Below are 72,089 nucleotides of genomic sequence, written 5' to 3'. Positions count from 1 at the left end.
TGACTAAGAAGGATCCAGGCTTACTTATTCGTTTTCACGTGTTAAACTTGTCTAAATCTTGGTCAAACCTAGGATTTGACAGAGATTCAAATGGGCGGAAAATAAAAAAAAACAGAAAAATGAAAAACCAAAGCACATAGTCTTCTTATGTCATATAGTAAGCATTAAAGTTGATAAACAAGGTCTAGACATATTCAAACCAGACAAATCATGTATCTATACCCCCTAACCCCTAAACTATGTCTTATGAAGTCAAGCATGAAGAGAAGTGGTTTTGGGTTTCAAACATGGAAATTTCAAAAACCTCCCAGAAGCTTCATTTTAGAGTGACTAAGAAGGATACACGCTTCGCTTTTCATTTTCATGTTTTAAACTTGTTTAAATCTTGGTCAAACCTAGGATTTGACCAAAAGATTCAAACATGGAAATTTCAAAAACCTCCCAAAAGTTTCATTTTAGAGTGAGTAAGAAGGATCCATGCTTACCTTTTCATTTTCATGATTTAAACTTGTTTAAATCTTGGTCAAACCTAGGATTTGACCAAGATACAAATGGGTGGGCACAAAATTCAAAAAAATCAGAAAAAATGAAAAACCAAATCACATAGTCTTCTTATGTCATATCGTAAGCATTCAAGTTGATAAACAAGGTCTAGATATATCCAAACCAGACAAATCATGTATCTACCCCCTAACCCTAAACTCTGTCTTATGAAGTCAAGCATGAAGAGAAGTGGTTTTCGGTTTGAAACATGGAAATTTCAAAAACCTCCCAAAAGCTTCATTTTAGAGTGACTAAGAAGGATCCATGCTTACCTTTTCATTTTCATATTTTAAACTTGTTTAAATCTTAATTTGTCAAACCTAGGATCTGACAAAGAGATTCAAATCGGCATTAAATTCAAAAAAAAAACTCAGAAAAAGGAAAAACAAAAGCATATAGTCTTCTTATGTCATATAGTAAGCATTCAAGTTGATAAACAAGGTTTGGACATATTCAAACCAGACAAATAATGTATCTCTACCCCCTAACCCTAAACTTGGTCGATCTTCTGAAGTCTAGCATGAAGAGAAGTCGTTTTGGGTTTCAAACATGGAAATTTCAAGAACATCTCAAAAGCTTCTTATGTCATATAGTACTAAGCATTAAAGTTGAGAAACAAGGTCTAGACATATTCAACCTATGCAAATCATGTATCTACCCCCTAATTAACCCCTAAACTTTGTCTTATGTAGTCAAGCATGAAGAGAGGTGGTTTTGGGTTTCAAACATGGAAATTTCAAAAACCTCCCAAAAGCTTCATTTTAGAGTGATTAATTAATAAGAAGGATGATACAGGCTTCCCTTCTCATTTTCATGTTTTAAACTTGTTTAAATCTTGGTCAAACCTAGGATTTGACCAAGATTCTTCAGAAAAAATCAAAAGAATGAAAAACCAAAGCACATAGCATTTTTATGCCATATAGTAAGCTAGCATTCAAGATGATAAACAAGGTCTAGACATATTCAAACCAGAAAAATCATGTATATATATCTACCTCTAACCCTAAACTCTGTCTTATGAAGTCAAGCATGAAAGAGAAGTGGCGGTTTTGGGTTTGAAACATGGAAATTTCAAAAAAAAAGCTTCATTTTAGGGAGACTAAGAAGGATCCATGCTTACCATTTTATTTTCATGTTTTAAACTTGTTTAAATCTTGTTCAAACCTAGGATTTCACCAAGATTCAAATGGGTAGAAAATTAAAAAAGTGAAAAAAATGAAAAACCAAAGTACATAGTCTTCTTATGTCATATAGTAAGCATTCAAGTTGTTAAACAAGGTTGATCTAGACATATTCAAACCAGACAAATCATGTATCTATACCCCTAACCCCTAATTAAACTCTGTCTTATGAAGTCAAGCATGAAGAGAAGTGGTTTCGGGTTTCAAACATGGACTAAGAAGGATCATTTTTAAAAACCCCAAAAGCTTCACATTTTAGAGTGCATAAGAAGGATCCAGGCTTACCCTTTCATTTTGATGTTTTCATCTTGTTTAAATCTTGGTCAAACCTAGGATTTGACCAATATTCAAATGAGCATAAAATAAGAAATAAAAAAATAAAAAAACGAAAGCACATAATCTTCTTATGTCATATAGTAAGCATTCAAAAGTTCATGAAGAAGGTCTAGACACGTTCAAATCAAACAAGTCATCTACCCCTAACCCTACACTGTGTCTTATAAATGAAGTCAAGCATGAAAAGAAGTGTGGTTTTGGGTTTCAAACAGGGAAATTTGAAAAACCTCCCAAAAGCTTCATTTTAATTAGACTGACTGATTAATTAAGAAGGATCCATGATTAATTACCTTTTCATTGTCATGTTTTAAACTTGTTTAAATCTTGGTCAAACCTAGGATATATTTGACCAAGATTCAAATGGGCATAAAAATTCAGAAAAAAATCAAAAGAATGAAAAACCAAAGCATGAAAAGATGTGTCGTTTTGGGTTTCAAACATGGAAATTTCAAGAACACATCCCAAAAGCTTCATTTTAGAGTGACTAAGAAGGATCCATGCTTACCTTTTCATTTCATGTCATAGACTTGTTTAAATCATGGTCAACCCTAGGATTAATTCGACCAAGATTCAAGTGGGCAGAAAATTTAAAAAAATAGAAAACTGAAAAACCAAAGTACATAGTCTTCTTATGTACGTCATATAGTAAGCATATTCAAGTTGATAAACAAGGTTTGGGCATATTCAAACCATACAAATCATGTATCTACCCCCTAACCCTAAACTCTTTCTTATGAAGTCAAGCATGAAGAGAAGTGGTTTTGGGTTTCAAACATGGAAATTTCAAAAACATCCCAAAAACTTCATATTAGAGTGACTAATTAAGAAGGATAGAGGCTTCCCTTTTCATTTTTATGTTTTAAACTTGTTTAAATCTTTGTCAAACCTAGGATTTGGCCAAGATTCAAATATATGGGCATAAAATTAAAAAAAAAACAGAAAAATGAAAAACCCAAGCACATAGTCTTATTGTGTCATATAGTTAGCATTAAAGTTGATAAACAAGGTTTAGACATATTCAAACCAGACAGATCATGTATCTACCCCCTAACCCTAAACTCGGTCTTATGAAGTCTAGCATGAAGAGAAGTCGTTTTGGGTTTCAAACGTTTAAGCCAAAAGCCCCTTTTCAAATATTTCAAACTTATTCAAGTTTGGTTCAAATTTGAAAGACATACAAGTTATAGCACACATAGTGCATACATTTTCACACATACTGCACTAGATAGATGCTAACCCTATAGTTTGAGGCCATTTGGATGAGGTAGAAAAAATTCTTGGATTAGAATCGTGTTGTTCGAACCCCGTAGTTGGATTTTTTTGAACCTTGATCTGTAGTACTGGGCAAAACCCTAGTTTAACCTATTTAATTATAGATTCGTACATCGATTTTTCTACCTTTTTATTATTACTATGCAGCACATGTGTGTATGCCCGTCTAGCTAGTGAAACTCGGAGGAAGAGGGGTCACTCATTCACTCGGAAGGTCAGAAGAAGGGAGAGCATTATGGTGTCTCCCCTTTTTCGGGTGACGATGTTGACTATTGTGCAGGGTTTGTCAGTGAGCAGGGAGGTGCGAGCGAGCGAGTCGAGCGAGGCCAAGAATGAGAGAGATTTGTTTTTTTTTGTGTGTGAGAGGGACAACCGAAGGATCCTGAAGGACCCAGAGACTTCCAATACGCATCCTGATGCGTCTTCTCTTGACAAAGAAGATGGCTGGGAGTTTGCGTACCTATTGCACGTGACTTGTGCTCACTGAAGTGTGGGACCTCACGCGTGGGCACCACACGTAAGTGACAGACCTGTTGGTGTAAAAACTCGGTTGATTATTATAGTGCATTAGAACAAAGTTTCCTATGGATTCAAGCGTAGGAAATCCAAGTTAACTCATTTAATTACATGACATTATTTTTTCCATGAAGCAAAGTTAACACATCTATCAATTGGTACATTTTGGAGTGACTAAGAAGGATCCAGGCTTACTTATTCATTTTCACGTGTTAAACTTGTCTAAATCTTGGTCAAACCTAGGATTTGACCAACAAGATTCAAATGGGCAGAAAAATAAAATAAAAACAAAAAATGAAAAACTAAATCACATAGTCTTCTTATGTCATATAGTAAGCATTAAAGTTGATAAACAAGGTCTAGACATATTCAAACCAGACAAATCATGTATCTACCCCCTAACCCTTAAACTCTGTCTTATGAAGTCAAGCATGAAGAGAAGTGGTTTTGGGTTTCAAACATGGAAATTTCAAAAACCTCCCAAAAACTTCATTTTAGAGTGACTAAGAAGGATACATGCTTCCCTTTTCATTTTCATGTTTTAAACTTGTTTAAATTATTATCAAACCTAGGATTTTACCAAGATACAAATGGGTGGGCACAAAATTCAAAAAAATCAGAAAAAATGAAAAACCAAATCACATAGTCTTCTTATGTCATATCGTAAGCATTCAAGTTGATAAACAAGGTCTAGATATATCCAAACCAGACAAATCATGTATCTACCCCCTAACCCTAAACTTTGTCTTATGAAGTCAAGCATGAAGAGAAGTGGTTTTCGGTTTGAAACATGGAAATTTCAAAAACCTCCCAAAAGCTTCATTTTAGAGTGACTAAGAAGGATCCATGCTTACCTTTTCATTTTCATATTTTAAACTTGTTTAAATCTTAATTTGTCAAACCTAGGATCTGATAATTAAAGAGATTCAAATCGGCATTAAATTCAAAAAAAAAATTCAGAAAAAGGAAAAACAAAAGCATATAGTCTTCTTATGTCATATAGTAAGCATTCAAGTTGATAAACAAGGTTTGGACATATTCAAACCAGACAAATCATGTATCTACCCCCTAACCCTAAACTTTGTCTTATGAAGTCAAGCATGAAGAGAAGTGGTTTTCGGTTTGAAACATGGAAATTTCAAAAACCTCCCAAAAGCTTCATTTTAGAGTGACTAAGAAGGATCCATGCTTACCTTTTCATTTTCATATTTTAAACTTGTTTAAATCTTAATTTGTCAAACCTAGGATCTGACAATTAAAGAGATTCAAATCGGCATTAAATTCAAAAAAAACTCAGAAAAAGGAAAAACAAAAGCATATAGTCTTCTTATGTCATATAGTAAGCATTCAAGTTGATAAACAAGGTTTGGACATATTCAAACCAGACAAATAATGTATCTCTACCCCCTAACCCTAAACTTGGTCGATCTTATGAAGTCTAGCATGCATGAAGAGAAGTCGTTTTGGGTTTCAAACATGGAAATTTCAAGAACATCTCAAAAGCTTCTTATGTCATATAGTACTAAGCATTAAAGTTGAGAAACAAGGTCTAGACATATTCAACCTATGCAAATCATGTATCTACCCCCTAATTAACCCCTAAACTTTGTCTTATGTAGTCAAGCATGAAGAGAGGTGGTTTTGGGTTTCAAACATGGAAATTTCAAAAACCTCCCAAAAGCTTCATTTTAGAGTGACTAATTAATAAGAAGGATGATACAGGCTTCCCTTCTCATTTTCATGTTTTAAACTTGTTTAAATCTTGGTCAAACCTAGGATTTGACCAAGATTCTTCAGAAAAAATCAAAAGAATGAAAAACCAAAGCACATAGCATTCTTATGCCATATAGTAAGCTAGCATTCAAGATGATAAACAAGGTCTAGACATATTCAAACCAGAAAAATCATGTATATATATCTACCCCTAACCCTAAACTCTGTCTTATGAAGTCAAGCATGAAAGAGAAGTGGCGGTTTTGGGTTTGAAACATGGAAATTTCAAAAAAGCTTCATTTTAGTGTGACTAAGAAGGATCCATGCTTACCATTTTATTTTCATGTTTTAAACTTGTTTAAATCTTGTTCAAACCTAGGATTTCACCAAGATTCAAATGGGTAGAAAATTAAAAAAGTGAAAAAAATGAAAAACCAAAGTACATAGTCTTCTTATGTCATATAGTAAGCATTCAAGTTGTTAAACAAGGTCGATCTAGACATATTCAAACCAGACAATTCATGTATCTATACACCTAACCCCTAATTAAACTCTATCTTATGAAGTCAAGCATGAAGAGAAGTGGTTTCGGGTTTCAAACATGGACTAAGAAGGATCATTTTTAAAAACCCCAAAAGCTTCATTTTAGAGTGCATAAGAAGGATCCAGGCTTACCCTTTCATTTTGATGTTTTAATCTTGTTTAAATCTTGGTCAAACCTAGGATTTGACCAATATTCAAATGAGCATAAAATAAGAAATAAAAAAATAAAAAAACGAAAGCACATAATCTTCTTATGTCATATAGTAAGCATTCAAAAGTTCATGAAGAAGGTCTAGACACATTCAAATCAAACAAGTCATCTACCCCTAACCCTACACTGTGTCTTATAAATGAAGTCAAGCATGAAAAGAAGTGTGGTTTTGGGTTTCAAACATGGAAATTTGAAAAACCTCCCAAAAGCTTCATTTTAATTAGACTGACTGATTAATTAAGAAGGATCCATGATTAATTACCTTTTCATTGTCATGTTTTAAACTTGTTTAAATCTTGGTCAAACCTAGGATATATTTGACCAAGATTCAAATGGGCATAAAAATTCAGAAAAAAATCAAAAGAATGAAAAACCAAAGCATGAAAAGAAGTGTCGTTTTGGGTTTCAAACATGGAAATTTCAAGAACACATCCCAAAAGCTTCATTTTAGAGTGACTAAGAAGGATCCATGCTTACCTTTTCATTTCATGTTATAGACTTGTTTAAATCATGGTCAACCCTAGGATTAATTTGACCAAGATTCAAGTGGGTAGAAAATTTAAAAAAATAGAAAACTGCAAAAACAAAGTACATAGTCTTCTTATGTACGTCATATAGTAAGCATATTCAAGTTGATAAACAAGGTTTGGATACATTCAAACCATACAAATCATGTATCTACCCCCTAACCCTAAACTCTTTCTTATGAAGTCAAGCATTAAGAGAAGTGGTTTTGGGTTTCAAACATGGAAATTTCAAAAACCTCCCAAAAACTTCATATTAGAGTGACTAATTAAGAAGGATAGAGGCTTCCCTTTTCATTTTCATGTTTTAAACTTGTTTAAATCTTTGTCAAACCTAGGATTTGGCCAAGATTCAAATATATGGGCATAAAATTAAAAAAATAGAAAAATGAAAAACCCAAGCACATAGTCTTCTTGTGTCATATAGTTAGCATTAAAGTTGATAAACAAGGTTTAGACATATTCAAACCAGACAGATCATGTATCTACCCCCTAACCCTAAACTCGGTCTTATGAAGTCTAGCATGAAGAGAAGTCGTTTTGGGTTTCAAACGTTTAAGCCAAAAGCCCCTTTTCAAATATTTCAAACTTATTCAAATTTGGTTCAAATTTGAAAGACATACAAGTTATAGCACACATAGTGCATACATTTTCACACATACTGCACTAGATAGATGCTAACCCTATAGTTTGAGGCCATTTGGATGAGGTAGAAAAAATTCTTGGATTAGAATCGTGTTGTTCGAACCCCGTAGTTGGATTTTTTTGAACCTTGATCTATAGTACTGGGCAAAACCCTAGTTTAACCTATTTAATTATAGATTCGTATATCGATTTTTCTACCTTTTTATTATTACTATGCAGCACATGTGTGTTTGCCCGTCTAGCTAGTGAAACTCGGAGGAAGAGGGATCACTCATTCACTCGGAAGGTCGAAGAAGGGAGAGCATTATGGTGTCTCCCTTTTCGGGTGACGATGTTGACTATTGTGCAGTGGTTTGTCAGTGAGCAGGAGGTGCGAGCGAGCGAGTCGAGCGAGGCCGAGAATGAGAGAGATTTGTTTTTTTTGTGTGTGAGAGGGACAACCGAAGGATCCTGAAGGACCCAGAGACTTCCAATACGCATCCTGATGCGTCTTCTCTTGACAAAGAAGATGGCTGGGAGTTTGCATACCTATTGCACGTGACTTGTGCTCACTGAAGTGTGGGACCTCACGCGTGGGCACCACACGTAAGTGACAGACCTGTTGGTGTAAAAACTCGGTTGATTATTATAGTGCATTAGAACAAAGTTTCCTATGGATTCAAGCGTAGGAAATCCAAGTTAACTCATTTAATTACATGACATTATTTTTTCCATGAAGCAAAGTTAACACATCTATCAATTGGTACATTTTGGAGTGACTAAGAAGGATCCAGGCTTACTTATTCGTTTTCACGTGTTAAACTTGTCTAAATCTTGGTCAAACCTAGGATTTGACCAACAAGATTCAAATGGGCAGAAAAATAAAATAAAAACAAAAAATGAAAAACTAAATCACATAGTCTTCTTATGTCATATAGTAAGCATTAAAGTTGATAAACAAGGTCTAGACATATTCAAACCAGACAAATCATGTATCTACCCCCTAACCCGGCCTTAAACTCTGTCTTATGAAGTCAAGCATGAAGAGAAGTGGTTTTGGGTTTCAAACATGGAAATTTCAAAAACCTCCCAAAAACTTCATTTTAGAGTGACTAAGAAGGATACATGCTTCCCTTTTCATTTTCATGTTTTAAACTTGTTTAAATTATTATCAAACCTAGGATTTGACCAAGATACAAATGGGTGGGCACAAAATTCAAAAAAATCAGAAAAAATGAAAAACCAAATCACATAGTCTTCTTATGTCATATCGTAAGCATTCAAGTTGATAAACAAGGTCTAGATATATCCAAACCAGACAAATCATGTATCTACCCCCTAACCCTAAACTTTGTCTTATGAAGTCAAGCATGAAGAGAAGTGGTTTTCGGTTTGAAACATGGAAATTTCAAAAACCTCCCAAAAGCTTCATTTTAGAGTGACTAAGAAGGATCCATGCTTACCTTTTCATTTTCATATTTTAAACTTGTTTAAATCTTAATTTGTCAAACCTAGGATCTGACAATTAAAGAGATTCAAATCGGCATTAAATTCAATAAAAAACTCAGAAAAAGGAAAAACAAAAGCATATAGTCTTCTTATGTCATATAGTAAGCATTCAAGTTGATAAACAAGGTTTGGACATATTCAAACCAGACAAATAATGTATCTCTACCCCCTAACCCTAAACTTGGTCGATCTTATGAAGTCTAGCATGCATGAAGAGAAGTCGTTTTGGGTTTCAAACATGGAAATTTCAAGAACATCTCAAAAGCTTCTTATGTCATATAGTACTAAGCATTAAACTTGAGAAACAAGGTCTAGACATATTCAACCTATGCAAATCATGTATCTACCCCCTAATTAACCCCTAAACTTTGTCTTATGTAGTCAAGCATGAAGAGAGGTGGTTTTGGGTTTCAAACATGGAAATTTCAAAAACCTCCCAAAAGCTTCATTTTAGAGTGACTAATTAATAAGAAGGATGATACAGGCTTCCCTTCTCATTTTCATGTTTTAAACTTGTTTCAATCTTGGTCAAACCTAGGATTTGACCAAGATTCTTCAAAAAAATCAAAAGAATGAAAAACCAAAGCACATAGCATTCTTATGCCATATAGTAAGCTAGCATTCAAGATGATAAACAAGGTCTAGACATATTCAAACCAGAAAAATCATGTATATATCTACCCCTAACCCTAAACTCTGTCTTATGAAGTCAAGCATGAAAGAGAAGTGGCGGTTTTGGGTTTGAAACATGGAAATTTCAAAAAAAAGCTTCATTTTAGGGAGACTAAGAAGGATCCATGCTTACCATTTTATTTTCATGTTTTAAACTTGTTTAAATCTTGTTCAAACCTAGGATTTGACCAAGATTCAAATGGGTAGAAAATTAAAAAAGTGAAAAAAATGAAAAACCAAAGTACATAGTCTTCTTATGTCATATAGTAAGCATTCAAGTTGTTAAACAAGGTCGATCTAGACATATTCAAACCAGACAAATCATGTATCTATACCCCTAACCCCTAATTAAACTCTGTCTTATGAAGTCAAGCATGAAGAGAAGTGGTTTCGGGTTTCAAACATGGACTAAGAAGGATCATTTTAAAAACCCCAAAAGCTTCACATTTTAGAGTGCATAAGAAGGATCCAGGCTTACCCTTTCATTTTGATGTTTTAATCTTGTTTAAATCTTGGTCAAACCTAGGATTTGACCAATATTCAAATGAGCATAAAATAAGAAATAAAAAAATAAAAAACGAAAGCACATAATCTTCTTATGTCATATAGTAAGCATTCAAAAGTTCATGAAGAAGGTCTAGACACATTCAAATCAAACAAGTCATCTACCCCTAACCCTACACAGTGTCTTATAAATGAAGTCAAGCATGAAAAGAAGTGTGGTTTTGGGTTTCAAACATGGAAATTTGAAAAACCTCCCAAAAGCTTCATTTTAATTAGACTGATCGATTAATTAAGAAGGATCCATGATTAATTACCTTTTCATTGTCATGTTTTAAACTTGTTTAAATCTTGGTCAAACCTAGGATATATTTGACCAAGATTCAAATGGGCATAAAAATTCAGAAAAAAATCAAAAGAATGAAAAACCAAAGCATGAAAAGAAGTGTCGTTTTGGGTTTCAAACATGGAAATTTCAAGAACACATCCCAAAAGCTTCATTTTAGAGTGACTAAGAAGGATCCATGCTTACCTTTTCATTTCATGTTATAGACTTGTTTAAATCATGGTCAACCCTAGGATTAATTTGACCAAGATTCAAGTGGGCAGAAAATTTAAAAAAATAGAAAACTGAAAAACCAAAGTACATAGTCTTCTTATGTACCTCATATAGTAAGCATATTCAAGTTGATAAACAAGGTTTGGGCATATTCAAACCATACAAATCATGTATCTACCGCCTAACCCTAAACTCTTTCTTATGAAGTCAAGCATGAAGAGAAGTGGTTTTGGGTTTCAAACATGGAAATTTCAAAAACCTCCCAAAAACTTCATATTAGAGTGACTAATTAAGAAGGATAGAGGCTTCCCTTTTCATTTTCATGTTTTAAACTTCTTTAAATCTTTGTCAAACCTAGGATTTGGCCAAGATTCAAATATATGGGCATAAAATTAAAAAAAAGAAAAATGGAAAACCCAAGCACATAGTCTTATTGTGTTATATAGTTAGCATTAAAGTTGATAAACAAGGTTTAGACATATTCAAACCAGACAGATCATGTATCTACCCCCTAACCCTAAACTCGGTCTTATGAAGTCTAGCATGAAGAGAAGTCGTTTTGGGTTTCAAACGTTTAAGCCAAAAGCCCCTTTTCAAATATTTCAAACTTATTCAAGTTTGGTTCAAATTTGAAAGACATACAAGTTATAGCACACATAGTGCATACATTTTCACACATACTGCACTAGATAGATGCTAACCCTATAGTTTGAGGCCATTTGGATGAGGTAGAAAAAAATTCTTGGATTAGAATCGTGTTGTTCGAACCCCGTAGTTGGATTTTTTTGAACCTTGATCTGTAGTACTGGGCAAAACCCTAGTTTAACCTATTTAATTATAGATTCGTATATCGATTTTTCTACCTTTTTATTATTACTATGCAGCACATGTGTGTTTGCCCGTCTAGCTAGTGAAATTCAGAGGAAGAGGGATCACTCATTCACTCGGAAGGTCAGAAGAAGGGAGAGCATTATGGTGTCTCCCCTTTTTCGGGTGACGATGTTGACTATTGTGCAGGGTTTGTCAGTGAGCAGGAGGTGCGAGCGAGCGAGCGAGTCGAGCGAGGCCGAGAATGAGAGAGATTTGTTTTTTTTTGTGTGTGAGAGGGACAACCGAAGGATCCTGAAGGACCCAGAGACTTCCAATACGCATCCTGATGCGTCTTCTCTTGACAAAGAAGATGGCTGGGAGTTTGCGTACCTATTGCACGTGACTTGTGCTCACCGAAGTGTGGGACCTCACGCGTGGGCACCACACGTAAGTGACAGACCTGTTGGTGTAAAAACTCGGTTGATTATTATAGTGCATTAGAACAAAGTTTCCTATGGATTCAAGCGTAGGAAATCCAAGTTAACTCATTTAATTACATGACATTATTTTTTCCATGAAGCAAAGTTAACACATCTATCAATTGGTACATTTTGGAGTGACTAAGAAGGATCCAGGCTTACTTATTCGTTTTCACGTGTTAAACTTGTCTAAATCTTGGTCAAACCTAGGATTTGACCAACAAGATTCAAATGGGCAGAAAAATAAAATAAAAACAAAAAATGAAAAACTAAATCACATAGTCTTCTTATGTCATATAGTAAGCATTAAAGTTGATAAACAAGGTCTAGACATATTCAAACCAGACAAATCATGTATCTACCCCCTAACCCGGCCTTAAACTCTGTCTTATGAAGTCAAGCATGAAGAGAAGTGGTTTTGGGTTTCAAACATGGAAATTTCAAAAACCTCCCAAAAACTTCATTTTAGAGTGACTAAGAAGGATACATGCTTCCCTTTTCATTTTCATGTTTTAAACTTGTTTAAATTATTATCAAACCTAGGATTTGACCAAGATACAAATGGGTGGGCACAAAATTCAAAAAAATCAGAAAAAATGAAAAACCAAATCACATAGTCTTCTTATGTCATATCGTAAGCATTCAAGTTGATAAACAAGGTCTAGATATATCCAAACCAGACAAATCATGTATCTACCCCCTAACCCTAAACTTTGTCTTATGAAGTCAAGCATGAAGAAAAGTGGTTTTCGGTTTGAAACATGGAAATTTCAAAAACCTCCCAAAAGCTTCATTTTAGAGTGACTAAGAAGGATCCATGCTTACCTTTTCATTTTCATATTTTAAACTTGTTTAAATCTTAATTTGTCAAACCTAGGATCTGACAATTAAAGAGATTCAAATCGGCATTAAATTCAAAAAAAAAACTCAGAAAAAGGAAAAACAAAAGCATATAGTCTTCTTATGTCATATAGTAAGCATTCAAGTTGATAAACAAGGTTTGGACATATTCAAACCAGACAAATAATGTATCTCTACCCCCTAACCGTAAACTTGGTCGATCTTATGAAGTCTAGCATGCATGAAGAGAAGTCGTTTTGGGTTTCAAACATGGAAATTTCAAGAACATCTCAAAAGCTTCTTATGTCATATAGTACTAAGCATTAAACTTGAGAAACAAGGTCTAGACATATTCAACCTATGCAAATCATGTATCTACCCCCTAATTAACCCCTAAACTTTGTCTTATGTAGTCAAGCATGAAGAGAGGTGGTTTTGGGTTTCAAACATGGAAATTTCAAAAACCTCCCAAAAGCTTCATTTTAGAGTGACTAATTAATAAGAAGGATGATACAGGCTTCCCTTCTCATTTTCATGTTTTAAACTTGTTTCAATCTTGGTCAAACCTAGGATTTGACCAAGATTCTTCAAAAAAATCAAAAGAATGAAAAACCAAAGCACATAGCATTCTTATGCCATATAGTAAGCTAGCATTCAAGATGATAAACAAGGTCTAGACATATTCAAACCAGAAAAATCATGTATATATCTACCCCTAACCCTAAACTCTGTCTTATGAAGTCAAGCATGAAAGAGAAGTGGCGGTTTTGGGTTTGAAACATGGAAATTTCAAAAAAAAAGCTTCATTTTAGGGAGACTAAGAAGGATCCATGCTTACCATTTTATTTTCATGTTTTAAACTTGTTTAAATCTTGTTCAAACCTAGGATTTGACCAAGATTCAAATGGGTAGAAAATTAAAAAAGTGAAAAAATGAAAAACCAAAGTACATAGTCTTCTTATGTCATATAGTAAGCATTCAAGTTGTTAAACAAGGTCGATCTAGACATATTCAAACCAGACAAATCATGTATCTATACCCCTAACCCCTAATTAAACTCTGTCTTATGAAGTCAAGCATGAAGAGAAGTGGTTTCGGGTTTCAAACATGGACTAAGAAGGATCATTTTAAAAAACCCCAAAAGCTTCACATTTTAGAGTGCATAAGAAGGATCCAGGCTTACCCTTTCATTTTGATGTTTTAATCTTGTTTAAATCTTGGTCAAACCTAGGATTTGACCAATATTCAAATGAGCATAAAATAAGAAATAAAAAAATAAAAAAACGAAAGCACATAATCTTCTTATGTCATATAGTAAGCATTCAAAAGTTCATGAAGAAGGTCTAGACACATTCAAATCAAACAAGTCATCTACCCCTAACCCTACACTGTGTCTTATAAATGAAGTCAAGCATGAAAAGAAGTGTGGTTTTGGGTTTCAAACATGGAAATTTGAAAAACCTCCCAAAAGCTTCATTTTAATTAGACTGACTGATTAATTAAGAAGGATCCATGATTAATTACCTTTTCATTGTCATGTTTTAAACTTGTTTAAATCTTGGTCAAACCTAGGATATATTTGACCAAGATTCAAATGGGCATAAAAATTCAGAAAAAAATCAAAAGAATGAAAAACCAAAGCATGAAAAGAAGTGTCGTTTTGGGTTTCAAACATGGAAATTTCAAGAACACATCCCAAAAGCTTCATTTTAGAGTGACTAAGAAGGATCCATGCTTACCTTTTCATTTCATGTTATAGACTTGTTTAAATCATGGTCAACCCTAGGATTAATTTGACCAAGATTCAAGTGGGCAGAAAATTTAAAAAAATAGAAAACTGAAAAACCAAAGTACATAGTCTTCTTATGTACCTCATATAGTAAGCATATTCAAGTTGATAAACAAGGTTTGGGCATATTCAAACCATACAAATCATGTATCTACCGCCTAACCCTAAACTCTTTCTTATGAAGTCAAGCATGAAGAGAAGTGGTTTTGGGTTTCAAACATGGAAATTTCAAAAACCTCCCAAAAACTTCATATTAGAGTGACTAATTAAGAAGGATAGAGGCTTCCCTTTTCATTTTCATGTTTTAAACTTCTTTAAATCTTTGTCAAACCTAGGATTTGGCCAAGATTCAAATATATGGGCATAAAATTAAAAAAAAGAAAAATGGAAAACCCAAGCACATAGTCTTATTGTGTTATATAGTTAGCATTAAAGTTGATAAACAAGGTTTAGACATATTCAAACCAGACAGATCATGTATCTACCCCCTAACCCTAAACTCGGTCTTATGAAGTCTAGCATGAAGAGAAGTCGTTTTGGGTTTCAAACGTTTAAGCCAAAAGCCCCTTTTCAAATATTTCAAACTTATTCAAGTTTGGTTCAAATTTGAAAGACATACAAGTTATAGCACACATAGTGCATACATTTTCACACATACTGCACTAGATAGATGCTAACCCTATAGTTTGAGGCCATTTGGATGAGGTAGAAAAAATTCTTGGATTAGAATCGTGTTGTTCGAACCCCGTAGTTGGATTTTTTTGAACCTTGATCTGTAGTACTGGGCAAAACCCTAGTTTAACCTATTTAATTATAGATTCGTATATCGATTTTTCTACCTTTTTATTATTACTATGCAGCACATGTGTGTTTGCCCGTCTAGCTAGTGAAATTCAGAGGAAGAGGGATCACTCATTCACTCGGAAGGTCAGAAGAAGGGAGAGCATTATGGTGTCTCCCCTTTTTCGGGTGACGATGTTGACTATTGTGCAGGGTTTGTCAGTGAGCAGGGAGGTGCGAGCGAGCGAGTCGAGCGAGGCCGAGAATGAGAGAGATTTGTTTTTTTTTGTGTGTGAGAGGGACAACCGAAGGATCCTGAAGGACCCAGAGACTTCCAATACGCATCCTGATGCGTCTTCTCTTGACAAAGAAGATGGCTGGGAGTTTGCGTACCTATTGCACGTGACTTGTGCTCACCGAAGTGTGGGACCTCACGCGTGGGCACCACACGTAAGTGACAGACCTGTTGGTGTAAAAACTCGGTTGATTATTATAGTGCATTAGAACAAAGTTTCCTATGGATTCAAGCGTAGGAAATCCAAGTTAACTCATTTAATTACATGACATTATTTTTTCCATGAAGCAAAGTTAACACATCTATCAATTGGTACATTTTGGAGTGACTAAGAAGGATCCAGGCTTACTTATTCGTTTTCACGTGTTAAACTTGTCTAAATCTTGGTCAAACCTAGGATTTGACCAACAAGATTCAAATGGGCAGAAAAATAAAATAAAAACAAAAAATGAAAAACTAAATCACATAGTCTTCTTATGTCATATAGTAAGCATTAAAGTTGATAAACAAGGTCTAGACATATTCAAACCAGACAAATCATGTATCTACCCCCTAACCCGGCCTTAAACTCTGTCTTATGAAGTCAAGCATGAAGAGAAGTGGTTTTGGGTTTCAAACATGGAAATTTCAAAAACCTCCCAAAAACTTCATTTTAGAGTGACTAAGAAGGATACATGCTTCCCTTTTCATTTTCATGTTTTAAACTTGTTTAAATTATTATCAAACCTAGGATTTGACCAAGATACAAATGGGTGGGCACAAAATTCAAAAAATCAGAAAAAATGAAAAACCAAATCACATAGTATTCTTATGTCATATCGTAAGAATTCAAGTTGATAAACAAGGTCTAGATATATCCAAACCACACAAATCATGTATCTACCACCTAACCCTAAACTTTGTCTTATGAAGTCAAGCATGAAGAAAAGTGGTTTTCGGTTTGAAACATGGAAATTTCAAAAACCTCCCAAAAGCTTCATTTTAGAGTGACTAAGAAGGATCCATGCTTACCTTTTCATTTTCATATTTTAAACTTGTTTAAATCTTAATTTGTCAAACCAAGGATAAGACAATTAAAGAGATTCAAATCGGCATTAAATTCAAAAAAAACTCGTAAAAAGGAAAAACAAAAGCATATAGTCTTCTTATGTCATATAGTAAGCATTCAAGTTGATAAACAAGGTTTGGACATATTCAAACCAGACAAATAATGTATCTCTACCCCCTAACCCTAAACTTGGTCGATCTTATGAAGTCTAGCATGCATGAAGAGAAGTCGTTTTGGGTTTCAAACATGGAAATTTCAAGAACATCTCAAAAGCTTCTTATGTCATATAGTACTAAGCATTAAAGTTGAGAAACAAGGTCTAGACATATTCAACCTATGCAAATCATGTATCTACCCCCTAATTAACCCCTAAACTTTGTCTTATGTAGTCAAGCATGAAGAGAGGTGGTTTTGGGTTTCAAACATGGAAATTTCAAAAACCTCCCAAAAGCTTCATTTTAGAGTGACTAATTAATAAGAAGGATGATACAGGCTTCCCTTCTCATTTTCATGTTTTAAACTTGTTTAAATCTTGGTCAAACCTAGGATTTGACCAAGATTCTTCAGAAAAAATCAAAAGAATGAAAAACCAAGGCACATAGCATTCTTATGCCATATAGTAAGCTAGCATTCAAGATGATAAACAAGGTCTAGACATATTCAAACCAGAAAAATCATGTATATATATCTACCCCTAACCCTAAACTCTGTCTTATGAAGTCAAGCATGAAAGAGAAGTGGCGGTTTTGGGTTTGAAACATGGAAATTTCAAAAAAAAAGCTTCATTTTAGGGAGACTAAGAAGGATCCATGCTTACCATTTTATTTTCATGTTTTAAACTTGTTTAAATCTTGTTCAAACCTAGGATTTGACCAAGATTCAAATGGATAGAAAATTAAAAAAGTGAAAAAATGAAAAACCAAAGTACATAGTCTTCTTATGTCATATAGTAAGCATTCAAGTTGTTAAACAAGGTCGATCTAGACATATTCAAACCAGAAAAATCATGTATCTATACACCTAACCCCTAATTAAACTCTATCTTATGAAGTCAAGCATGAAGAGAAGTGGTTTCGGGTTTCAAACATGGACTAAGAAGGATCATTTTTAAAAACCCCAAAAGCTTCATTTTAGAGTGCATAAGAAGGATCCAGGCTTACCCTTTCATTTTGATGTTTTAATCTTGTTTAAATCTTGGTCAAACCTAGGATTTGACCAATATTCAAATGAGCATAAAATAAGAAATAAAAAAATAAAAAAACGAAAGCACATAATCTTCTTATGTCATATAGTAAGCATTCAAAAGTTCATGAAGAAGGTCTAGACACATTCAAATCAAATAAGTCATCTACCCCTAACCCTACACTGTGTCTTATAAATGAAGTCAAGCATGAAAAGAAGTGTGGTTTTTGGTTTCAAACATGGAAATTTGAAAAACCTCCCAAAAGCTTCATTTTAATTAGACTGACTGATTAATTAAGAAGGATCCATGATTAATTACCTTTTCATTGTCATGTTTTAAACTTGTTTAAATCTTGGTCAAACCTAGGATATATTTGACCAATATTCAAATGGGCATAAAAATTCAGAAAAAAATCAAAAGAATGAAAAACCAAAGCATGAAAAGAAGTGTCGTTTTGGGTTTCAAACATGGAAATTTCAAGAACACATCCCAAAAGATTCATTTTAGAGTGACTAAGAAGGATCCATGCTTACCTTTTCATTTCATGTTATAGACTTGTTTAAATCATGGTCAACCCTAGGATTAATTTGACCAAGATTCAAGTGGGCAGAAAATTTAAAAAAATAGAAAACTGAAAAACCAAAGTACATAGTCTTCTTATGTACGTCATATAGTAAGCATATTCAAGTTGATAAACAAGGTTTGGACATATTCAAACCATACAAATCATGTATCTACCCCCTAACCCTAAACTCTTTCTTATGAAGTCAAGCATGAAGAGAAGTGGTTTTGGGTTTCAAACATGGAAATTTCAAAAACCTCCCAAAATCTTCATATTAGAGTGACTAATTAAGAAGGATAGAGGCTTCCCTTTTCATTTTCATGTTTTAAACTTGTTTAAATCTTTGTCAAACCTAGGATTTGGCCAAGATTCAAATATATGGGCATAAAATTAAAAAAAATAGAAAAATGAAAAACCCAAGCACATAGTCTTCTTGTGTCATATAGTTAGCATTAAAGTTGATAAACAAGGTTTAGACATATTCAAACCAGACAGATCATGTATCTACCCCTAACCCTAAAGTCGGTCTTATGAAGTCTAGCATGAAGAGAAGTCGTTTTGGGTTTCAAACATTTAAGCCAAAAGCCCCTTTTCAAATATTTCAAACTTATTCAAATTTGGTTCAAATTTGAAAGACATACAAGTTATAGCACACATAGTGCATACATTTTCACACATACTGCACTAGATAGATGCTAACCCTATAGTTTGAGGCCATTTGGATGAGGTAGAAAAAATTCTTGGATTAGAATCGTGTTGTTCGAACCCCGTAGTTGGATTTTTTTGAACCTTGATCTGTAGTACTGGGCAAAACCCTAGTTTAACCTATTTAATTATAGATTCGTATATCGATTTTTCTACCTTTTTATTATTACTATGCAGCACATGTGTGTTTGCCCGTCTAGCTAGTGAAACTCGGAGGAAGAGGGATCACTCATTCACTCGGAAGGTCAGAAGAAGGGAGAGCATTATGGTGTCTCCCCTTTTTCGGGTGACGATGTTGACTATTGTGAAGGGTTTGTCAGTGAGCAGGGAGGTGCGAGCGAGCGAGTCGAGCGAGGCCGAGAATGAGAGAGATTTGTTTTTTTTTGTGTGTGAGAGGGACAACCGAAGGATCCTGAAGGACCCAGAGACTTCCAATACGCATCCTGATGCGTCTTCTCTTGACAAAGAAGATGGCTGGGAGTTTGCGTACCTATTGCACGTGACTTGTGCTCACTGAAATGTGGGACCTCACGCGTGGGCACCACACGTAAGTGACAGACCTGTTGGTGTAAAAACTCGGTTGATTATTATAGTGCATTAGAACAAAGTTTCCTATGGATTCAAGCGTAGGAAATCCAAGTTAACTCATTTAATTACATGACATTATTTTTTCCATGAAGCAAAGTTAACACATCTATCAATTGGTACATTTTGGAGTGACTAAGAAGGATCCAGGCTTACTTATTCGTTTTCACGTGTTAAACTTGTCTAAATCTTGGTCAAACCTAGGATTTGACCAACAAGATTCAAATGGGCAGAAAAATAAAATAAAAACAAAAAATGAAAAACTAAATCACATAGTCTTCTTATGTCATATAGTAAGCATTAAAGTTGATAAACAAGGTCTAGACATATTCAAACCAGACAAATCATGTATCTACCCCCTAACCCGGCCTTAAACTCTGTCTTATGAAGTCAAGCATGAAGAGAAGTGGTTTTGGGTTTCAAACATGGAAATTTCAAAAACCTCCCAAAAACTTCATTTTAGAGTGACTAAGAAGGATACATGCTTCCCTTTTCATTTTCATGTTTTAAACTTGTTTAAATTATTATTAAACCTAGGATTTGACCAAGATACAAATGGGTGGGCACAAAATTCAAAAAAATCAGAAAAAATGAAAAACCAAATCACATAGTCTTCTTATGTCATATCGTAAGCATTCAAGTTGATAAACAAGGTCTAGATATATCCAAACCAGACAAATCATGTATCTACCCCTCTAAAACCATAAACTTTGTCTTATGAAGTCAAGCATGAAGAGAAGTGGTTTTCGGTTTGAAACATGGAAATTTCAAAAACCTCCCAAAAGCTTCATTTTAGAGTGACTAAGAAGGATCCATGCTTACCTTTTCATTTTCATATTTTAAACTTGTTTAAATCTTAATTTGTCAAACCTAGGATCTGACAATTAAAGAGATTCAAATCGGCATTAAATTCAAAAAAAAACTCAGAAAAAGGAAAAACAAAAGCATATAGTCTTCTTATGTCATATAGTAAGCATTCAAGTTGATAAACAAGGTTTGGACATATTCAAACCAGACAAATAATGTATCTCTACCCCCTAACCCTAAACTTGGTCGATCTTATGAAGTCTAGCATGCATGAAGGGAAGTCGTTTTGGGTTTCAAACATGGAAATTTCAAGAACATCTCAAAAGCTTCTTATGTCATATAGTACTAAGCATTAAAGTTGAGAAACAAGGTCTAGACATATTCAACCTATGCAAATCATGTATCTACCCCCTAATTAACCCCTAAACTTTGTCTTATGTAGTCAAGCATGAAGAGAGGTGGTTTTGGGTTTCAAACATGGAAATTTCAAAAACCTCCCAAAAGCTTCATTTTAGAGTGACTAATTAATAAGAAGGATGATACAGGCTTCCCTTCTCATTTTCATGTTTTAAACTTGTTTAAATCTTGGTCAAACCTAGGATTTGACCAAGATTCTTCAGAAAAAATCAAAAGAATGAAAAACCAAAGCACATAGCATTCTTATGCCATATAGTAAGCTAGCATTCAAGATGATAAACAAGGTCTAGACATATTCAAACCAGAAAAATCATGTATATATCTACCCCTAACCCTAAACTCTGTCTTATGAAGTCAAGCATGAAAGAGAAGTGGCGGTTTTGGGTTTGAAACATGGAAATTTCAAAAAAAAGCTTCATTTTAGGGAGACTAAGAAGGATCCATGCTTACCATTTTATTTTCATGTTTTAAACTTGTTTAAATCTTGTTCAAACCTAGGATTTGACCAAGATTCAAATGGGTAGAAAATTAAAAAAGTGAAAAAAATGAAAAACCAAAGTACTCCCTCCGTTCCTTTTTAATTGACCCAAATTTAGTATAAAGTTGTACTAAATCTGAGTCAATTAAAAAAGAACGGAGGGAGTACATAGTCTTCTTATGTCATATAGTAAGCATTCAAGTTGTTAAACAAGGTCGATCTAGACATATTCAAACCAGACAAATCATGTATCTATACCCCTAACCCCTAATTAAACTCTGTCTTATGAAGTCAAGCATGAAGAGAAGTGGTTTCGGGTTTCAAACATGGACTAAGAAGGATCATTTTTAAAAACCCCAAAAGCTTCACATTTTAGAGTGCATAAGAAGGATCCAGGCTTACCCTTTCATTTTGATGTTTTAATCTTGTTTAAATCTTGGTCAAACCTAGGATTTAACCAATATTCAAATGAGCATAAAATAAGAAATAAAAAAATAAAAAAACGAAAGCACATAATCTTCTTATGTCATATAGTAAGCATTCAAAAGTTCATGAAGAAGGTCTAGACACATTCAAATCAAACAAGTCATCTACCCCTAACCCTACACTGTGTCTTATAAATGAAGTCAAGCATGAAAAGAAGTGTGGTTTTGGGTTTCAAACATGGAAATTTGAAAAACCTCCCAAAAGCTTCATTTTAATTAGACTGACTGATTAATTAAGAAGGATCCATGATTAATTACCTTTTCATTGTCATGTTTTAAACTTATTTAAATCTTGGTCAAACCTAGGATATATTTGACCAAGATTCAAATGGGCATAAAAATTCAGAAAAAAATCAAAAGAATGAAAAACCAAAGCATGAAAAGAAGTGTCGTTTTGGGTTTCAAACATGGAAATTTCAAGAACACATCCCAAAAGCTTCATTTTAGAGTGACTAAGAAGGATCCATGCTTACCTTTTCATTTCATGTTATAGACTTGTTTAAATCATGGTCAACCCTAGGATTAATTTGACCAAGATTCAAGTGGGCAGAAAATTTAAAAAAATAGAAAACTGAAAAAACAAAGTACATAGTCTTCTTATGTACGTCATATAGTAAGCATATTCAAGTTGATAAACAAGGTTTGGGCATATTCAAACCATACAAATCATGTATCTACCCCCTAACCCTAAACTCTTTCTTATGAAGTCAAGCATGAAGAGAAGTGGTTTTGGGTTTCAAACATGGAAATTTCAAAAACCTCCCAAAAACTTCATATTAGAGTGACTAATTAAGAAGGATAGAGGCTTCCCTTTTCATTTTCATGTTTTAAACTTGTTTAAATCTTTGTCAAACATAGGATTTGGCCAAGATTCAAATATATGGGCATAAAATTAAAAAAAAAAGAAAAATGAAAAACCCAAGCACATAGTCTTATTGTGTCATATAGTTAGCATTAAAGTTGATAAACAAGGTTTAGACATATTCAAACCAGACAGATCATGTATCTACCCCCTAACCCTAAACTCGGTCTTATGAAGTCTAGCATGAAGAGAAGTCGTTTTGGGTTTCAAACGTTTAAGCCAAAAGCCCCTTTTCAAATATTTCAAACTTATTCAAGTTTGGTTCAAATTTGAAAGACATACAAGTTATAGCACACATAGTGCATACATTTTCACACATACTGCACTAGATAGATGCTAACCCTATAGTTTGAGGCCATTTGGATGAGGTAGAAAAAATTCTTGGATTAGAATCGTGTTGTTCGAACCCCGTAGTTGGATTTTTTTGAACCTTGATCTGTAGTACTGGGCAAAACCCTAGTTTAACCTATTTAATTATAGATTCGTATATCAATTTTTCTACCTTTTTATTATTACTATGCAGCACATGTGTGTTTGCCCGTCTAGCTAGTGAAACTCGGAGGAAGAGGGATCACTCATTCACTCGGAAGGTCAGAAGAAGGGAGAGCATTATGGTGTCTCCCCTTTTTCGGGTGACGATGTTGACTATTGTGCAGGGTTTGTCAGTGAGCAGGGAGGTGCGAGCGAGCGAGTCGAGCGAGGCCGAGAATGAGAGAGATTTGTTTTTTTTTGTGTGTGAGAGGGACAACCGAAGGATCCTGAAGGACCCAGAGACTTCCAATACGCATCCTGATGCATCTTCTCTTGACAAAGAAGATGGCTGGGAGTTTGCGTACCTATTGCACGTGACTTGTGCTCACTGAAGTGTGGGACCTCACGCGTGGGCACCACACGTAAGTGACAGACCTGTTGGTGTAAAAACTCGGTTGATTATTATAGTGCATTAGAACAAAGTTTCTATGGATTCAAGCGTAGGAAATCCAAGTTAACTCATTTAATTACATGACATTATTTTTTCCATGAAGCAAAGTTAACACATCTATCAATTGGTACATTTTGGAGTGACTAAGAAGGATCCAGGCTTACTTATTCGTTTTCACGTGTTAAACTTGTCTAAATCTTGGTCAAACCTAGGATTTGACCAACAAGATTCAAATGGGCAGAAAAATAAAATAAAAACAAAAAAATGAAAAACTAAATCACATAGTCTTCTTATGTCATATAGTAAGCACTAAAGTTGATAAACAAGGTCTAGATATATCCAAACCAGACAAATCATGTATCTACCCCCCTAACCCGGCCTAAACTCTGTCTTATGAAGTCAAGCATGAAGAGAAGTGGTTTTCGGTTTGAAACATGGAAATTTCAAAAACCTCCCAAAAGCTTCATTTTAGAGTGACTAAGAAGGATCCATGCTTACCTTTTCATTTTCATATTTTAAACTTGTTTAAATCTTAATTTGTCAAACCTAGGATCTGACAAAGAGATTCAAATCGGCATTAAATTCAAAAAAACTCAGAAAAAGGAAAAAACAAAAGCATATAGTCTTCTTATGTCATATAGTAAGCATTCAAGTTGATAAACAAGGTTTGGACATATTCAAACCAGACAAATAATGTATCTCTACCCCCTAACCCTAAACTTGGTCGATCTTATGAAGTCTAGCATGAAGAGAAGTCGTTTTGGGTTTCAAACATGGAAATTTCAAGAACATCTCAAAAGCTTCTTATGTCATATAGTACTAAGCATTAAAGTTGAGAAACAAGGTCTAGACATATTCAACCTATGCAAATCATGTATCTACCCCCTAACCCCTAAACTTTGTCTTATGTAGTCAAGCATGAAGAGAGGTGGTTTTGGGTTTCAAACATGGAAGTTTCAAAAACCTCCCAAAAGCTTCATTTTAGAGTGACTAATTAATAAGAAGGATGATACAGGCTTCCCTTCTCATTTTCATGTTTTAAACTTGTTTCAATCTTGGTCAAACCTAGGATTTGACCAAGATTCTTCAGAAAAAATCAAAAGAATGAAAAACCAAAGCACATAGCATTCTTATGCCATATAGTAAGCTAGCATTCAAGATGATAAACAAGGTCTAGACATATTCAAACCAGAAAAATCATGTATATATCTACCCCTAACCCTAAACTCTGTCTTATGAAGTCAAGCATGAAAGAGAAGTGGCGGTTTTGGGTTTGAAACATGGAAATTTCAAAAAACCCCAATAGCTTCATTTTAGGGAGAATAAGAAGGATCCATGCTTACCATTTTATTTTCATGTTTTAAACTTGTTTAAATCTTGTTCAAACCTAGGATTTGACCAAGATTCAAATGGGCAGAAAATTAAAAAAATGAAAAAAATGACACCAAAGTACATAGTCTTATTATGTCATATAATAAGCATTCAAGTTGTTAAACAAGGTCGATCTAGACATATTCAAACCAGACAAATCATGTATCTATACCCCTAACCCCTAATTAAACTCTGTCTTATGAAGTCAAGCATGAAGAGAAGTGGTTTCGGGTTTCAAACATGGACTAAGAAGGATCATTTTAAAAAACCCCAAAAAGCTTCATTTTAGAGTGCATAAGAAGGATCCAGGCTTACCCTTTCATTTTCATGTTTTAATCTTGGTTAAATCTTGGTCAAACCTAGGATTTGACCAATATTCAAATGAGCATAAAATAAAAAATAAAAAAATAAAAAACGAAAGCACATAATCTTCTTATGTCATATAGTAAGCATTCAAAAGTTGATAAACAAGGTTTGCACATATTCAAACCAGACAAATAATGTATCTACCCCCTAACCCTAAACTCGGTCGATCTTATGAAGTCTAGCATGAAGAGAAGTCGTTTTGGGTTTCAAACATGGAAATTTCAAGAACATCCCAAAAGCTTCTTATGTCATATAGTAAGCATTAAAGTTGAGAAACAAGGTTTAGACATATTCAAACTATGCAAATCATGTATCTACCCCGGAACCCCTAAACTTTGTCTTATGTAGTCAAGCATGAAGAGAGGTGGTTTTGGGTTTCAAACATGGAAATTTCAAAAACCTCCCAAAAGCTTCATTTTAGAGTGACTAAGAAGGATGATACAGGCTTCTCTTCCCATTTTCTTGTTTTAAACTTGTTTAAATCTTGGTCAAACCTAGGATTTGACCAAGATTCTTCAGAAAAAATCAAAATAATGAAAAACTAAAGCACATAGCATTCTTATGTCATATAGTAAGCATTCAAGATGATAAACAAGGTCTAGACATATTCAAACCAAAAAAATTATGTATATATCTACCCCTAACCCTAAACTCTGTCTTATGAAGTCAAGCATGAAAGAGAAGTGGCGGTTTTGGGTTTGAAACATGGAAATTTCAAAAAACCCCAAAAGCTTCATTTTAGGGAGAATAAGAAGGATCCATGCTTACCATTTTATTTTCATGTTTTAAACTTGTTTAAATCTTGTTCAAACCTAGGATTTGACCAAGATTCAAATGGGCAGAAAATTACAAAAAATCAAAAAATCAAAAACCAAAGTTCATAGTCTTCTTATGTCATATAGTAAGCATTCAAGTTGTTAAACAAGGTCTAGACATATTCAAACCAGACAAATCATGTATCTATACCCCTAACCCTAATTAAACTCTGTCTTATGAAGTCAAGCATGCAGAGAAGTGGTTTCGGGTTTCAAACATGGACTAAGAAGGATCATTTTTAAAAAAAAACCCAAAAGCTTCATTTTAGAGTGCATAAGAAGGATCCAGGCTTACCCTTTCATTTTGATGTTTTAATCTTGTTTAAATCTTGGTCAAACCTAGGATTTGACCAATATTCAAATGAGCATAAAATAAAAAATAAATGAATCAATGAGATATGACCTCATGTTTATTTTCTATAGGATTATTTCCTATAGGATATGTTCCCATGAATCAAACAACTAGCTGGTGTAGGAAAAAATCCCGTAGAATCAAACAACTAGCAATCAAAAATAATTTATCTCTCATTCCTCTGTCGTGCATGTGGGTACATGATGGCGTGTAACTCAAACGTTCGTTGGGAACCCCAAGAGGAAGGTATGATGCGCACAGCAGCAAGTTTTCCCTCAGAAAGAAACCAAGGTTTATCGAACCAGGAGGAGCCAAGAAGCACGTTGAAGGTTGATGGCGGCGGGATGTAGTGCGGCGCAACACCAGGGATTCCGGCGCCAACGTGGAACCTGCACAACACAACCAAAGTACTTTGCCCCAACGAAACAGTGAGGTTGTCAATCTCACCGGCTTGCTGTAACAAAGGATTAACCGTATTGTGTGGAAGATGATTGTTTGCGTAAAACAGAGAACAAAAGATTGCAAGAGATTGTATTTCAGTATAGAGAATTGGACCGGGGTCCACAGTTCACTAGAGGTGTCTCTCCCATAAGATAAACAGCATGTTGGGTGAACAAATTACAGTTGGGCAATTGACAAATAAAGAGGGCATGACCATGCACATACATATTATGATGAGTATAGTGAGATTTAATTGGGCATTACGACAAAGTACATAGACCGCCATCCAACTGCATCTATGCCTAAAAAGTCCACCTTCAGGTTATCATCCGAACCCCCTCCAGTATTAAGTTGCTAACAACAGACAATTGCATTAAGTATTGCGCGTAATGTAACTAGTGACTACATCCTTGAACATAGCACCAATGTTTTATCCCTAGTGGCAACAGCACATCCATAACCTTAGAGGTTCTTGTCACCGCTCCAGATTCACGGAGACATGAACCCACTATCGAGCATAAATACTCCCTCTTGGAGTTACTAGCATCAACTTGGCCAGAGCATCTACTAATAACGGAGAGCATGCAAGATCATAAACAACACATAGACATAGCTTTGATAATCAACATAACAAGTATTCTCTATTCATCGGATCCCAACAAACGCAACATATAGAATTACAGATAGATGATCTTGATCATGTTAGGCAGCTCACAAGATCCGACAATGATAGCACAATGGGGAGAAGACAACCATCTAGCTACTGCTATGGACCCATAGTCCAGGGGTAGACTACTCACACATCACTCCGGAGGCGACCATGGCGGCGTAGAGTCCTCCGGGAGATGATTCCCCTCTCCGGCAGGGTGCCGGAGGCGATCTCCTGGATCCCCCGAGATGGGATCGGCGGCGGCGGCGTCTCAGTAAGGTTTTCCGTATCGTGGCTCTCGGTACTGGGGGTTTCGCGACGGAGGCTATTTGTAGGCGGAAGGGCAGATCAAGCGGCGGCACGAGGGCCCCACACCACAGGGCCGCGCGGCCAAGGGGGGCCGCGCCGCCCTAGGGTGTGGCCCCCTCGTGGCCCCTCTTCGTCTCCTCTTCGGACTTCTGGAAGCTTCGTGGCAAAATAGGACCCTGGGCGTTGATTTCGTCCAATTCCGAGAATATTTCGTTACTAGGATTTCTGAAACCAAAAACAGCAGAAAACAGAAGCGGCACTTCGGCATCTTGTTAAAAGGTTAGTTCCAGAAAATGCACGAATATGACATAAAGTGTGCATAAAACATGTAGATAACATCAATAATGTGGCATGGAACATAAGAAATTATCGATACGTTGGAGACGTATCAGCATCCCCAAGCTTAGTTCTGCTCGTCCCGAGCAGGTAAAATGATAACACAGATAATTTCTGGAGTGACATACCATCATAATCTTGATCATACTATTTGTAAAGCATATGTAGTGAATGCAGCGATCAAAACAATGTATATGACATGAGTAAACAAGTGAATCATAAAGCAAAGACTTTTCATGAATAGCACTTTAAGACAAGCATCAATAAGTCTTGCATAAGAGTTAACTCATAAAGCAATAATTCATAGTAAAGGCATTGAAGCAACACAAAAGAAGATTAAGTTTCAGCGGTTGCTTTCAACTTGTAACATGTATATCTCATGGATATTGTCAACATAGAGTAATATAATAAGTGCAATATGCAAGTATGTAGGAATCAATGCACAGTTCACACAAGTGTTTGCTTCTTGAGGTGGAGAGAAATAGGTGAACTGACTCAACAATAAAAGTAAAAGAATGGTCCTCATAGAGGAAAAACATCGATTGCTATATTTGTGCTAGAGCTTTGATTTTGAAAACATGAAACAATTTTGTCAACGGTAGTGATAAAGCATATGTATCATGTAAATTATATCTTATAAGTTGCAAGCCTCATGCATAGTATACTAATAGTGCCCGCACCTTGTCCTAATTAGCTTGGACTACCGGATCATCACAATGCACATGTTTTAACCAAGTGTCACAAAGGGGTACCTCTATGCCGCCTGTACAAAGGTCTAAGGAGAAAGCTCGCATTGGATTTCTCGCTATTGATTATTCTCAACTTAGATATCCATACCGGGACAACATAGACAACAGATAATGGACCCCTCTTTTATGCATAAGCATGTAACAACAATTAATAATTTTCTCATTTGAGATTGAGGATATATGTCCAAAACTGAAACTTCCACCATGGATCATGGCTTTAGTTAGCGGCCCAATGTTCTTCTCTAACAATATGCATGCTTAACCATAAGGTGGTAGATCGCTCTTACTTCAGACAAGACGAACATGCATAGCAACTCACATGAAAATCAACAAGGAATAGTGGATGGCGTCCCCAATGAACATGGTTATCGCACAACAAGCAACTTAATAAGAGATAAAGTGCATAAGTACATATTCAATACCACAATAGTTTTTAAGCTATTTGTCCCATGAGCTATATATTGCAAAGGTGAATGATGGAATTTTAAAGGTAGCACTCAAGCAATTTACTTTGGAATGGAGGAAAATACCATGTAGTAGGTAGGTATGGTGGACACAATTGGCATAGTGGTTGGCTCAAGTATTTTGGATGCATGAGAAGTATTCCCTCTCGATACAAGGTTTAGGCTAGCAAGGCTTATTTGAAACAAACACAAGGATGAACCGGTGCAGCAAAACTCACATAAAAGAAATATTGTAAACATTATAAGACTCTACACCGTCTTCCTTGTTGTTCAAACTCAATACTAGAAATTTTCTAGACCTTAGAGAAACCAAATATGCAAACCAAATTTTAGCATGCTCTATGTATTTCTTCATTAATGGGTGCAAAGCATATGATGCAAGAGCTTAAACATGAGCACAACAATTGCCAAGTATCACATTACCCAAGACATTATAGCAAATTACTACATGTATCATTTTCCAATTCCAACCATATAACAATTTAACGAAGAAGAAACTTTGCCATGAATACTATGAGTAGAAACTAAGGACATACTTGTCCATGTGCTACAGCGGAGCGTGTCTCTCTCCCATAAAGTGAATGCTAGGATCCATTTTATTCAAACAAAACAAAAACAAAAATAAACCGACGCTCCAAGCAAAGCACATAAGATGTGATGGAATAAAAATATAGTTTCAGGGGAGGAACCTGATAATGTTGTCGATGAAGAAGGGGATGCCTTGGGCATCCCCAAGCTTAGACGCTTGAGTCTTCTTAGAATATGCAGGGGTGAACCACCGGGGCATCCCCAAGCTTAGAGCTTTCACTCTCCTTGATCATGTTGCATCATACTCCTCTCTTGATCCTTGAAAACTTCCTCCACACCAAACTCGAAACAACTCATTAGAGGGTTAGTGCACAATAAAAATTAACATGTTCAGAGGTGACACAATCATTCTTAACACTTCTGGACATTGCATAAAGCTACTGGACATTAATGGATCAAAGAAATTCATCCAACATAGCAAAAGAGGCAATGCGAAATAAAAGGCAGAATCTGTCAAAACAGAACAGTTCGTATTGACGAATTTTAAAATGGCACCAGACTTGCTCAAATGAAAATGCCCAAATTGAATGAAAGTTGCGTACATATCTGAGGATCACTCATGTAAATTGGCATAATTTTCTGAGTTACCTACAGAGAATTTTGCCCAGATTCGTGACAGCAAAGAAATCTGTTTCTGCGCAGTAATCCAAATCTAGTATGAACTTTTCTATCAACGACTTTACTTGGCACAACAAAACACTAAACTAAGATAAGGAGAGGTTGCTACAGTAGTAAACAACTTCCAAGACACAAAATAAAAACAAAGTACTGTAGGTAAAAACATGGGTTGTCTCCCATAAGCGCTTTTCTTTAACGCCTTTCAGCTAGGCGCAGAAAGTGTGTATCAAGTATTATCAAGAGACGAAGCATCAACATCATAAGCTCCCCCATCTGTAGTGGTACTAAGGGCTTTGTCAATTTTAGGCATATAATAATATTTCTTTGGTTTAGGCACTTTAGAGACATACATAAACTTTTGCTCCTTACCCACATAAGCTTTTTCTCTAAACTTTATAGATGAAAAGGTTGAACCCAAGGTTCCCATAGCTTTTTCAAGCTCACCAATCCTATTGATTTAATCATCATGGACAACACAAGTTCCTAGGACACTAATTCTTTCATCAATTCCTCCTAAGGATTTATCAAGTTCATCAGTTTTATCAAGTAACATCTCCAATTTAGTTTCAACACTCGGAAATTTTTTCTCTATGGTTTCCAATTTTTTCATAACATCCTCAAGAGAGATTTCAATTTTAGTTTCATTAACAGGTGGTGTTCCAAATAAACTCTCAATAATGCAACTAGCTTCTAAAGCGGGAGCACCTAGGAAGTTACCTCCCGCGAGACAATCAAGAACATATCTATTCCAGCTAGAGATACCAACATAAAAATTCCTGAGTAGGATAGTGGTGGAGTGTTTCTTAGTGCACCTATTATGAGCATCACTAATTCTATACCAAGCATCTTTTAAACATTCTCCCCCTTGTTGCTTAAATGAACGAACTTCAACTTCAGGATTACTCATTTTAGCAGTAGTAAATAAAGCAAACTAGATAAAATAAATGCAAGTAACTAATTTTTTTGTGTTTTTGATATAGCAAACAAGATAGCAAATAAAGTAAAACTAGCAACTAATTTTTTTGTATTTTGATTTAGTGCAGCAAATAAAGTAGTAAATAAAATAAAGCAAGACAAAAACAAAGTAAAGAGATTGGGAAGTGGAGACTCCCCTTGCAGCGTGTCTTGATCTCCCCGGCAACGGCGCCAGAAAAAGAGCTTGATGGCGTGTAACTCACACGTTCGTTGGGAACCCCAAGAGGAAGGTATGATGCGCACAGCAGCAAGTTTTCCCTCAGAAAGAAACCAAGGTTTATCGAACCAGGAGGAGCCAAGAAGCACGTTGAAGGTTGATGGCGGCGGGATGTAGTGCGGCGCAACACCAGGGATTCCGGCGCCAACGTGGAACCTGCACAACACAACCAAAGTACTTTGCCCCAACGAAATAGTGAGGTTGTCAATCTCACCGGCTTGCTGTAACAAAGGATTAACCGTATTGTGTGGAAGATGATTGTTTGCAGAAAACAGTAGAACAGTATTGCAGTAGATTGTATTTCAGTATAGAGAATTGGACCGGGGTCCACAGTTCACTAGAGGTGTCTCTCCCATAAGATAAACAGCATGTTGGGTGAACAAATTACAGTTGGGCAATTGACAAATAAAGAGGGCATGACCATGCACATACATATTATGATGAGTATAGTGAGATTTAATTGGGCATTACGACAAAGTACATAGACCGCCATCCAACTGCATCTATGCCTAAAAAGTCCACCTTCAGGTTATCATCCGAACCCCCTCCAGTATTAAGTTGCTAACAACAGACAATTGCATTAAGTATTGCGCGTAATGTAACTAGTGACTACATCCTTGAACATAGCACCAATGTTTTATCCCTAGTGGCAACAGCACATCCATAACCTTAGTGGTTCTTGTCACCGCTCCAGATTCATGGAGACATGAACCCACTATCGAGCATAAATACTCCCTCTTGGAGTTACTAGCATCAACTTGGCCAGAGCATCTACTAATAACGGAGAGCATGCAAGATCATAAACAACACATAGACATAGCTTTGATAATCAACATAACAAGTATTCTCTATTCATCGGATCCCAACAAACGCAACATATAGAATTACAGATAGATGATCTTGATCATGTTAGGCAGCTCACAAGATCCGACAATGATAGCACAATGGGGAGAAGACAACCATCTAGCTACTGCTATGGACCCATAGTCCAGGGGTAGACTACTCACACATCACTCCGGAGGCGACCATGGCGGCGTAGAGTCCTCCGGGAGATGATTCCCCTCTCCGGCAGGGTGCCGGAGGCGATCTCCTGGATCCCCCGAGATGGGATCGGCGGCGGCGGCGTCTCAGTAAGGTTTTCCGTATCGTGGCTCTCGGTACTGGGGGTTTCGCGACGGAGGCTATTTGTAGGCGGAAGGGCAGGTCAAGAGGCGGCACGAGGGCCCCACACCACAGGGCCGCGCGGCCAAGGGGGGGCCGCGCCGCCCTAGGGTGTGGCCCCCTCGTGGCCCCTCTTCATCTCCTCTTCGGACTTCTGGAAGCTTCGTGGCAAAATAGGACCCTGGGCGTTGATTTCGTCCAATTCCGAGAATATTTCGTTACTAGGATTTCTGAAACCAAAAACAGCAGAAACGAATCGGCACTTCGGCATCTTGTTAATAGGTTAGTTCCAGAAAATGCACGAATATGACATAAAGTGTGCATAAAACATGTAGATAATATCAATAATGTGGCATGGAACATAAGAAATTATCGATACGTTGGAGACGTATCAGTACACCAATAGCATATACATGTTGGTCCCATCTTAATGCTAAGGTTCAGTTCATCATACATAGTGGGAAACTTCACAAGATAAATGGGACCCAAGTTATGGCGAAAGTTAATATTATTACTATATATATACACACATAGTTTCATTCGATTTGAATTATAGGTTTGTGAGCAAATATATATTTAGTTTGAACTAGTGCTCGAGTACGTAAGAAGCTATTTAATCACAAGCTTCATAGATTTTAAAACAAGGCATCTACATATTACTGGATTTTTTCAAAATTTTCAGAATAGTTTTTTTAGCTTCGAAATAAGAAATAGTTTGGAACGTTGGATCTCAAATGGATGGTAGATGGTGGCACATAGTCACAATGTATCTTGCAAGCATCAAGTCACTGAAGCTCTGTCCGGTTTCCAAACCAAGCTAAGAAAGGCATTGAAAATGAAGTTCTGCTCTAAAACATCTCTCATTCCATTTTGGTGCTCGCGCAGTTGCATGCTGCCCACGTGTTAAGGTATGTGTCTCTGGCATGTAGAGAACTACGATTATTGGCGAAAAATATATCGAAATGGAAACTGTAAAAAAAAACCTCTCTGGTCAACCTGATGTGACGAGACATCACTGCACCAAACGTCGTCACAAATTTATAGATGGGTGGCGTGCTAGTATACCAACAGTCAAATCGGCGCCCAGTCACAGCAGCAGCCTAGAGTACTACCTAGTTTTTGCCCCTTGCATGTCTATCATATTCTTCTTCACCCTCCCAGAATCACGCGCACGCGCAGTATCTCGATCCCCACCACGTCGCATCGTTCCGCTCGCCCTCTCCTCCAAAATCCCCAAGCGCGGTTGCATCCGCCATCCACCTAAATCCATCTTCACGTGATGAATTATTCTAGGCTTTGCCGGGGCGGCGGGGAAGGCCACTGGGAGGCTCTCACCGGCGACAACACCGACCTCATCGCTGCGCATCTGGACGTTACCTACACCGTCCGACTTGCCGCATGTTCTAGGGAGCTCTACGACCGGATCAGCAAGGATGAAGGTAAGATGCACCATTGGGGTGAACCCTGCCTGCTGATGCCTCCGCCTGCTTATTGGTTCGATGAACACTGGGATTGGGCAACAGCATCTCGTCTGCATGATACCGTGTACGACCTGGTGCCCCTCGACCATCCTCGCCGTTCTGTCGCCCTGCCGTTCATGCATGACAGAAAATGGCTTGGCGCGAACGGCGACTGGATCGCCGCCGCCGATCATCATGGGTACCAGTGGTGCCTCGTGAACGTCTACACCGAGCGACATATCCCCCTTCCATCCCTACCTGCTTCGAAGATCGATCATAGTAGTTTTTCATATCAACCTGCATACTCTTTTAACTGGGGTCCAGCAATTGATTTGTTGAAGATTGTAATCTGCCAAGTGCCCACAAAAGGTGGGAGGTACGCAGATTACAAGCTCATCGCCTTGTTCGACAAAACGATTTTCTACCTTGAAGGGGGTGGCGACTGGAGAATGCCCATGCTGGAGGCCCTTACACCTGCACCTGATTATCCAAATTACTGTGATAACATTGAACTCGGTGGCCACGTTTTTGCGGTGGACTAAACTAACGGCTACACGTACTTCTGGGACACCGCAAATGGTATTTTTTCAGTCCTTTTGCATTGCATGATACACTGCCTTAACCAATGAAGTTATTAATGAACTACCTTGTTTATATTTTACCTTTCTTAAATGACTTAATGATCACACCCCCTTTTGCTGAATATGAATGAACCGTTGCTTGCAATGAATTAGTAGTACTAATTAGCCACCAACAAACATAGTATGCTCAGTATGTGATTGCATTCCTGAATTAGTAACTCTACGCCAATGCAGAATATGGATGTAATTAACCAGTATCTCAAAAGATAACGTAGCACTATGAAGGCACCCTTTTTGATAACCTTTTACACCCATTGTTTCATATATAACTAATTGATTTTGCCTCCAAAAGGAGGACGAGAGACCCCCGCCATCTGCATCAGAGAGATGCATAAGGACTTTCATAAGTATATGACTTAACGATCACATCCTTTATCTGAATATGAATGAACCGTTGCTTGCAATGAATTAGTACTAGTCAGTCATCAGCAAACATAGTATACTCCGTATGTGAATGCATTCCTGAATTAGTAACTCTATGCAACTGCAGAATATGGATGTAATTAACAAGTATCTCAAATGTTAACGTAGAAACAGAAAAATAGAAGAAAATCGTTTGTAATTACATGCGTAGCTTATATTTTCTAGAGATCGGGGAAAAAGCGTTGATTGGATGTACCTACATGCAGATCAAACAGTTCTTTGTTTATATCGGTGAACAATCTGCAAAATGGTATAATTAATTTTGTGTTTGATACATTATTTCTCCCATTTTCTTGAATAGATTTCAGTTTCCCATAATTATCTTTGATTAGTGATTGTGACGTCCCCTCATTCAAAATAACTCAGGTTATCTTTTTCCTAATCAAGTGTTATTTAAGTTTGAGTAAGTTTACGACTAATATCTACAACCTCATATATATATAAGATTTAGCACCTGCAGGCCTAGCAAAGTTAGCTGCCTGTAGTCCCCTGTATAGTTCTTTCTTTTTGCTTTCTCAGTTTTTCGTAGCCTTGCTACAACCCTGTATGCTCTAATATATAATGATGCACGACTAGGCATGTGTTCGAGAAAAAAAAATCTAAATATCTTTTGTAATATATGAGCCTATATTGATGTTTTAGATGTTGGTAGTATAACTTTCGATAAACTTGAACAGACTTAAATCAGTTTAACTTAGCACAACCATATGGCGTACCTTTTTTAGAACGCGAAAATGAGGTAAAGAAATACCCTGTGTACCCTTAACTATCAATAGTAGAGAAGAGATTATGAACCTTCAACTCTAAAATGCAAATTCTTCTACTGAATGGATAGCTGCATCTGATACCTATTTTGCAAATGTTACCAGACTTGGGGTTAGCTATAAAAAGGCATTTCTTTCTTGTCAAGCTTAATGCACTACCAACACAACCAAAAGTCCGAACTGATCGCAAGGGCGGCAATTTTAGGATAAATTGCGAAAGCCAGACTCGAACTCGAGACCCCTGGCTCGACACCATGTCAAGCTTCATCGACTAGCCAACGCAACCAAAAGTCCGAACTGATGGAAAGGTCTAGGCAATCCACTTATACGATTAAACATTTCTTACCCTTCGGGTGGTCACAGGAAGCTCTCTAATAGATCACTTAAGACAAAGGGAATTAACTACAAGACAGACTTAAACTTAAGATGATATATATTTGTCAAAATTTGAATCTATCTATATGCTTTCACTGTTTAGATACATCTGAATTTGGACAAATCTCAGACACTTTCGGTGGGACAGAGGTAGTATATAACTGTGTATACACTAACTAGTGTCTAGTTTTGGCATCAATAATAACCTAGATGACATAAATGCTAAAACTGCAAGAATGCTCGATGTCAATCACAGAAACATTATTGCAGTACCACTTTAGTATGTAAACATCAGTCGAAGTAACAGAAAGACTCAAATAGAGTTAGCTACTGAATTCATTCTTATCCTGATGTAGAGTTATTTTCTATATATTATTGAGACATTTCTGATGCTTAGTTTCTTGTTGGGCTTTTCATCTGGACAAATCATTAGCTGAAATGGGCAGCTACTATTTTTAGATTATATCAACTAAGGCAGCTGTTACTTTTCTCTGTTCTTACTAATTACTGTTCATGAAACTATAGTTCATATTACATGTGTCAAGGTGAGACGATTGCTAAAGTAGAATTATCTGCATTTACTTTGCCATGCTTTCCCTGAAAATAGTCTGTTGTTTTTGGCTACTAATTCATACGCTCACATCTTCACATGTTAAACATGGATGTACACTAGACCAGCTTAGATGAGGCAATTGTCCACTTTTGCTGGTGTAGCAATTTTAGTATTTCATCTTACACTCAATTACTTCAGGGTAGCCGTCTTTTGTTTTCAGATGTCTTTTAATAGATCAAATTCTGAGAAGGATGCAATTACCTTCCCACGGTCAGTTTCCTACATGGGGTAGCTAGCTGAGCATTTGGCTAAGTATATGAACTCTTACTTTCACAATCGGAGACATGAACCATCGCATTAGTAGATGGCCTAGCAATTTAACCGATACTGCACAAGATACACACCAAGGAGTGATAACAAATGGCATCACAAAATTGTGTTCTGTAAAAAATAATCCTGAAGTTGTGTTGTGATCTATTTATGAGTTGCAGCAATATGTGCAACGGATTTGTTCTCTACACATCAGGATTAGACAGTTTTGTTAAATTAAATGTTGATCTCTTCACAGTTGAGATTGTTTCAGACTTCCGGATAGCATGATGTTTGATTGCGTTGTCTCAGGGCTTAGGGAAAGTGGGTATGTGCCTAATATCAGCTCCCCTAACGTTGTAAGGGCAGTTTGAGAATCGGTGAGTTTGAGCATCATTTATTCAAAAAAAAATCATGCTACAACTGCTAAACTTCACTTCATGTTGTGCCATCATCATTGCCGATGAAAAGCCCATAAATATTTACAACTGCTAAACATTTACTCCATCTCACAGCTTAAGGTGTAAATAAATTGGCGCTAGGATTAAGTAGGGTTGGCGTGGAAATTAGCTTCCATACTTGCCCCTCATAAATCTCTAATAACTCACTCCTTTTACTCCGTATTTTTCTCTCTTCCCTAAAGTAGCCGCATCAGACTCCTCGTTAACTACCATCTCATGCATGCACCGTATACAACCAATGAGGCACCGGTTTTAGAGGAGATTGACTGGAGGAGCAGTTAATTCAGCGTGAATACCGTGTGCATGCCATAGCTGGGTCAATCGTCTCCCTGTTTTTAGCAAACGAGAAATGGCTGAGAGGGGCATCTTCGGTAGAAATAGGATAGAGTTCACCCTACGCCTTATGCTTTGATCAAAAATCGAATTTATTTTTATGCCTTAAGCTCTGAGATAGAGGGAGTATATTAGTTAGACACGCCGCGCCGATCATTGCTAGTGCCTTACTATATGACATAAGAAGACCATGTGAAGGAGACATGCATCACCTTTTTTGGTGATGTAACTAGTCGTCCTGTAGCCCTTGTCAAATTCCTCTGATACTGTTGGGAGGGCCTGCTCACCCTATACGCTAGTACAGTAGTAGTAGTTGCATTTTTTGGGCTCACACCGGCGAAGGGCGCGAATCGGGCGCGTCGGCACCTCGCGGCACGACGGTTTTCGCGTGTGGGGCCGCCTTGTCAGCGAGAGGACGCGACTGTTCGCATCAAAGGCGACGCGGGAAGGTTGGTAGTCCCCGGCGTTTAATGGTCTCCCGCGCCTAAACCTAGGCGGCCACGAGGGCAGCGGCCGGACACGCGGCGTCCAGTCGCCTACCCCGCCGTAAATGAGGGTAGTTGCCTACCACCAGCATAAAGTACCTACTATGCCGTCCACCCCCGCGGTGCTATCCTCTCATTTCCACCACCGCTTACGCTCCATTCTCTCCTCTCCACCTCAAAAATGCCGCGCCATCGGAAAACGAGGTTCTGTAGGCTTGGCCTCAAAGTCCGCGCGCAGCCTCCACCACCATCGCAGCCGGAGCCGGAGCCGGAGCTGGAGCCGCAGTCCGACGCGGAGTACAGCTCCGATAACGACGAGGACCCACGGTTGAAGGAGGAGTACAGCGAGCACGACCTCCGGATCTTGGAGGCTTCCCAACGGAAGTTCTGCGAGGACAGGGCTCATCGCCATTATGAGGCGTTCGCCCGCCAGCAAGCGATACTCTTCTTCCATAAGGAGATTTCTCGGCTAAGGACTGAACCGCTGGGATAGCGCCACCGGCAAGGTCTTTTGACGGCGTCCGCCATGCTCGACCGCCTGGAGCGCGAACAGTGGCTGCGCCAGTGTTGAAGTGCTGGGTATTCATTTTCAACCTGTGTATTCATTTTGCCAAAATCCTCATGTATTTGCCAAATTTTTCCCTGATTTATGAGGAAATTCTAAGGTTTTGTCAAAATCTTGGGTATTCAGCTGCATACGCAAGAATACCCCTGGGGCCGCCCCTATCGCGAAGCATGGGACCAGAAGCGGGCACGGACGTAGGCGGCATAGGCGAAGAACGAGGATGAGGCAGACCCGTCGCGCGCCCCAACCGACGTCCATTAGATAAGGATTAAGTTTAAGTTTTATTTAGGCCTCCCCAACCGACGGCATCACTTGTGTTCATGTAGTATTATTATGGTGGTGTACTTGTGTTCATGTACTTGCTTTAGACATGTACTGCTGTGTTTGTTGAAGGAGACATGCATCACCCTTTCTTGGTGATGTCTTCCTGTAGCCCTTGTCAAATTAAATTCCTCTGATACTGATGGGAGGGCTTGCTCACCACACACGTCAGGATGAAGTGGAGAGAAACTACTCGTCCCTTGTTGGACACGGACCATTGGAAACTTATTTTCATTATCAATCCTACATATTATTTTTGTGGCATATATCTTATATTACACCTTGTCAGTGCCCATGATGATGGACTTGGGTGTCTAGGAATAGGAAGGAGGACACTAGCGAATAAACAAACCGGTCAGCCAAACTGGGCAGCCGATGAAAAGTATGATCAAGTGCGAATCGTCGAAATTGCAATACAATAATTTCCGGGGAAAATATATGTTGATATGAACTTGCAAGTGTGGGCTACCCACAAACTATTTGCAAACACGGGCTATGCATCCACCATGCCATGCTATCTATAGTTCTATTCCTGTTGCTTAGTTTTTTCCCAGTTTTATGAGTTGAAGCTGATATACCGTTCCTACGAAATAGCCAAACTAGATCCAGAGGCATAATGTTCAGATTGTGGGCTTCATAAGTATACCATTTGGGTCCATTTTTGTTGTTGCATTGTTCAGGCAACAAGATCAAGCTTGTAGAGAGCTCATCTTCGAAAAAAGGGAGCTGCCCTGATGATCGTGCCACCAAACGCCGGTGAGTAGACCCGCCACGGCAGCTTCGCAAGTTACCGGATGGGCTCATCCCCTGCTTTTAAGCCCTGGTTTGAAGGTTTGTGGCCGAGAGACCATCAAGTCAAGATCTCCACCGATTGCATCCGGGAGGTCGGCCTCGAAGGAGGAAGATGGCAAGATTGTTATGGACGCACGCTGGTCGGCGTTTGTCAAAGCACATGACTTGAAGATAGGATACTTCACATATTCAAGAGGATTGACACCAGATCCTTGAAGGTGCTCGTATTTGATCACGAAAACTGCGAGAAGGTCATCAAGTGTAAAGGCAATCATGCACCACTGGAGGAACAATATGGATCACAGCTCAAATAAGGTGGTGCATGTTCGGTTCTAATTACCACTTTTTTGTAGAGAGGTGGTCAATAAGTATATTTACCACTCTCTTCGATGATGCATTTGTGGCCAACATGATGGTACTCTTATATACTATGTGCGTGGCTCCTCCACACACAATGTTATGTTAAACATGAAGGCTCAATCTGTACTCAATGTCTCTAGTTACATTAGTTAATGCTTGTGTTGGCTGTATTGTGAAGAACACATGCTGTTCAGTTGTCTGGTGAAGTCAAAATGCTGCATTTGGTTCCTCGCAAACGTATGCATGCACCAACAAACTCCCCTTCCATAGTTTTCCAACAAATAGCAAACCTCCCGCCGACAAGCATATTAGGCGCAAATGTGCAACCTTCGCAACGATCGGGCTTCCAAAGATCGCCCCATGTAACCAGACATTTTTTGTGTGTGAGGCTAACCTTACCAATAGAAAAAAAAGTACAACTTCCCCCGCTTGGGCCAAAATTTCCCCTTTTGGGTTGCCGTCTACATGGTAATTGATGTGGGCCTACTTACTAGGACTATAATGCCCAATAACTACAAACGGGCAACTCAAACACTTTCGGCCCCTTTTCTAATACAACACGGATACTATGATTCACCGAGAAAAAACAGGGACATTCTACGTACAAGTTGTTTTTAAAGTGATCAAATATCAGGAGCCAAAAATAATTCAAGAAAAGAAACTTGAGTGTACATAGAGGATGACATGCGGGTCCCATTTAGCAGCAGCGGTATCACCGTTTGAGCGGCTGCACGGGATCGAAAGAAAAAGGCAAGTGACCAAATACGAGGTGCCAAAAAAATCCAAGAAAAGAAAGTTTTATAGTACATAGATGATGACATGCGGGTCCCATGAGCCAGCAGGTTCCTCAACGTTTCAAAGGTGGCATGAGATCGAAAGAAAAAGGCAAGTGACCAAAAATCGGGTAAAAAATCCAAGAAAAGAAACTTTATTGTACATAGAGGATGAAATGCGGGTCCCATGAGGCAGCTACTTACTCAACGTTTCAGAGGCGGCATGAGATCGAAAGAAAAAGGAAAGTGACCAAATATCAGGAGCAAAAAATAATCCAAGAAAAGAAACTTTTATTGTACATAGAGGATGACATGTGAGTCCCATTTTGCAGCAGCGGTCTCAACGTTTCAAAGGCGGCATGAGATCGAAAGAAAAATGCAAGTGCCAAAACATCAGTAGCAAAAAATAATCCAAGAAAAGAAACTTTATTGTACATAGAGTATGACATGCGGGTCCCATTTTTCAGCAGTGGTCTTAACGTTTCCAAGGGGCACGGGATCGAAATAAAAAGGAAGTGACCAAATATCAGGAGCCAAAAATAATCCAAGAAAAGAAACTTTATTGTACATAGAGGATGACATGCGGGTCCCATTTTGCAGCAGCGGTCTCAACGTTTCCAAGGCGGCACGGGATCAAAAGAAAAAGGAAGTAGCCAGAAATCAGGGGTAAAAATAATTCCAAGAAAGGAAACTTTTATTCTACATAGAGGATGACTTGCGAGACCCACGAGCCAGCAGCTTCCTCAACGTTTCAGAAGCGGCATGATACCGAAAGAAAAAGGCAAGTGACAAATATCACGTCCCAAAAATAATCCAAGAAAAAACGTTTATTGTACATAGAGGATGACATGCGGGTCCCATTTTGCAGCAGCGTTCTCAACGTTTCAAAGTTGGCATGAGATCGAAAGAAAAAGGCAAGTGACAAATATCAGGAGCCAAAAATAATCCACGAAAGAAACTTTTATTGTGCATAGAGGATGACATGCAGGTCCCATCATGCAGCAGCGGTCTCGACGTTGCCAAGCCGACATAGGACCAAAAGAAAAAGGAAGTAGGCAGAAATTAGGGGGTCAAAAATAAACTCCAAAAAAATAAAGTTGATTGTACATAGAGGATGACATGCGGGTCCCATGAGTCAGCAGCTTACTCAACGTTTCCAAGGCAGCAGGGGATCAAAAGAAAATCAGAGGGTGAAAAAAATCCAAGAAAAGAAAGTTTTATAGTACATAGAGGATGACATGCGGGTCCCATGAGCCAGCAGGTTCCTCAACGTTTCAAAGGTGGCATGAGATCGAAAGAAAAAGGCAAGTGACCAAATATCAGGAGCCAAAAATAATAATCCAAGAAAAGTAATTTTTATTGTACATAGAGGATGACATGTGGGTCCCATTTTGCCGCAGCGGTCTCAGTGTTTCGAAGTCGGCATAAGATGGAAAGAAAAAGGCAAGTGACAAATATCAGGAGCCAAAAATAATCCAAGAAAAGAAATTATTGTACATAGAGGATGATATGCGGGTCCCATTTAGCAGCAGAGTTCTCAACGTTTCCAATGCGGCACAGGACCAAAAAAAAAGGAAGTAGCTAGAAATCAGGGGGTCAAAAAAATCCAAGAAAAGAAAGGTTTCAATTGGGCTGCATCTGGCCGTCTGGGCCTTCGAACTATCCTGCTGACGCCTTTGGACTCGTACAGTTTCAGCCCACTCCAAAACAGGAAAGTCCTATGCTTCGCAAAAACAAAAAACAAGGAGATTCAACATATAAGTTTGTTTATTTAAAAATAAAGATTTTTTTTTCCGTTTGCAATAGCTCAGAGCGAAATACACTGTTTATTGTCTGCAAAATAATCAAGATATCACATGTTTTTGTACGGGGAGGCTGACATCGGGGACCCATGAGCCAGCAGCGTCGTCAACGTTTTAAAGACGGCAGAGGATCGAAAGAAAAAATAAACCAAAAATCAGTTGGTAAAAAAATAAAAAAATAAACATTTATCGTTCTGAGAGGATGACATGCGGGACCCATGAGGCAGCAGCATCCTCAACGATTCCAAGGCGGCAGGGGATCAAAAGAAAAAAAGGAAATATCCAGAAATTAATTAGGGGTTCAAAATAAATCCATCAAAGGAAAGTTTTATTGTTCATAGAGGATGACATGTGGGACCAACCTGCCAACAGCGTTCTCATCGTTTCAAAGGGGGCAGGAGATCAAAAGAAAAAGGCAAGTAGCCAGAAATTAGGGGTAAAAAATAACTCCAAGAAAGGAAACTTTTATTGTTCGTAGATAATGACATGCGGGACCCATGAGCCAGCAGCTTACTTAAAGTTTCAAAGGCGGCATGAGATCGAAAAAAAAGGCAAGTGACAAAATATCAGGAGCCAAAGATAACCCAAGAAAAGAAACTTTATTTACATAGAGGATGACATGTGGGTCCCATTTTGCAGCAGCGGTCCCAACGTTTCAAATGCGGCTTGAGATCAAAAGAAAAAGAAAGTAGCCAGAAATTAGGGGGTAAAAAAATCCAAGAAAATAAAGTTGATGGACATAGAGGATGATATGCGGGTCCCATGAGCTAGCAGGTTCCTCAACGTTTCAAACGTGGCATGAGATCGAAAGAAAAAGGCAAGTGACCAAATATGAGGAGCCAAAAATAATTCAAGAAAAGAAAGTTTTATAGTACATAGAGGATGACATGCGGGTCCCATGAGCCAGCAGGTTCCTCAACGTTTCAAACGTGGCATGAGATCGAAAGAAAAAGGCAAGTGCCCAAATATCAGGAGCCAAAAATAATTCAAGAAAAGAAACTTGATTGTACATATAGGATTACATGCGGGTCCCATTTAGCGACGACGGTCTCACCGTTTGAGAGGCTGCGCGGGATCGAAAGAAAAAGGCAACCAAATATCAGGAGCCAAAAATAATCCAAGAAAAGAAATTTTATTGTACATAGAGGATGACATGCGGGTCCCATTTTGCAGCAGCGGTCTCAACATTTCCAAGGCGGCACAGGACCAAAAGAAAAATGAAGTAGCCGAGAAATCGGGGTGAAAAAATCCAAGAAAAGAAAGATTTCAATTGGGCTGCATCGGACATCGGGCCTTCGAACTATCCTGCTGGGCCTTTTGACTCGTACAATTTCAGCCCACTCCAAAACAGGAAAGTTCGGATTTTTCTAAAAAAAACAGGAAAGTCCTATGCTTCGCAAAAACACAAAACAAGGAGATTCAACATATAAGTTTGTTTATGTAAAAATAAAGATTTAATTTATCCGTTTGCAATAGCTCAGAGCGAAATACAATGTTTATTGTCTGCAAAATAATCAAGATATCACATGTTTCTTGTACGGGGAGGCTGACATCGGGGACCCATGAGCCAGCAGCGTCGTCAATGCTTTAAAGGCGGCAGGGGATGGAAAGAAAAAATAAACCAAAAATCTGTTGGTACAAAATCCAAGAAAAGAAACATTTTCGTTCTAAGAGGATGACATGCGGGACCCATGAGGCAGCAGCATCGTCAGCGTTTATTGTTCATAGAGGCTGACATGTGGGACCCGTGAGCCAGCAGCGTCCTCAACGTTTTTAAGGCGGCAGGAGATCGAAAGAAAAAATAAGCCAAAAATCATTTGGTAAACAAAATCCAAGAAAAAAAACATTTACCGTTCTGAGAGAATGACATGCGGGACCCATGAGGCAAAGCATCCTCAACGATTCCAAGGCGGCAGGGGATCAAAGGAAAAAAAAGGAAATATCCCGAAATTAATTAGGGGTTCAAAATAAATCCATCAAAGGAAACTTTTATTGTTCACAGAGGATGACATGTGGGACCGACCTGCCAACAGCGTCCTCATCGTTTCAAAGGGGGCAGGAGATCAAAAGAAAAAGGCAAATAGCCTGAAATTAGGGGTCAAAACTAACTCCAAGAAAGCAAACTTTTATTGTTCGTAGAGGATGACATGCGGGACCCATGAGCCAGCAGCTTACTCAACATTTCAAAGGCGGCATGAGATCGAAAGAAAAAGGCAAGTGACAAAATATCAGGAGCCAAAGATAATCCAAGAAAAGAAACTTTATTGTACATAGAGGATGACATGCGGGTCCCATTTAGCAGCAGCGGTCTCAACGTTTCAAATGCGGCTTGAGATCAAAAGAAAAAGAAAGTTGATTGTACATAGAGGATGACATGCGGGTCCATGAGTCAGCAGCTTACCCAACGTTTCCAAGGCGGCAGGGGATCAAAAGAAAAAGGAAATAGCCAAAAATCAGAGGGTGAAAAAAAATTAAAGAAAATAAACTTTTATAGCACATAGAGGATGACATGCGGGTCCCATGAGCCAGCAGGTTCCTCAATGTTTCAAACGTGGCATGAGATCGAAAGAAAAAGGCAAGTGACCAAATATGAGGAGCCAAAAATAATTCAAGAAAAGAAAGTTTTATAGTACATAGAGGATGACATGCGGGTCCCATTTAGCAGCAGCGGTATCACCGTTTGAGAGGCGGCAGGGGATCAAAAGAAAAAAGAAATTGCCAAAAATCAGAGGGTGAAAAAAAACCAAGAAAATGAACTTTTATAGTACATAGAGGATGACATGCGGGTCCCATGAGCCTGCAGGTTCCTCAACGTTTCAAACGTGGCATGAGATCGAAAGAAAAAGGCAAGTGAAAAAATATCAGGAGCCAAAAATAATTCAAGAAAAGAAAGTTTTATAGTACATAGAGGATGACATGCGGGTCCCATTTAGCAGCAGCGGTATCACCATTTGAGAGGCGGCAGGGGATCGAAAGAAAAAGGCAAGTGACCAAATATGAGGAACCAAAAATAATTCAAGAAAAGAAAGTTTTATAGTACATAGAGGATGACATGCGGGTCCCATTTAGCAGCAGCGGTATCACCGTTTGAGAGGCGGCAGGGGATCGAAAGAAAAAGGTAAGTGACCAAATATGAGGTGCCAAAAATAATTCAAGAAAAGAAAGTTTTATAGTACATAGAGGATGACATGCGGGTCCCAGTTAGCAGCAGCGGTATCACCGTTTGAGAGGCGGCAGGGGATCGAAAGAAAAAGGCAAGTGACCAAATTTGAGGTGCCAAAAAAAACTCCAAGAAAAGAAAGTTGATTGCACATAGAGGATGACATGCGGGTCCCATTTAGCAGCAGCGGTCTCAACGTTTCCAAGGCGGCAAGGGATCAAAAGAAAAAGGAAGTAGCCAGAAATCAGGGGGTCAAAAAAATCCAAGAATAAAAAAAGAATTTTGGTTCATAGAGGATGACATGCGGGACCCATGATCCTGCATCGTAAACGGCTCGATCGGAGAACGTTGAACGAGATGGCGCGATCGAGAAAAAAAACAATGCCAGAGAGGCTGCCATCTGGGCCCTACATCCCTCGGCGGTGCAGATTTGTGTTGACTCGGCCGGCGAACCCGAGATTTCGAGATGCACCACGTCCCGGGCCACCATACGCGACATTTTGGCCGTTTTCGTCGGGCTAGGTGGCCTCAAAAACGAGAAAAAAAACGTTTTGACATGCACAACGGACAGACCCAAAATCGTCGGCCATGGTACACCAGCAACCACAGCGCGACTTCAACTTCGTCGGCCATGGCAACTTTTCTTGTAGTGAGTGGAGAACTACTGTAGAGCTTGTTGAAATTGGTTTGCATGATTGGTCTCTCTTAAGGTCTAGATATTTTCTGGTAAAAGTGTTTGAGCAACAAGGAAGACAGTGTAGAGTATTATAATGCTTGCAATATGTTCTTATGTAAGTTTTGCTGTACCGGTTCATACTTGTGTTTGCTTCAAATAACCTTGCTAGCCCAAAGCCTTGTACTGAGAGGGAATGCTTCTCGTGCATCCAAAACCTTGAGCCAACCACTATGCCATTTGTGTCCACCATACCTACCTACTACATGGTATTTCTCTGCCATTCCAAAGTAAATTGCTTGAGTGCTACCTTTAAACAATTCAAAATTTATCACCTCTGATTTGTGTCAATGTTTAATAGCTCATGAGGAAGTATGTGGTGTTTATCTTTCAATCTTGTTGGGCAACTTTCACCAATGGACTAGTGGCTTCATCCGCTTATCCAATAACTTTGCAAAAAGAGCTGGCAATGGGATTCCCAGTCCCAAATTAATTAACAAAAATAGACACTCCTCCATGGTATGTGATTGTTGGACGGCACCCGAAGGATTCGGTTAGCCATGGCTTGACAAAGCAAAGGTGGGGAGGAGTGTCATCATAATAAAACTAAAATAAAAAGGCACTCCTTCATGGTATGAGATTGTTGGCAGGCACCCGAGGATTCGGTTAGCCATGGTTTGTGAAAGAAAGGTTGGAAGGAGTGCCACACAAAAATAAAAATAAAATGGGAGCCGCTCTTTTTTAACACTGTAAAATAGAAAAGAAAATGATAGATTATTCAAAAAAAAATCTTTTGAGATTCATGTATGTTATGCAACCTACTATTAGGGAAAATTAACAAATTTGAATTTTCACATTTATTGCAAAAAATGTTTGAAAAATGGTAAAACCGCATTAACTTTTGCATACGACGTCGAAACAAAACGTATAATATATCAAAATCATCGTGGGAAAAAATTACATCCGAATTCACCAGGGTTTACCCGGTTAGCTAATTTTTAGATTTTGAAAATTCCAAATGAAAATATGAAAGCAGGAAGATTTTAGTTTTTTTCCAGAAATTTAGGATTTCATATTTTTTTATTTTTTAAAATTAAAATTAATAATTGCATCCTGCATAAAGATTGCTATTACTTTTAGCAAATTATAAGATTTTCAAATTTTTAGGTTTTAGGTTTGGCAAAAAAAATTGAAAAATTGAAAATAATTAAAAATAATACAAATTATAAAGTTAATGTTTATTTATTTATTCAAGATTATTATTACAACATTACTTTGGTTTATTAAAATAATTATTTGAAATTCGAACAATAAAGAAATATGACATCGATCGACATGTTAATAGGATTGATATGATACTACTATCACATACATGCGCGCGAAGCACTTGGATGCGGGATGGAAAGGAACTTGGAAGTTAAGCATGCTAGTGCTAGAGTAGTGGGAGGATGGGTGACCGAGCGGGAAGTTTTAGCATGAGTAAGTAATTGGATTAGAGATAAGGGTAGTTAGAGACTAACCTTGTGAAATAACTAAAATATTAGAAATTCCGAAAAAAGAAAAAAAAGGGAGTAGAAAATAATTCAAAAAAAGTGTTTTTCTACCGCGGCAGCGTTTTGGGATGTTTTTCTGCCGCGGCAGACCCTTTAGTACCGGTTCGTATTACGAACCGGTGCAAAAGCTCCCCCGCCCAGCGCCCCACAGCCGGCCACGTGGAGACCCCTTTAGCACCGGTTCGTAAGCGAACCGGTGCAAAAGGGGGGGGCCTTTTGCACCGGATGGTTTGCACCGGTTGGCCATCCGGTGCATATGGCCATTACCAACCGGTGCAAAAGGCCATATTTCTACTAGTGTTCCTACCCGGTAACCCACCTCATCTCCCTAGCTGCGAATAATTGGCACAACAAATCATCACCCATCATGTAGGCAAAGAAAATTCATACAAAATGTATAGTTGCAGGAGCCATAGAAGACTTACTTTCAGGCAATCAGCATTATTCAAAGAAAAAACTGAAAGTGAAGAACCTCGTATCATGGTTAAACAATAATACGACCATCTGTAGCCTCTCCTCAAATGTAGCATGGAGATGATTATGTACAGATATACGGGAACAATCTACACATGATTCACATGATTGAGAATTCAGAGAAAAAATTGAAAGTGAAGAACCTTGTATCATGGGTGAACAAAATAATATGACAATGTGTAGGCTCTCCTCAAATGTAGCATGGAGGTGAGTATGTAGAACTATACAGAAACAATCTACACATGATTCACATGATTAAGAAATAATTGAGGAAAATGCAGACATAAACAAAGATAAGATTATGAACAGGAAATTGACCTCTATGGCTCAGCATGGAAAGTCTCCCATATTGACTCCCAATTCAATAACATTTCCGCCGGCTATGCGTAGAGGGTTGTGCTGGAATATTCTGGGGGCACCGGGCAGAGGTTCCGCGAATCAAGCCTTGGGGTTGGGGGAGCCGTTGAATCTTGTGTGGCCTCTCGCTGCGGCATGTAGGCCGTTTCTCCTGCGGCAGATTGACCGTGCAGGTGGTACTCAGGGCCATGGACCTCTCCACGACCAATGAGCTCCAGCTATGGCCGCCGCTGCGACGGGAGCGAGGCCCGATGTGACCAGGCATGGATCGCCCGATATTGGGGATAATGATGCGCCTTGTAGCCCAGGGCTGATGATGGTGATGCAGTGGCGGAGCCAGGATTAGAGCAAGCCCTGGGCCAAAAATTAAGCGCTAATAAAACTCTTTTAATATGTTTTAAATTCGGGTATAAATATGTTCGTCTTTCCGTTCCTAAAACATGAATCGACTACAACCTACAAACACTGTTTAACCATACCACAATCAGCATCTATATTGCTAAAAGGCTAAAACCAGCCCCCGGAACAACTACGGAGTACAAGAAATTACCAAGTTGAGGTTCCTTTATCAGGTTCCTCCCTTGAAACTATATTTTTATTCGGTCACATCTTATGTACTTTACTTGGAGCGTCTGTGTGCTTTTGTTTGTGTTTTTGTTTGAATAAATGCTTGTGTGGGAGAGAGACACGCTCCGCTGGTTCATATGAACACATGTGTTCTTAACTTTTAATGTTCATGGTGAAGGTTGAAACTGCTTCGTTCATTGTTATATGGTTGGAAACGGAAAATGGTACATGTAGTAATTGGTAAAATGTCTTGGATAATGTGATACTTGGCAATTGTTGTTGACGTGGGCATTACCCTTCGGGTAACCAATGTTGCTCTACCTCACACGGTCCAATTGGAGGCCCATGAAGGTACCTGATTGCAAGATGGGCCACTTGGATGGTGCGGCGGAAGATTACTTGGAGTACAATACACGGAAGAAGCCGAGCAAGGAAAGATTGGAGATAGATCTATTGTAAACCTACTCGTACTCGATTAGACCTCTCGGGACCTGGCCACCTATATAAAGGCCAGGAGAGGGGCAATCGAGGGACACAATCAACCTTAGCAATATTAGCCATCAGAAGCTTAGAACTAGGTTACCCTAGCACCTAGCATCTCGACGAGATTACAGCCGAACTATTCGGCACCCCATTGTAACCTGTTTTCATCATAATCAAGAACAGACAGGCAGGACGTAAGGGTTTTACCTCATCGAGGGCCCCGAACCTGGGTAAATCGCTCTCCCCGCTTGTCTGTGTACCGATGTCTCGTGTCAGCTTGCAGGATTCCATCAACCCTAAGCCCCTATCGGAGGGCATTGCCGAGGAGCACCCTCGACAATTGGCGCCGTCTGTGGGAAGCCTGTCGGCACAAGGCAGGGCATCGGCAGTACCAGTCACATCTGCAGCATTAGTACTCGAGTCACCAACACCTCCAGACCCGAAAGATCCGATCCGCTGCGGATCCTTCGAGTTCATACCGCACCTCAAGCCGTCGCACTCGATTCCTGCAGAATCGCGTGACGACATGACCACCACCTTTGGAGGCGTCCACTTCATCATCGACTCTGGAGGTTTTCTTCGCCTCCCTAGGACAGATACGTCCGGTGTGGGGCCCTCGGCTTCGGCAGAGGATACCCTGGCAGCAACCTTGGGAATTCCATCCAGAAGCACGCATGGAGGCAGCCGAGGAAGTTTCGATCCCACAACAGGGTGAAAGAAAAGGCGAAGGGAGTTATACCATGGAGAAGAAGAACGTGCGGCGCCTCACCCACGTCAGTCCGAACGGGAACAGGAGGGCGTGCAATCGATTCATGGCCGCGCTCGTTCACCGCACTTATCGGCCACGGAGCAACTCGATGCGCCATGCTACCTCCACTCTTATATAGACCCAAAGGATGGTCGGGAGAAATCCAGTCACCTATTGAGGAACTGCCGACACTTCCTAGAGATTCATCGGTTCTATGATGACCTCAGGAGTGAGGCTATATCAAGAGTTCACATAATGGAGAAAAGGGCAAGATCCTACAGCTATCGGGCAGAACCTTACGTGCCGGAGCCGTACGAACCAATGGAAAAGGACGAGTATGTACCAGCCGAGGTATTTCCAGAACCGCGCGGGCAGGTCAGCATGATCCATAAAACCAGCTTTTCAAAACGGGAAATCAAGAAATTCTCACGAGAAGTGAAGTACGCAGAAGTCGCTATGGTCAACACACCCGAATTCATCGACTGGTCGGAGTAAAGTATCACCTTCGACAGGACAGACCACCCGAAAGCCGTCCCTAGACCAGGTCATGCAGCTCTGGTCCTCGAGGCGCAGATCGGAGGGTACAACATGAGCAAAGTATTCATGGACGGAGGAAGCGGCTTAAACCTACTATTCGCTAACACGACGAAAGCAATGGGTTTAACAGTCGATATGCTGAGGGAATCCGACACAGGATTCCATGGCATTATACCGACTCAACCCGCTTATTCTCTTGGAAAAATGTCATTGGATGTGGTCTTCGGCACGCCCACCAATTTCAGGAAAGAAAAGATCGAGTTCGAAGTTGTCGACTGGGAGTCCCAGTATCATGCCATCCTTGGCAGGCCGGCGTTTGCCAAGTTTATGGCCGTGCCTCATTATGCGTATCTAAAACTGAAGATGCCAGGCAACAACGGAACCCCAATAACTGTTCACGGGATGTTGTGGGTATACTTTATGGGTATATCAACGGCATGGCCTAGATCCGGCAAGCCCGGGTGGCCCATAGTTGGTGGTGAGGCATGTGGTCCATCGGGCGGCCCAGTTGCTGTTGATCGTGAAGGATGAAGTCCAGCCCAGGAACGAGGGGCCGGATCTTAACCGACCTACAAAGGAGGCCGGATCCGTGGAGGCCCATATAGTATCCGGATCCAGCACAACCTAGAAGGAAGGCGGATCCTTGACGTACACGGCAGGATATTGTACCGTAGTTAGGTAACTTGTATTCCGGCTAGGACTCTCCATGTAAACCCTAGATCCGTGTGCCTATATAAGCCAGATCCTGGGAGCCCTAGAGGCACAACCACAACTCATTGTAACAACGCGAAAGCGCCCAGATAATTCCAGACAAGCAGCAGTAGGCCCTGTCATCATGCAGGTGTTCCGAAGCTGGGTAAATCGCGTACCACCGTCCCGAGAGCACTCCGCCCTATGGCCCCTACTTTTTCTCCCCCTCGTGAGGATCCCTCCTCTGAGGTACCGTCGATTAGGCAACGACACGGGAGTTTTGCTCGATCAGACACCTGTGACAGGGAGTTCCAGAAGATCGCCTCGAAATTCGGCGCTAAGGAGGAACTCAATGCGATCGACGCAGCCGTGGATCATACGCAGCCACCAGCTGACAACAGAAATGTAAGATCCAACGAGTTTGATGCTACGAAGGAAGCCAAGAAGCTGCAGGTGCACCCCACTGACCCGAAGAAAACGGTCAATATATCGGCTGACCTTACGGTCGCATAGGAAGGCGCGCTCATCGAGTTCCTCCGTGAGCGCTGGGAGATATTTGCATGAGAACCATCCGACATGCCAGGTATCCCAGGGAACTCGCTAAGCACGCCCTTAATGTTGACCCGACAGCCAAACCAGTGCATCAGTCGATGCGTCGATTCTCTGAACCCAAGAGGAGAGCAATTGGCGAGGAAATCAATCGACTTCGTAAAGCAGGATTTATCCGAGAGCTCAAGGAATCAGACACTACAAGAGATGGGGGATTTGTTGACGAAAACCCTGGTGACAAAAATGCATACCGTCATGGATGTGTCCTTATAGGTGACGAATTCATCTTTCGTCAAGCATTTAAGGTAATGCTTGACGGTATGATTTCTCGTCAAGAAAAAATCGTCACCCATTACCCAAGCGGGAAGGGCTTCCATCGTGTCTGTTAATAGGTGACGAAATCAAAGATCGAGGTGACGAAATAATACTAAGTTACTTTATTAAATGTTATTAGTTTTATATATCATGCGTGACCCACTTGTCAGGAACATATTTAATTAAGTAAAAATTGTGGTTTGGAAGAATCGAACAAGGGCTTCGGCGTGACCGACGCTGAGTCTTACCGCTAAGGTAGATATGGAATTTTGATCTGGATCCGTAAGTAGTCTATTCTACATATTTATTTCATTGGTGTGATCTAGATGTTACGACATAATAATTCCCTTATTAATATTTATGTCGGCCGAGGGTGCCTCGTTTAAGTCGCACCGCTAGCAGACACGGCCTATATAGGTGCTCTTGCTAACAGTCGAATCGACTAGGGTTCTCGTCGAGGTGAGAAGAATTCCGTGAAGGCTCCATTGTGGTGGCGGCGAGACGCATCATCGGTGAGTTCTCCTGATTGTTCGTTAGGTCTAGATTTTTTAATCACTTGTCAAGATCTGTTCTGAAGAACGTTGGCATGTTCTTAACTGAATTGTAGGCAATGGATCGAAGTTGGATAACTGATGGCACCAAGAAGTTCACAACAAAGTACATGGCAGGTGTTAGGGATTTCATCAAGTTTGCGCGAGAACACTTGGACAATACAGATGAACCAATCTTGTGCCCTTGCAAGGACTGCCTAAATCTGATACGTCAGGATATAAAAAAAGTGGAGGATCACTGCAATTGTTCAGGTATGTCCATGACGTATACAAGATGGACTAGACATGGGGAAGATTTTAGTGATGACGAAGGGCGGGATAGAAACGATGATGGTGCGTATGATAGTGACAACGATGAAGAGGAAGACAATGGTGATTGTTATGTTGATGATTCGTCTAGTATGATCGATGAACTGCAAGTCTGGAAATAAAGGTCCTGACCTGCCAAATCTGTATGCTAATCTAATTGAGTCAGCGAAAAAGAACTTTATGAGGGATGCACCTCTTTCACTAGGTTGTCGTTCATCATTAAGCTCCTTCATGTCAAATCATACAGCCGAGATAACAAACGAGAGGATTTGATCTCTTACTTCAGCTTTTACGTACAGCTTTGCCAGATGTGGACTTTCCCAAATCATATGCTGATGCTAAGAGTGTTCTTTCTGATGTTGGGCTTGGTTATGAGACAATTCATGCATGCAAGTTTGATTGTTCTTTATTTTGGGGAGATCACAAGGACGATACGAACTGCCATGTTTGTGGATTATCAAGATATAGAGACCCTACTGGAAAAAAGAAAATCCCTCACAAGGTGTTAAGGTACTTTCCTATAATTAAAAGGTTGCAGAGACTATTTGTTAAAAAGGAAATGTCGACACATACTAGATGGCACAAAGAGAAGAGGGTTGTTGAGCCCAATGTACTGAGACACCCTGCTGATGGTGAGGCATGGAAGCACTTTGATGGCAAGTTTGATTGGTTTGCTAAAGATCCTCGTAACATAAGACTAGGTTTTGCCACAGACGGCTTCAGTCCTTTTGGAAGTATGAGTAATCCTTACAAGATGTGGCCTGTTTTTGTGATTCCTTACAACTTCCCACCATGGATGTGCATGGATCAATCGAATTACATGATGGCATTGCTAATCCCTGGAAAGTATTCCCAGGGAAAGATTTTCATGTATTTATGCAGCCACTGATAAAAGATATGATGCAGCTATGGAGTGGTGTGGAGACATTTGATGCATGCACAGAGGAATATTTCCCATTGCATGCTGCGTTTCTTTGGTCTATTCATGATTATCCTGGATATGCCACTATGTCAGGCCGAAGCACAAGAGGATTTCATGCGTGTGTGCATTGCGATGAGAATCCTTGCGCTGAACCTTTGAAATACAAAAGTGGATATATTGGGCATCGGCGATTTCTTGATAAAAATCACCCATACAGGAACAGCAGACTTTTCAATGGTACAACTGAGACTAGAGATCCACCAAGGAAGTACACACCCAAAGAGGTAGCTGCGAAGGTAGAAATGGTTAAGGATTTTGAACATGGGAAAAATCCAATATGTAGAAAGCGGAAGCGTGCAACTGTACCCGGTGAACCAACATGGCACCCGAAAGTCAGCTTACATCATCTACCGTACTGCGAACTTAAGATAGCTCACAACTTAGATGTGATGCATATTGAGAAGAACATATGTGACAATATTGTTGGTACACTACTTGAACTTGAGGGCAGGAATAAGGACACTGTTAGTGCTAGAATTGATTTGAAGAAATTCAAAATGTGGAAGAAGTATTGGTTGAAGAAAATTGTGAAGGATGATGATGATGCAGCAAGAACTTATGCGAAGCCCCCTACACCGTGGACGCTTTCGAAGGAACAAGAGACATTTGTGTAGGTATTTGGCAAACACTAGGTTCCCGTGATGGTTATTGCGCAACCGGGGAAGATGTGTGAATATTGATGGTTGTAAGGTTACCGGTATGAAGACGCATGATTGCCACATACTTCGCAGCGAGTGTTGCCGGTGGGCTCAAGGGAATTGCATCTAAGGAAATGTATGTGGCTATTGCGAGCTAGGAAGATTTTTAGGGAGCTGTGTGCCAAAACCCCGAAAGTTGATGTGCTGAATCGATTGAAGGTTGAAATTGTTGTGATCCTATGCAAACTTGAGAAGCTCTTCCCCCAGCTTTTTTTGATGTAATGGTGCACTTAGCTATTCATCTTCATGAGGAGGCTCTTTCGAGGGGTCCTGTTCATTATGGTTGGATGTATCCAGTTGAGAGAAGATTAGGTTATCTAAAGTCTACGGTCCGTAACAAAGCAAGGCCAGAAGGTTCTATCGCAGAGAGCTACATTGTTGATGAGTGTTTGATTTTTTGCTCTAGATTTTTCAAGGATGGCACAGAAACAAGATTTAACAAAGATGATAGGAACCAAGACATTCGGAGAAAACCTGATCCTGACGAGATGGAAGTATTTTCAGTTGGAGCTAAAGGTCTTGGGAAATCCATTTTGAAACATTTTGACAAGGAATTTGACAACATGGTTTGGTATGTGCTGAACAATCGTGACGATGTAGAATGTTATATCAAGTAAGTAGTTAGCTTCACTTTAATAACTACTTCTCAATGTTGCGTACATAATTGTCCTGTATTTCATATGTGTTTTTTCTATGTTTCAGTGAATTCCGACAAGAATTGGGAGGTAGGGGTGTGCGTGACATCGAGGAGACGGTTCAGAGAGAGTTTGCATGTTGGTTTGCAAACCATGTGAGACAGTTGGACAATGCATCAGAAGATTTGAAGTCTCTCAAGCTGGGCCGGACCGGCGTGTAGTAGTATACGCTGGTTGCAACGTAAAGGGTGCGAGGTTTCGCACGCTTACTCGGGATAAAGACCTGAAGACTCAAAATTCGGCGTAGCGACTAAGGGATCTTTTGGTGATGCGAGATGAGACCGACTACTATGGTGTTCTCGCAAGAAGTTCTTGAACTGCGATGTGGACTAACAAACACGGTGACAGTCCGTGTACTTGTTTCGTTGCGACTGGTTCGACCTTGCGAGCAAGGGTTCCAAGATTAAAGATGATGGTTTTTTTAAAAGCGTTAACACTTCTATCCTATGGTTCAAGAATTCACCATTCATATTGGCCAGTCAAGCTGAAACATGCTTCTATTTGGAGGATACAAAGTTTGGTGATCCGTGGAAAGTGGTGCAGAAGTTCAGCCATAGACATGTGTACGACGTTCCAGAATTAGAAGATGGTAACGATGATGCATTTGTACGGAATGAAGACGCATACCAGGAGGATGAAGGTTCAGTCGACCATACATTTCATGATGTTGTCGACCTAGACGAGGAAGCAGAGGTGGAAGCAGAGGAGGATGATCATCGTGCTGCTGAAGTTGTATGTATTCATGATGCTCGTACAATCCGTGAACTAGAGAATGAGGAAGATAGTCCCAATGTTGACATGGATATGAGCGAAGATGAACTAGAGAATCAGGAAGATAGTGTCATTTTGGAAGAGAACATACATGATGACGAGGGAAAAAATTCAGAAGAAGATAGTGATTTAGATTGATAGAAACATGTAATGCATACAACTATATGTTTTGTTCCAAACATTTGAAATGTTCTTATTTAGATGTTTACGATCTCGAACTTGTCATTGAATTATCCGTAAGGGTTTAAGAGCAAATTAATATAAGCAAAAATATGGACAAATATAAGAAAGCCAACATGTCGGTAACATAACTTTGACAATGGTTTTAATTAATCGACACTTGACATGATTACAACCAGCAGCACGATATGACTAACTATTGTTTTAACACAAGCAAAATCGACAATCGCATAAAGAGTCTTACAACTTAATTTAAACCTAAAGGGGCTGCATAGTTGGACACACGGGCACCATGAATCACAGACTAGCTACTCCAGATCGATTTCAGGCACATGGGTAGCAAACAAGTAAACCCCTGCATTTCCCAGGTAAAGCAAGAACAACATCTTGTCACCCATCTGAAGGTGCTTTTCCTTGTCCATGAACTCCTTCCACCCACTGACGCAGAGACGACCATCGTCTGAAGAAATTGCATAGGACGCATGCACCAAAGTACTGGGATGGCACACAATACTGATTGCACCATATTGTTCCATATCTTTAGGAACCAAACGGCTAGGGATTTTCTGTTCCAACAGTAGGGACATAGTTTAGTTAACACTTGTACGTAATGTAGGTCGCAAACTTAATGAAATGATATGATCTACTGCTTACCACGTGTTTGTTGTAATTTTCGCTGTTTGTCCAATTCAGAGTATGCAGCATTGGGACAACTAGTGCTCCTTGATCATAATCTCCAGCATTGTGGTACTCAACAAGGTAGTCCAAGTTGTCCACCTGAAGAATGACGGTATGCACCATCCTCCAATTTATCATTGTTCCATCAAGCACTACCGAGCGAGTCAACAATGTCACGCTTAAATGCGGGACAACCGGTAGTAAGCTGCATAATTAAAATAAGCGACATAAGATGGAATAATTAATATGATCAATCATTGTGTCCAAAGGTGGAAAATTACCTGGATGGATTAGTGGTTCAGTTCCAGTTATTACAAGAGTATCCTGAGCAGATGAGTTAACTCTGAAAATTAACTCCATGCCAACCTTAAAATTGTACACTCTAGCAAATTCGTTCCAAAATCTTCCATTGATATAGGTTCTGCCAGCTCTGTTGGTAACATTAACAACAAATGCATGGCCATCTTTGGTTTTGAGTGCAGCTTCAAAAGTTGTCCTGTGGGAGGTCTGGACACCATACTTCTTAAGGAAATACGGTCTATAGTAGCAAGGGATGACCTAAATTCAGTAGAGTTAATACAAAAGTAAGTTAAATATGCGTCTACTCGGATAATCACCGAGTCTCAGATCTTGGACTTCTATCAGCACATATCTGAACTTCTATCAGCACATATCTGAACTTCTATCAGCACATATCTGAACTTCTATCGGTATAGGACTGAACTACCGATACCTCTATCTCTAACAGCTACAACTATCGTAAAACTGGTATGAACATAAAAGTTATCACAACTATCGTAAAACTCAACCATAAATAAGCGGTTAATACATATGGTGACCAACAATTATTACACACATCTGAATAATAGTACTAAACTAGCAATAACTACTAGGATCACGTGTTAAACTTTGATGTGGCGGCGAATTAATAAAACATCTGAATGAATTTTAAACTTGTAAGTGCATGTACCGTCTTCTCCTCAAAACCCTCTTGTAGTGTTTGGACGAAAAAACCTAACGCGACTCCCCCTCCGCCGCACATCCCCTTCTTGTCAAAGCAAACTGGACACTGCAAAAAATATGAAGAAAGATTACAAATCGGAAACAACGATCGATCGCGAGACGTACATGTTATTTACGTACTCCACTAGTAGGCGCCATCGTTGGTCTCGACGCGGAGCGCGAGTCTTACAAGTCTCGCCGGCGAGAGACGTGGCGAGCTGTGGCGGCGAGAGACGTGGCGAGATCTGGCGGCGAGAGACGTGGCGAGATCTGGCGGCGGCTGAAGGAGGTCGTGATATGATGGCAAGTTATATCGTGGAGTAAATTTCGGTAGGTCAATAGGAGTGCAAATGGGCGGTGCTAGGTTTAGACGTGACAACACGGTCGATCGCGCGTCGCTTGGACTAGACCCGCGTCGCTTTTCTCTTCGTCTGCCGTGTCAATATTGGGACGGAGTAATTAATGGGGATGATATTTATCCCCTTCCCCCTCCCCTACCGTCTCAATATTCGCACCGCATCCTGGTTTCCACTTTCCACACTTCTCGTCGTCTCCTCTCCCTCATTATCTTTGTCTCCCGCCGCTGCGTCACCATGGACATGGATGAGCAGCAAATGTACAACTGGACTAGCACGCGCGCATTCCACATCCACGACGAGGAGGACCTGGAGGTGGTCTACACCAACGACCCCTGGGAAGTGCGCCGCGTCCTCGACATGTACACGGAGTGGCTCATGGAGGACGAGCACAAGTTCGTCGGCCTCGACTTCGAGTACACCAACCATCGAGCCGAGGACGAGAAGAAGATCGCCGTGGTTCAACTCTGCATGCGTCGACATGTGCTGGTGTTCCACTACGCAGCGTAAGAACTAATCCCCTTTTTTAATCTTTCGATTGGGGTTTTTTACTTGCCGCCGTTCTGTCTCTCTTTGATTTTCGTTAGACATTGTTCCCGAAAATCAGTACATTCCCGATCTAAATCTGCTACACATTGTTCCAGAAAAGCAGTACATTCCCGATCTAAATCTGCTACACATTGTTCCCGATTTATTAATTTGTTTCATCTTCGTCTCCTATGTAGGTTCTTGCATATTTGTAACTGATCTGTGACTAGTACATTACTTTGTTTACTGCAGTGCTAACTGGTGGGAGTCTCCGGCAATCTGCGATTTCTTTCGAGAAGGCGCTACGTTTGCGAGTGTTGACATCCGTGGTGACAAGAGAGTTCTGTGGAGGACATGGCACATGGAAATTCCTTCTGAGTACTACGTCGATCTCCAGGACGAGTACTTCAAGTACACTGGTCATGCGAGGGCTAGCATGGCTACCATGGCAGCAAGACTCATTGATTCATGGTTCGGTGATATGAAGAAGAAGTTCCACCACCATCGGCACGGCGTGGGGACTTCCCACTTCCAAATATGAACATCGAGTATGCAGCCATTGATGCTTGGGTCTCATACGAGCTCTACCGCAAGATCGTGGTCGACAAAGTCCTGCTGATGGTGGATTGATCATCTCTTCTGCTGCATGACCCCCTGATCTTTTGGTTTGGTCTCCCTCCTGCGTGAGGTGCTTTTGGCTAGTAGTCTGTTCTTTTGAAACTGTAAATATTTTGCCATGATATGTTAACAATTGTCTTGGGAGGTTTCAATTTTATGTTGTGTACATCCTAGTACTTCAAAGTGCTAGTAAACTAAATGTTCAGAGCAGTAGAGTTCTTCAAAATCAAAACATACCAGACGTAAAAATCACCAAAAATTGTGATTCAAATTTTCTTTATGACTTTTACTCATTTATCTGAAATTTTTCATCGAAAAAATCTCAAAGTGGTGAACAATAACATAATATGGTGTCCCCATGGTGGACATGTGTCGAACGAGAGGTTTTCGGACGAAAAGAGGGGAAATCGCCAAAAACTGACCAAACCACCATGGATTTGGGGCATGATTTGGCACCCTTGTGCACATTGTGATATGACACCTTGGTTGCTATGGGTTTTGATTTTTTGGAGTTGGTGGCATGGTGTCCCCATGGTGGACATGTGTCGAACGAGGGGTTTTCGGACGAAAAGAGGGGAAATCGCCAAAAACTGACCAAACCACCATGGATTTGGGGCATGATTTGGCACCCTTGTGCACATTGTGATATGACACCTTGGTTGCTATGGGTTTTGATATTTGGGAGTTGGTGGCTTGGTGTCCCCATGGTGGACATGTGTCGAACGAGGGGTTTTCGGACGAAAAGAGGGGGAAATCGCCAAAAACTCACCAAACCACCATGGATTTGGGGCATGATTTGGCACCCTTGTGCACATTGTGATATGACACCTTGGTTGCTATGGGTTTTGATTTTTTGGAGTTGGTGGCTTGGTGTCCCCATGGTGGACATGTGTCGAACGAGGGGTTTTCGGACGAAAAGAGGGGGAAATCGCCAAAAACTCACCAAACCACCATGGATCTGGGGCATGATTTGGCACCCTTGTGCACATTGTGATATGACACCTTGGTTGCTATGGGTTTTGATTTTTGGTGTTGGTGGCATGGTGTCCCCATGGTGGACATGTGTCGAACGAGGGGTTTTCGGACGAAAAGAGGGGAAATCACCAAAAACTCACCAAACCACCATGGATCTGGGGCATGATTTGGCACCCTTGTGCACATTGTGATATGACACCTTGGTTGCTATGGGTTTTGATTTTTTGGAGTTGGTGGCATGGTGTCCCCATGGTGGACATGTGTCGAACGAGGGGTTTTCGGACGAAAAGAGGGGAAATCGCCAAAAACTCACCAAACCACCATGGATTTGGGGCATGATTTGGCACCCTTGTGTACATTGTGATATGACACCTTGGTTGCTATGGGTTTTGATATTTGGGAGTTGGTGGCTTGGTGTCCCCATGGTGGACATGTGTCGAACGAGGGGTTTTCGGACGAAAAGAGGGGGAAATCGCCAAAAACTCACCAAACCACCATGGATTTGGGGCATGATTTGGCACCCTTGTGCACATTGTGATATGACACCTTGGTTGCTATGGGTTTTGATTTTTTGGAGTTGGTGGCTTGGTGTCCCCATGGTGGACATGTGTCGAACGAGGGGTTTTCGGACGAAAAGAGGGGAAATCGCCAAAAACTCACCAAACCACCATGGATCTGGGGCATGATTTGGCACCCTTGCGCACATTGTGATATGACACTTTGGTTGCTATGGGTTTTGATTTTTTGGAGTTGGTGGCATGGTGTCCCGATGGTGGACATGTGTCGAACGAGGGGTTTTCGGACGAAAAGAGGGGAAATCGCCAAAAACTCACCAAACCACCATGGATCTGGGGCATGATTTGGCACCCTTGTGCACATTGTGATATGACACCTTGGTTGCTATGGGTTTTGATATTTGGGAGTTGGTGGCTTGGTGTCCCCATGGTGGACATGTGTCGAACGAGGGGTTTTCGGACGAAAAGAGGGGAAATCGCCAAAAACTCACCAAACCACCATGGATTTGGGGCATGATTTGGCACCCTTGTGCACATTGTGATATGACACCTTGGTTGCTATGGGTTTTGATATTTGGGAGTTGGTGGCTTGGTGTCCCCATGGTGGACATGTGTCGAACGAGGGGTTTTCGGACGAAAAGAGGGGAAATCACCAAAAACTCACCAAACCACCATGAATTTGGGGCATTTAACGTCACCACATTACCCTACAACAGAAGTTTCACTTGGAAAAAGGTTTGACAACCTCTTAGTGCAATTAGGTCAACCTAGGTTTCACCAAACACTCAAACTTTCATATAAAATTGAAAATTTGTTGAAATCTTTCCAAACCTTGTGTATTGGCCAATGTGTGGCTAACACTTTCCATGGAAAATAACAAACTAGAAAAAAATTTGGCATAAGGGTGCATCAACATGTGGGTAATGACGCTAGCATGCTATCTTGGCAGTTTGGTTTGAAAATTTTCAAAAATTCATCCCCTAAACTCAAGAAGAGGCTATGTGTGATCACTAATTCGTATTTCAAATAATTTAGAGTTTTTAATACCCATACTGAAAATTCTGTGCCAGCCCATCCGTCATGCGTGGGACCCATGTCAAAGTAATGGGAAAGTGGACTGACTACATGCAGCAATCCACGTTTTCACACCCACGCGTCAGAGAGAGGAACCCAAACGGCAGCACCTACTGTATATCCATCGGCCCCATCGTCTCTCCCACCCGCAACTTCTATTCCCCAATCTCTGGCGAAAAACCCTGCTTGCACCTCCACCAGCGCAACACCGACCTCCCCTTCCACCGAAGATCCCGAAGATGAAGCGTGTTCACGGAGACGAGCCGGAGGCGAGTGCGGTCATCAACGTCGACAGAGGCGACGGCGAGGGTCCGGTAGTAGTCGACGTCGCGGAGGTGGGATCTTCTTCCGGACCTGGAGCCGCTCTTCGCCGCGCTGTGACCGTGGAGGGCTCCGCCCAACCGGCCGTGGTCGCCGTCGCTGATGAGGCCCAGGGAGACGTCCTCGCTCCCGCGGCACAAGCAGATGACCAGGGCTTCGATCCGAATGACCCGTTCTACCGCCATTCCAGGAAGTACCGCGAGCTATATGGCCCCAGAGAGTGTGACGAGTTCGAAGAGGAGGCCTCCGACAACTGCAGCGAGGTACTCTACTATTCCGATCGATCCCCTGTTTTTCTTGATCTTACTGTTCACCATAGGGTTTGCTCATAGGGTAGATTGATTTGCCCTGTCTGTGACTTCTTGTACAAATTGATGATTCTGGGGTTCTTGCTCATCTGATTTATGGTTTGTAGTTACTAGATCTGTAATATTTGATGCACACCTTGATTCAACTGTAATGATTCCTTTTGTGTGATGAATGATACCTGCTTAGTGTAACGCTCAATGCATTTCAAACTTAAATTCATCCGAATATGAATCATACCAGAGTGATTATGATTACAAGAATTATATTATAGGTAGTATTAATTGATTTGATACATGGATTTTATAATCACCATTTGTTTTAAACTGGTGCTTATTTATACGATGAAACCATAGTGTGTACATCATTTTAATTTGGGGAACAAGTGAATTATCAGTTGCATGTAATTTATGACCATAATTTTTGTTCAATTCCTGCTTATTGACGTCATGAATCCATATTGTTTTATGAATCAGTACATCTTCAGGGAACAAATGATTGATCCCTGATCCATGAAATTTATAATCACCATTTTCTCTTAAATTGGTGCTTACTTATAATACTGAAATAATGATTGGACTACCCATGAACCAGTTGTGACAATAGTTTAAATTGGTGGTTATTTATATTAGTGAAGTAATTATGTATGGTTGGATCTGGATCATAAATGTTGATTCTACATGATTAATTCTTAATAATGTTCATACAAAAATATTTAATGCTTCAATTGTATTTCAGTTAATTTCCTTCTCTCACTTCTTCTTTACTTTCAAAATCGCAGGAAGACTCTGAGGACGTTGACAGCGACAAGGAGGACCGGGACCGGAAGAGCCGCTTCGTTCTGAAGAAGCTGAAGACTGGCCAGATCCCTTTCCGTCGTAACGGAAAGCCACATTGCCCATTCTGCGGCAGGGTTTTCCCGAACGATCTCGTGTGTCTGATCCAGCACGCGACGGGAGTTGGAAAAGGTAGCAAGCAGAAGCACAATCCTGCTAGCAAGGCGAAGCACGCTGCCTTTGGCAAGTTCCTCAGGGACTACGTCAGGACTGGCCTCATCCCGCTCGTCGGTCCAGCTGTTGGCCCTCATGTTCTCCACTAAATTTAGTTTCTGTTTAGTTGTTCCCCTGTAGGTTCATGGTTAAACTATGTCATGTTTCAAAGACTATGTTCTACTTTTGTTATTTGGAACCTGGGCAATCATACCCAGTTGTTTAACTACCAGCCTAGTGGGCTTGTTCTGTTTTTCCCAAGGCCCAGGGAAGTACATATTAATTTGCAAAAAATGAACAATTAAAATCAGTGAAAATTGAACTGGCAGTAGAAAAAATGCAGGACCAAATAGTCAATCGTAAAGTGTACCCCCTACATAATCCCACTATACAATCCCTTCACACAAGAGCGGCCAGGGTAGCGATATGACATAAACACACAATGGGCACACACAAATTGTAGACTAAAACAATTATATCATATGATAAAGATTATATCATAGGATATCAACTGAAACTTCAATACCACCACGGCCGCCCTGGTTGAAAAGAATGAGAACAACATTCCCAGATTCAAAGTTATACTCCTTAGTAAACTCCGACCAGCCGGAATCGAACTTCATCCTTCCATCGTAGTAGTGTAGTATGCACCCTGGGGTGGTAGCCATAGTCATCAACAAAAAAACATGCCTCCCCGCTTTCAGAGATATTCAAGGACCTAACAACTTCCTTCGGTATACGCTGAATAATAAAAATTAAATTATATATGGGAAGGATATAAAGGATAACTAAGATTACATAAAGAAAAGGAGAATTATACCAGTCCATTGCCCTTCAAATCAGTATTCGTCAAGGTGTGCACAAAAACAACACCAAGACCAAGACCACGCTCACGGAGAAGTTGTTCCTTCTTCAATGTTTGAGCAGTAGTAAGCATAACACCTTTAGTGTGGACAACTGCAGTTGGAATTTCTGCATACAAATTTAAAATTAATAAAAGAATAAAAAAAGAGGAGATATAACATCAGTTATATTAAAAAAAATGGGCAACACATGGTAAAAGATAAAACAGAATTACCATCGACACGATGCTTTTCAGTGCCATCGGGACCTCTTTGCAAAAATCCCAAACAGTTCAGGAGCACTATCAAACCCAAACATGATACAGTCACCAACTTTTAGGTCGTAGTCATGAAGAAATTTTTGGTATCCAGTACCAAAAACACGTGTCTTCGAACTGCCTTTCTTAACATGAAATTTGTACTTCACTTCATCCGATGTAACGACAAAAAAGATATTACCAACAAGGTTGTTGAACTGCCTCCTCACAAAACAAGGCACAGTCTGAAAAAACAGTAGAACAAAAATGCAGAAAATAAGGATATAGTCTAGAATCTGTCAACAAAAAAGATACATTCTAAAAAAGGATATATACCATAAAGTCATCAAATCTGCTTCCAAGATAACAATGAAATGAACTGAGAGTCTCCCGCCTCTGCTGACAATGATTGCCCATCGAACCACAAACAACACAGTTCATCCTGTGTATATTTAGCAATTTTACCAAAGCTAGTACAAAATACAGGTAGGTAGGGCATATTCATAGAAATCTATCCATAGATCTGAAACCATACACACATATATCCATAGATCTGAACAAACAAGATTATTCAGAGGACAAAAAGGATTTTCAACAAACAGAGAAAAAGGAGGTGAGGTGAAGTAGTGACATGTAAAAACATATTTTCCTACCTCTCAAAACAAACGAAAATCTTCGTAGAGAAAAGAGATTTTCAGCACAAAAGAGAGAGAAAGAAGATGAAGGAGACTTGCTTCACCGCATGAACAAGTGAGGGCAGAAGGCAAAACCAACCAGGGGCATTATAAATACAATAAGTAGTAGTAATCGCCTACAACCGCTATTTAATGAGGCTGTGGGGTAGATGGTGGTTGCTATCCTGTAAGTTCAAAAGTCAAACACAAAGTATGTCATGCAAAAATGGAGCCCACTGCTATTATGTAAACTCTGTCAATAAGTTCACAATGGCAAAACATCGACACCGAAAAATACATTGAATCATAACGTTGCACTTCAAAATTATTTAAAACCATATGATTTACAACTTCAAATGTACAACAAAATGTTGACTACATGCCTTTGTTCGGACTATAGGTTAGGTCAGAACAATTATGGCATGTTAGTCATTTTTTGAACATACATAAAAAACAAATGCTCATTTGTGGACGAAGTGCACAATTATACCAAAGTAGGCATCACTTCAACACATCAAACTACACCAAACCTCATGAAAAATTTAAATTTGAATTTTCCACATGAATGTCACAACATTTACTCAATCCCACTAGTTACTGATGATTTTACATTGAATTTAGCATTTATTATGAGTTTTACTCGTTTTCTGTCATTTTTTAATAAAAAAATCAACAAACACCTAAAATTGTCGAAAACTCTGAAACTCCTTAGGCACACATACCTACCCTTCATGACCACTCACAAAAATTTGCAGCTCAATCTGAGTATTTGAAGTGCAGCTTGCTTGAAAAAGAGCCCTTCACCGACATGATCGATGTGGGTCCACACATGGATCGACCCAACCAACATGAGGTTCCACAAGTGTTTTCAGACAAAATCTCACATGTGTGAACAATAACATGTATATGTGGGATGTGTTCTCACATATACCTCACATGCAAAAGGTTTTACAACTTCCGGGGTCGACGATTCGACCGTTATGCCGAAAATGCCCTCACTTGTGTAAATTCACATCAAACTACACCAAACCTCATGAAAAATTTAAATTTGAATTTTGCACATGAATGTCACAACATTTACTCAGTCCCACTAGTTACTGATGATTTTACATTGAATTTAGCATTTATTATGAGTTTTACTCGTTTTCTGTCATTTTTTAATTAAAATATACATGTACAGTTCCATTTTCAGAGTAATATTTTTTCTTTCGCGGAAAAACTTGTTCCCTCCAAATTGTAGTACGCCGGCTGCCAAAACGCCCAAATTTTTTGTTCCCTCCACTCCTCCCGCGCACCCCACCTATCAAATATTTCGCCCTCCCTTATATACGTCGTGCCTCTACCCCATGATTTACGAGCATCTTAACTACCCACCCCCCCGACCTCATCCTCTCGTGCTCACCCCGATCCGGTGTCTTCGCCGGACGTTCATCCATCTCGCATCTATCTCCCCGGCCGGTGGTCGCCATGGCCGGCGATCGTCGAAACGTCGGGGGAAGGAAAATCGCACACACACACCGAAGAAGGCGCCGGCTCGAAGAAACGCCAAGGTAAATCTGTCGGTGATCGGCTTGTTGTCGTGTTTTTCGGATGGTTAGATCGAGAGATCGGTTTTACATGTCTACCACGCCCGTTTGACCTATATCTAGATCTTGCATATTTGATAGATCCAATCCCGACATCATACGTATATGGTTTATCGTTTTTATTGCAGAGACAATCATGCCGTGCTATACAATCTTTGCCATCCCGCTCGTACAATCTTTTGCATAGACAATTGTTTGCCGAAACACTTAACTGAACTAATTCCAGCCGTTGCCGAAAACAGCTCGACGAGCTACAGTGAACAACGACATTGCTTCAGACTTTTATTCCTCGCCTCGTAGGGAAGCAGAGTTTGATCTAGAACAATTGTTTGCTGTTTTCTATGGAACTAGTTAGTTTGCACCTGCAATGCACGTCTTAACAATGTAATGAAGTTTTTTTAATCATGTACTTTGTTTCATCAGTCTATTTATTTCCACAATTTTTGTTTATCTATGTCTTTCAAAAGTCAAAAATCAAATCTCAGCACATATCTGAACTTCGTCAAAGACAAATCTGAACTTCTATCAGCACATATCTGAACTTCTATCAGCACATATCTTATGTTTTCAATCAGCACGTAGACTCTTATGTTTTCAATCATTTGCTGCTGTACAATATTTTGCAAAGACAATTATTTGCTGTTTTCTATGGAATTGGCCCCCTCTTATGTTTTGTTCACGCTCCGCTCTTCCGATTATTTCAGTGGAGACACAAAACCCCGTCAAGCCGGCATATGAGCTTGCCAAGGAGAAACAAATGCAAGAAAATGTAGTACGCATGGAAAAAAAATTCGCTGAAAGATATGGACCTGCCCACAAATTTCAGAAAGATTTCTCTGGTTTTGCACGTACATTAGTGTATGGTGGGGTACAAATAGGAACTAGTAACAATCTAAAGGACACAGACTGCGAAGAGATGGAGGTCGAAGAGGACCCTTCGTATGAACCGAATCCGTAAGAGATAGCTACTGCTGATGATGATCTTCATTCAGATGAGGATCAGCGCACGGTCGGCAAAACTTCAGCTCAGGTCTGTGGAACTATGTCTGAACTATGATAGGAAATACGTACATGCTAAATGTTTCCTACTAATGTAGCCTCTACTTTGCTTGCAGATAGTTGCTTCTTCTGCAATAGTTGCACAGAAGAAGCGATCCATACCTGAAGTTGCACCATCCAACATTGCAACAAGATCAATGGCAACAACTGAACCTGAGGCTGGGTCATCTGATGAGCCGAAGGCCACTGCTGGTCTGAACACTGAAGGAGCACCCTCACCTAACCAGATCATGACATCTGGAGGCAGCACCTCATCTCCTGAGGACAATCAAATTGTAAACTTTGAGCGGCAAGGTATGAAAATTTGTAAAAACTAAACACTGTACCGCATATTTTCATATAAAAGAGAATCATTTCATATATCTTCTTTCGTAGACACCGACAACATCAAGCGGTAGTAAGAGAAAGAGAGGTGGACGCAGACGTACCATGGGCCATGGACTACATGAGTACACAAGAAGACATGGTGGCAATAAGATGCCAATTGAATTCACCGCTGGTGTCGGGAGACCCAAGGATTATGTCCAGTCAAGCAAAGCTGAGCAATGAGGTTGGTATTCACATCCGTGAAAAATGCCGCTTGCAACACACTGGACACAAGACAAGAAAGATGACACTCTCAAACATGTCATTCCTCATGCTATAAGTACAAGAGCGGTGAGTCCTGTACAATCTTGGTTTAACCTAATTAGTATGCTACATGATTAACTATCTAAGATTCTACTGATTAATGCATCACTATTTTGAAGGGAAAGTTTAATATGGACAAAAATGATGAGGTGGCTCAAGATGTGTGCACTGATATGCTGCAAGTTAGTATTCGGCGGTTCCGATATAGGCTTAAAAAGGAGTATTGGCCGAAAATTAAAAATCTCACACTGGAGCAAGCATATCTCAAGAAGCCGATCATGTAGAAGAGAAAAGCTGGAAAGAACTGGTGAAAAGATGGTTTGATGAGAAGTACCAGGTACATAAACGTTATTCCTTTCAATAACAACATCGAATTCTTACATTTCTCTGATCTAGATAAATAAAATGCATGTACCGAACATAGGGACTGTGTGTGTAATAAATGGAAAGAACAGAGAAGCTGTGAAACAGTTCCATACCACCGGATCTCGAAGCTATGTTGCTCACTGGAACATCTAGTACGTGTTCTGAATTTCCCAATACAGTTCATACTTCTTTCATACACACTCTACAATGGTAATGTGCATTATACATTTTTTCAAGCAGAAGGCTAAGCAAAGAAGAAGAAACCTCTCCAATTGAATTTTTAGAATCACACACACTAACAAGGATAACATTATGAGTGCTGAAGCAAAAAGTGCATATGTAAGAAATATTTCTTATTAGCACAATATAATATAATCCAGTTTTGTATGTTGTCCATGCAATGATTGTAATCTTTATGCAGGATCAAATGGTGGCAAAAAAGCGGCGCCACGCAATGAAGATGAACCTGATTTGACTGATTTGCAAATTGTTCAGCTAGTTCGAGCGAGAAAAGCCCATCCACCACCTGCAACAAGACATTCCTACCAAGATTGGGCGTCGCAACAAGTTCCTGGACGTCTTCTGGCTCTGCTGCTCGCATCCGAGAGCTACAACAAAGACTCGGCGGATCAAGAGCAGAACTCCATACGTGCAGCTGAAACGTACTACGGTGAGATGCAGGCAAGACTACAAGGACAAGATGAAAAATTTGAAGAGATCAGGAAGAAGCAGGAGGAAGAACTTCATGCCGTGAAGAAAGCCCAAGAAGAAAAGACTCTGGCTTATGAAAAGAGGCTGGCAGAAATGGATGCCGTGCTTAATTTGCTCTTGAGGACATCCCAGCCACCATCCATGTCTCAATCCCAGGGCAACTAATCTATTGCACCACCGTCCTACAACATTATTAATCATAGGTCTTTTAATTTCTTTGTGTTCCAATTGTAATTTTCTTATGAATCTTTCGGTCTGTGAGAGACATATATACTTCTTGTGCCACCATTTAAGTATGATATTTATTGTCTACTTTTTGATATTTCGCCAGTTTTTTTGTTTCCCAAATTTCGCAAATAATTCAAATGCTCTCAAATTTTGTCAAATTCAAAAGGTGACGGAAAATGTCACAACGTCACTATTAAATGAAACCACGTGGCACCAATTTCTGGTCCCACTTGTCAGAATTTGTGGGTCCCACCAGTCAGCATTATTGGGACCCATATGTCGGCAACAACCTGGTCCCACTTGTCTGAATTTTGTGGATCCCACCGGTCAGAATATTGTGGGTCCAGCTTGTCATAATATTTTGTGGGTCCCACCAGATATCCATGTCAGCGCCGTCGGACCCATGTTGTCAGAAGCCAAATGGACCCACATGTAAGGCCACGTATGCTTTTTTTGGACCAATCAGAAGCTTCCCAAGATTTAGATATTGACGAAAGTTGCAA

Source organism: Lolium perenne, chromosome 4 (genome assembly GCF_019359855.2).
Source record: "Lolium perenne isolate Kyuss_39 chromosome 4, Kyuss_2.0, whole genome shotgun sequence".
Taxonomy (NCBI): domain Eukaryota; kingdom Viridiplantae; phylum Streptophyta; class Magnoliopsida; order Poales; family Poaceae; genus Lolium; species Lolium perenne.
Note: the sequence above shows the minus strand (reverse complement) of the source record.